Source organism: Pipistrellus kuhlii, unplaced genomic scaffold (assembly GCF_014108245.1).
Source record: "Pipistrellus kuhlii isolate mPipKuh1 unplaced genomic scaffold, mPipKuh1.p scaffold_m20_p_2, whole genome shotgun sequence".
In the NCBI taxonomy this organism is placed as follows: Eukaryota; Metazoa; Chordata; class Mammalia; order Chiroptera; family Vespertilionidae; genus Pipistrellus; species Pipistrellus kuhlii.
Genome location: NW_023425515.1, coordinates 125,200,018 through 125,272,106, shown reverse-complemented (window position 1 = coordinate 125,272,106; position 72,089 = coordinate 125,200,018). Strand labels below are relative to the sequence as shown.

The 72,089-nt window shown below is 38.3% G+C and overlaps 1 long non-coding RNA gene and 1 pseudogene across 1 annotated transcript; both read right to left on the bottom strand.

Moving 5' to 3' along the window:
• Nucleotides 1–10,400: 10,400 nt before the first annotated feature.
• LOC118723059 lies at nt 10,401–14,711 on the bottom strand (annotated as a pseudogene).
• A 5,470-nt stretch (nt 14,712–20,181) lies between these two features.
• Nucleotides 20,182–49,168, bottom strand: LOC123652687. The gene is made up of 3 exons (XR_006742147.1): nt 49,040–49,168; nt 28,472–28,588; nt 20,182–20,600 (listed from the first exon to the last, which is right to left on the bottom strand). It is a non-coding gene; the product is annotated as an uncharacterized LOC123652687 (long non-coding RNA).
• Nucleotides 49,169–72,089: the final 22,921 nt, after the last annotated feature.

The window sequence follows — 72,089 nt, the reverse complement described above, 5'->3', positions numbered from 1 at the left end:
AATTTAAACCTTTTTTGGAAAGGTTTTCAAATACACCAGAGGACAAACCAATTTTATATTTCTAAAAATGATGATAACTTTAAAAGATTTTCTTTAAGTGAAAAAACAACACTCTAAGCTTACTATCTTATTGTAAGTACTGTCATTTCATTAAATACAGTTTCCCCAAAGCTATCTATACACCAGGATTCAGAAATAAACCTTATTTGGATAAGTTTCTAATAAAGGACTTGACCTACATATATTAAAAAAAAAAAAAAAAAAAAAAAGCTAGGCAATATCCTCAAAGGGGCTAAACATGTTTCAAATTTTCAACCTGGAGATCTACATGGATTAAGAGAGACACAAATGTTTCCTAAATACTTTATATCACACAGCTAAGTAGAGAGGATTCTAAATATCTAATCTTTAAACTTCTTTAAAAATAAATTTGCATAGTACTATGGAAATTCCATACTCTAATTTTGGAAATAATCCTGGTCACTACTCACATGTTTGCAATCACCCTTTCGAACAAGATTCCAAAGATGCAGCTTCTGGGGTTGCTGCGGTCCAACATGCTATTGGTAATATTGCATGCATGGAGCTCTGGTTAGACTGTGCTGATACAGATTCAAACATTCCTCTGGTGAGCCTGTGTTAATGAAAACTCTCCTTTGGACCACTGTGGCAGAAACCTTGTGGCAGAGCCAGAAAGCAGCCTCATGCATATCTGCAACTGTACATTTTTCAGGCATTACATTAGGTTTTCTTATACAGTCCCCTATTAAAATGGTTTAAATTCCAACCAAGCCTTGGGAAACAGAGCACATACTATCTCAAGCCTTTCCACAGCATCTGGCAATGAGACCGGAGTGGTCAAATGAAAAAATCAAAAGTAGTTCCAACTCATGCTGGAGAGGCAAATTAAGCCTTACCATGGGATCAAGGGGCAAAGCCTTTTGTTATCATCGATTGTGAAATTCCTTATGACAATTTTGATTTTACAAAATTAGGTTTTGGCCGTAGCCCGCAGGTAATTCTCTATTGCATTCTGGATTAATTCAGCTTTATGGCTAATTCCTGTCAAAATGACAAAGGACGATTGATTTCTTTTGGTGAGGTATCCTTATCAATAGCAATGTCGAGGGACTGATTGATAGGGTGTTAGAGGAAAGGACCATTAATTGATTTGTGATAAATAAAGCAAAATCTCTGCTTATGACCAGCAATTGAAAAAGGCAGCTCTTTTTTCATTGGTAAATGTTTTTCATCTAAAATGTATAAAGCAGTCCAATTCAACAATCACTCAACTTATTAATATAACAGCTTTATTAAAGCGATTCCCACTGACATGGCCCAAGTTAAAGGCCACTCAGCTCAGTCATCATAATATTAAATAAGAAAAATCTTAAAAGTCTCATGGAAAATGTCACTCAAAGTTACACTGTGGTGTAATGGAAAAACCTGCAACTCTGGAACCAGATGATTCAAATTCCAGTTTGGCACTTATTAAGCATTTTCCTAAAATTGTCTAAGTCTCAGTTTTCTCATTTCCAAAATTGGTAAACGCCTACTTTGCAGAGTAATTGTACTGAATGAGGTAATAAATGTAAAATGTCTAATACATAGCATAGAATATAATAGTTGCTCAATAGCCAGTTTTATTAGTATTATTGCTTTGAATAAAAGCATAAGAGCAAATGATTTTATTCTTTGTCCATGTCCATATAAAACTAACAGGGCAAAGTAAAAAATTCATGTAATGGGCTTCTATTATGCTCTTCTTTACTTGAAATACAATAAATAAAAAACCAGCATTTTTTTAGCAATAAAATTATATTATTAGAATATTCTTAATAATATGTATATTGGCTTTTTGTGTTGTTGATTTTACTTTCATAAGGGAACTATAAGCAGCACTGGATTTTTAAATGCATTTATAATATTTAGGCATATGTTTATAAGGTCTTCCAATTACACGGATTTTAATTATTCTTAGCAATAGTAAGCACAACTCACAGCTGCTTGGGATCTACCACCACCCTCAGCAAAGATGAGATAAGCCAATGTGACTGGACCTGGACTCAAACAAAAAGTTGATTGCTCTTGAATTTCCCTCTTGTAAATACTGAAGGAGAAAGAGAATTCATGCCAGCAAACTGGAGATGAGGAAAAGGAAAAGAAAGAAAAACACAAAGAGAGAATGTCAATACTACACACCACCAGTGCTTTTAGTGCTGATCCTGGAAAACACTCTTGGCAAACTGTTCAAAGAATGGTTGTAAAAACCCAGGAAAGAAAGCGACAATCCTGGCCCACAGTGTGGGTTTAACAGAGAAAAGACAAACCTCATTTCTTTCTCTGACAAGGCTAGTAGGTTAGAAGATCATTGATATTAGCTGGACAAAATATACTTGAACTTGAGTAAGAAATCTAACAAAGGTTCTCATGCCAATGCAAAAAAATGTAAAAATGTGGGGTGAATTCTAGGGCACTTAGTCACATAAATATTTGAACTCATGGGCATCAACATCCAATAATTGCCATTCTGTGGAAGTTCCTTAGAGATATTTTGTGTTTGGTCCTGTTGCTTCACCATATTTTAACCAATGACTCTGAAGCCTATGGAATAATATTTATCATATTTTAAGATTGCATTGTTTTTTTATCCCAGCACCCATAGGCGCTATTACTCTTACCTTCATAACTATTCAATGAAGGAGTTTAAAGATTTTATTTTCCATTTCACAAATGTGAAAACTGATATTGTAGTTAGTTTACTCATTTCAAATAACAGAGCTAGAAAGTAGTAGAGCTGGGATATAGCCTCAAGTTTTTTGACTTCACATTTTGACCAAAGCCTGGGACAAGAAACAACTACAGATGCTGGATCCAAACAGACCTTGACAAACAGAAGTGAGGGGAAATATTTGAGAAATATCATGAATAGAGTCCCAGATGAGTACCATTTTGTCATATAGGTATTCTGAAATATTCAACACAGTGAGATTTGTGAAATGGTAAATTTGCTAATCCAAGTTCCATTTTATATCTGCAAAAGGAATTATAGTTACCCCTTCACTCCGCTGGTCAAAATTCACCTGGGCAACAGCACTCTACATTTTGGGTAAATTACAAGAGAAACAGAAGATAACTAGAAAGCACTTACCGCAATGATGAAGGAAAAAGAAATCATATCATATTAAGAATACTAGAAGAAATGATAGGTGTTAAATTACAGAAAAGGCAACAAGGCCAAGGAAAGAAAAGAAACCAATAGCTATCTTTAAATATATGTCACATGTTAGACTACGTATGTCATGAGAGGGGAGAAATAGACCAATAATTTATTATACTTTGTTAAGGAAGTGACATAAATCACTGTGGGTAATTTGTGAAGGAATTTATTAAATAAATTAATTCTTATACCAATTGTAGGAGTTGTGTCTGTTGTTTGGTCAGAAATTGCTATAGTTCAAGTAGGTGGGCCATTGAGAAGAGGTGCTGGATATAAAGTGGAGATTAAAAAGGAAAACATGTCTCTAGCCAACTACATCATGGAAAAGGTACCTTTCCTACAAATCTGCACACTTTGTCCAGGACCTGGAGAAGCCAACAGAGAAGTACAGGAGATGGAGGAGGGGAGAGCTAAGTGCGGCCCCACACCTGCCCTGGGCCCAGAGATAAATGATAATGCATGTGAGCTGCAAAGAGCCTGGCTCCCTACACTGATCTTCAGGGCTTGAAAACCGGCTGGCACTTCTCTTCTGTATCCAACACCTTACACACATTTCTCTTGTACCCAAAATTAACCAAGGACTACACGAGGGAATTTTGTGAGAAAGGGATTCTGCAAATTATAGTTTTAGTTTAACTAAATGGGTACAGTACAAAGTGGCCATAAATGGAAACTTGACAGATTTCTGACCAATATAAGCATGTGAGGTATCCAAAGACTAAATGGACTTAGGAAAGTAGTAGAATCTCTGTCATTAATTATACTCAAATAGGATGACCTTTGGAAGAGATGTTATCAGTATAAAAAGTGATTCACCTATCAGATGTGATAGAAGATACTTTTCCACCTGGCAGGGGTAGATGGAACCATTATCCTTGTACAAGCCATATGATGTTTAAATGAACTATATGCTCATGGTTTGGACATGCAGCCATTATATAAGAAAACAAATCACAGAACTTGAAATCCAGAATTATAAGATTTAGAGTGCATCAGTAGTGTTTTATAAAATTCAAAAATATTCACAGCAGACATAAAGAAAGATAATTTCTTTTTCAATTTAATGTTATGTAGTTCAGATTCCCCAACTACATGGGTATCACCTGTGAAATGTATGTTGTTGCTTAGGTTATAATATGAAAAACTTAATAACATCTCTGATACAAAAAGGTACAAATGGTGGCATCTTCCCATGCTTTCAACTCATTGGGGCTGAGGCTAAAGGCTGCTTCTTCCTCTTTTACTTTCTCCAAAGAAACTCTAACAGAAAACATCTTTTCTTTCTCCTACCAGTACCCCCTGAACTAGACATAAGAGTACAACAACAGGAGGAATAATCATGGAGGCAGCTTGCACCTAGAACTTGTATATCGTACCAAGGGGCCTGCCCTTAGTTCTCACCCTGATCAAATGTCAATCAAGCCTGGACTTCCAAGATCCAAAGCAGGAGGCAACAGATCCAAGTCAACCAAATGGAGCGTTATGGCAGCCTACAAAAGCAACAACAACAAAAAACATGAAATATTCTCCAAATCACGAAGGAAAAATCCATATTTGAGCATATGTTCAATTGCCTAAGCCAATAATTTTTAAACTTGAGAAGCTGTACATGCCCTTTGGCACCTAAATATCATATTCTTGGATCAACTTTTTAAACAGTTTCCCTTTATCCAACCAGTTCACAACTACTGAAGTTTTTGCCCCACAATATCTTAACTTCAGAACTTTTACAAGCCATTTTACATGTTAGATGCCGTCTTACTTTTTCATTTTAAAATGTAACTCCTTCTTCTATTTCTTACCCTTCCCAGTATGTTTCTTTGTCCCAGCTTCCTTTGGTCAACAAACAAAGGCAAAATTCACTAGGTTAATACATATAGTGGGGAGGACAAGAATCTAACTTAAATCAATTCTACGAAAATCGAGTTTGTGGTATTTTTCCACAAAATGTGGTCTAACAGCTTACACTGAAGCACTTCAAATACCTCCTGCTGGTGTCATTGTACCAGCTAATGCCATATGCATAGAAGTCACCAGCCAATGCATTCAATGCTAGCTAGAATCTGCACATTAATGAAATTCCCTACTAATGCTACAAACATGCCCACAGCTTTATTTCTTTTAACATGATATAAATGCATTTCAGGCTCTGAGTGTATGACCTGTGCTGATTTTTTTTTTTTTTTTTTTTTTTTTTTTTTTGATGGCTGAGTTATGCCCACCACGACAACATAACATCCAGGCAGCAACCCCAAGGGCAATGTGAGGAGGATTTTCTGATTATGTCATCAAACAGGAAACCTCATAGAGACTCTGGGATTAATGTATTTTCCACTGGAGCTGAAAGCAGGCAGGATGTAGTCATTGGAAGGGAGAGAGGGAGAGGAAAATGTTGGTAGGGGCAGAGGTAGTGTCTTTAATATGACATTCAAAGAAATCACTCGTATTTATTTACATCTTTAAGCCTTCAAGCAAATAACAATTTTAAAACTTCAGTAAAATGTGGTAATAAGCGAATTATATAAGCACTGGATATGAATGCACCCCACAAAGAGTTTCTCTAAACCATGGCACCATTCTTGCTCCAGATGGCATGGAAAATAATTCATAAATGACAAAAGTTCAATGGGTGGACGGCAGCTGTTCGGTCCCAGCTCTTTGGCCACCCACTTCAGTAGAACTGAAAGCTTTCAATCAACTCTTTTCTCTCAAAGGGGCTTCAAACAGCATCAGAACATGTGTACAATGTGTCCTCAGAAAGTAGTTGGCCAAATATGGAAGATTATAAAATCAAGTTAAGTAGAAATGAAAAATACAAATACATACTGTTTTCTCCAAAATCCATAATACCAAGCAGGGACTACTTACAAAGGATTTTGAGTTTTGCATGATTTCCTTTTTTTATCCCCCTTTCAGATGTATTCACAACTTCCTCTCATGCTGAATGAGAAGCATCTAGAATTTTGACAGTATTATTTTAATAATAAATAGTCAATATTGTACATTGCCTCTCTCCCTTCATTTACTTCTAAACTCCTTACAGTAAAAAAGCATTCCTTTAACATGGGCCAACTACTAGTTTGAAATCTGGTGTCACTGATTTTATATTCTGGTCTGAGCCTTCAGCTGAGGTAAATACATTAGGACCACCATACAGAAAAATAAACATTTTCCATCTTTTTATTCCATAAAAATTGCTCAGTTGCCATTCAAGTATTATTTATTTATTTGTTTGTTTATTTGTTTATTTCATTTCAGAGAGTAAAGGAGATGGAGAGAGATAGAAAAATCAATGATTAGAGAGAATCATCAATCTGTTGTCTCCTACACACCCTCTACTAGGCATCAAGGCATGCGCCCTGACCCGGAATGGAATTGTGACCTCCTGGTTCATAGGTCAATGATTAACCACTGAGCATACCAGCCAGGCCAAGTCTAAGTAAATCATACACACACACACACACACACACACACACACACACACTCACATGCCCATGCACAAAGGTGAATAGAAATAATTATATTAGCTAAATTATTTGAGTTAATTAAAACCAAACCAGATTATAAAACAAATACAACCTAAACAATTTGCCACTTTTGAAAGAAACAATTTCAAGCATGGCACGCATGAGAGCTGAGGTTATGATTTAAGCAGAGAAAATGTTTAGGATCGCCAATATGGTGAAGCCATATGCTGGATCAATTCTTTCGCTCACACTCTTCATTGACTATGAAAGCTTTCTAAGGGTTAACCTGACCAGTTTGAATTGAATAGAATGTGGAAGGATGATAAACAGCTGATACCCTTGTAAGCTGCCAAACACAGTAAGCCAAGATTACATCACTGAAGGCACCAGCACACCCACTCACTCCTGCGTTAAGTCCTCTCCATTACACAGATTTCTGAAAGGAGGCGGGTTGCTAGGGCACTAGAGATGAGTAACATTTCCTTCTCCCTTATACCATGCATGGGACTGGTGGGAGGAAAAAAAGACAGAACAAAATCAGAACAATACCTTAATAAAGCAAAAAGTATCATATTAAGCTAACCTATAGCAGATAATTTTAAGTGAAGATGCTTATGATCACAAAATATTTTAAAGAACAACCAGCACTGAAACAAGTTTTTCTCCAAGTTCATGTTACTTTTCATATAAGCTCTTGGAGGGCTGCTTGTCCAGCCATTTTTTAATATTAGCATTGAGATAATTGGGCAATTTGTCATTATTTTTACACATTATTTTATTTGTTAATCAATAAATGAGAAACAGAAGAATTAGAGAAAATTGGTCAAATATTGTATGCTTGCAGGGAGCAAGATCAAGAGAAGAAGTAAAACCAATAATCTTCTGTATCTTTTTTTAAACTCATGTTTTCTACACTTCCTAGCTGTTACTAGGGATTAAAAATCAGAAATTAGAGTTTTATTCTCAAATAGTAAAGGTATTTGGACACCTACCCAGAGCTGGGCAGTAGATATGAAGATCTGGCAAGTGTTCAAATTATTCTGAAGACACTATAAGGATTAAGTTTCATGCCAAAGAAATTTTATTCACTGTGCAAAATGTCTAGTTAAAAAAATTATTCAAAACTCGGGACTGAATACATTCAATCAAGCTGTCAAAGAACAAAGACCTGTTGTCTCTTTTCTTTGCCTCAAGGAACTTGGACAGACAGCCACCAGACAGTCTGCTGAACTCCATGCGGCCTTCAGGAGTGAATTTCTGCAGGACAATCTCTCGACTACAAAATGAACATAAACAAGTAGTTCAGTAACTTAAGTCTCTCTGTGTTAGGATTTTTACACCAAATTAGTTTGAGTCTGTGGCTGCTCCTTACCAGGTCCACTCACCAAAGATACAATCTATCAAAACCAGAAGCACAATGATTTAATAAAATTATAGTTATTTAGAATACCAATTATGAAACAAGGTGAAATTACAGTGGCCAATGTTATTACATGTACTAAAGCAAACAACATAATACATAGCTGGCTATGTGGAATTAGAAAACTCTCTCAGAGTTTACAAAGCATACTACCCATACCAGAACCTCTACTGGCCTTGAGATCTGGCTACCTTTTATGGCAATAACCTAATTCATGCTGTCTTAACCAAATAAACAGATTAGTAAAAGCAGATCATCACTACCCACTTCAAGACTTACCATTAAGCTACAGTAATCAAAACAGTGTGGTACTGGCAAAAGAAAAGAAAAATTAATGCAACAAAACAGAGAATCCAGAAATAACCCCCCATAAATATAGTTAACTAATCTTTGACAAAGGAGAAAAGGCAACACAATACTAGTAAAACAAAAACAGTCTTTTCAACAAATGGTGCTGGAACAACTGGTCATCCACATTCAAAAAAGAAAAAAAATGTAGACACAGATCGTATACCTTTCAGAAAAATTAACTCAAAATGGATCACAGACCTAAATGTAAAATGCAAAACTATAAGAAGATAGGAGAAAATCTAGGTGACCTTGGGTGTAAGGATAAATATTTAGGCACAACACCAAAGACACAATCCATGAAAGAAATAATTAATAAGCTTGACTTCAACAACATTTGCTCATGAAACACAATGTCAAGAGAATCAGAAGACAAGCCACAGACTGGGAGAAAAAAATTGCAAAAGACATAACCAGTAAGGAATTGTTATCCAAAATTGTTACCCAAATGAATTGTTATACAAAACAAAAAACAAAACGACAAAAACCCACCTCTTAAAACTCAACAATAAGAAAACAAATGATTAAAAAAGTAAGACACCTCACCAAAGAAGATAAACAGATAGTAAATAAGTATATGAAAAGATGCTCCACATATGTCATGAAGGAAATATAAATGAAAGCAATGAATTAACTCTACACATCTATTAAAATGGCCAAAATCCAGAACCACCAATTCCTAACAAGGCTGTGGAGCAACAGAACTTTCAAGCATTGCTAGTAGGAGTGCAAAATGGTCCAGCCACTTTGGAAGATATTTTGGCAGTTTTTTATACACCTAAACTTTCTTTTACTGTACAGAAGTGGTGCTCATTAACATTTACTCAAAGGGGTTTTAAATTTTATGTCCACACAAAAAAACTGCATAGAGATGTTTACAGCAGCTTTACTCAAAATTGTTAAAACCTGGAAGCAATCAAGATGTGCTTCTACAGATGATTGGATCAAAAAATGATGGTACATCTACACAATGGAATACTATGCTGCCATAAAAAAGAAGGAATTCTCATCATTTGCAGCAACCTGGGTAGAACTAGAGAACATCATGCTGAGTGAAATAATCCAGTCAATGAAAGAGAAATACCACATGACCTCACTCATTTATGGATATTAAAGAACAGTATAAACGGATGAACCAAAGGACAGATATAAAGACAGTAAAGCAACAAGCAAACTGTCAAATTACAGCCGGGAGGGTAGGAAGATCTGGGGGAGATAAGAGATCAACCGAAGGACTTGTATACATGCATATAAGTACAACACAAAACTCTGGGGAGGGAGGGTATGTATGGGGGGGGGCAGTGTTAAAATATGTACACAGATAATAATTTAATTTAAAAAAATAAAAGTAAAAAAAAAGAAAGATGTGTTTCTATAGGAAAATGGGTAATGAAATTGTGGTATGTCCAGACAATGGATTACTATTCAGGGCTAGAAAGAAATGAGCTCTGAAGCCATGAAAAGACATGGAGGAAATGCATATTACTAAATGAAATAAGCTCATTTGCAAAGGTTACATACTCTACGATTTCAGCACTACAACATTCTGGAAAAGTTAAGACAAAACTATGGAAATAGTAAAAAGATTTTAGGTTGCCAGTGATTGGCAGGGTGGAGAGGAAGAAAAGGTAAAATGCAGAGGATTTTTAGTGCAGTGAAAATACTCTTTATCCCAAAATGATAGGATATGATCATATCTTTGTCCAAACTCATAAAACATCCAACACTAAGAATTACTAATAATGTAAACTATGGCCTTTGGGTGATAATGATGTGTCCATGTGGGTTCATTGATTGCAACAAAGGTACACTCTTGTGGGTTGTGTTGAGTGTTGAGAATGGGCGAGGCTGTGCATGTGTGGGGCAGAGGGTGCAGAGGAAATCTCCATACCTGCCCAAGTTTCCTTTTTTTGTTTGTTTGGGTATTTTTTGTTTGTTTGTTTGCTTAAGATAGAAAGATTTTATTTATTAATGACTGTAACTGTATTTCTTTAGATACAGGAGTTTTGAACTCAAATACTCAGGAGAAAACAAGTTAAGATTGCATTATCCTGAAACTCATTACCAGTAACATATTGCAAAACAAGAGAGCTTGGAAGGAGTGTGGAAGGCAAGGGCAGTGAGAATGGGAAGATAAAGAAAAGGAATTAAGTTGATCAAATGAATTTCTTTTTCCCTTTTTTTTATTTTTTAATTTAATTCTTGGGAACTATCAAGTCCTTGCAAGCAGAGCTTGTTTCTGCAGATTATTTTCCAAATGTTTACAAAATGGAACCAAAATGGAGAATCCCTTGAAAACCTGAAGAGGAACAACGTTAAAAGCTACAATTACCCTGTAGCAAGGGTTCCAGCCTTCAATTGCCAGCCACTTCCTCTTCCTGTTCCCAAGAGTCAGCGGGATGAAAATGTCTTCCCTGAGATTGTTTTCATTTCTATCATCTCAGCATCTGGGTGTGTGTGGCTCAGCACCTTAAGGAAGCCGGATGTTTTTGCCCATGTATGTGTGTGAATGCAGGCCTTAGGCACTTGCTGTGGTAGTGCAGGTAGGCCCGGAATGTGTGCATCAGTTGATGGTGTTGTCTGGAGCACTGGCATTGGTGTGGCGAGGAAACAGCATGAAGGTGATGTAGCCAATGTTGTCACCCATAGCAACATCGGTGCCTTTCAGTTCCCGAGGCCAAAGAGGACCTGTGGGGCCATATGGCTGGCTCTGTGTCCTTCTTTGAACTCCTGCATGAACACCTTTCCATTGACCACATTGCCGTCATCCTTGAACTCTGTGCTGAAGACCACTGTGACTCTGTCCTTTTTAGACTCCACATACATGGTCTCATCATCCCTATAATGGATAACTGCCCTGTTCTCTCCTTCCTTGGTCTCCTCTTGGAGCTGGAAGTATTTCTCAAAGACAGAAACAAAGCAATTTCATTTCAACATACCAGCCTGATGCACCTGGCATCCTTGCATGCAGGCGGAGTTTCAGGGTCCTGTAACAAAGAGACATTGCATCCTGATTCTAGATTTCCCATACACTCTCTTTAGTAACTCATCAGCACCATGTGCCTGAAGTTCCTTGTACAATTTCAAAGAAATACTGACCACCACTTTTGTCTCCATTAGGTTTGGAAATATGAGAGAGGACCCCATCAAAATCTGCAAATGTTACTTGTACTGCTTCTGGTGTGTTTCCAGAAGCTGCATTCTCGAACTTGAGCATGAGCATCTCCTTGATGAAGCAGTTGCTCACCTCCAGCAGGATCACGTTGGCCCCAGATACCTGAACCTGCTTGCAGAGCCACCTCACCCACAAGCCCTGCTCCTCAGTTTTGCGATGAACCCAACTCTGCTCTAAAAAGTAGTATTGCTTTTAAATTATCATAAACAAATAAAAAGTAATTTTTTAAAAAAACAGTGTAAAGGACCCTAGATCATCACTGGACTTTGGGGATGATAGCAATGCTATGCATCTACACTTTCCAACCTAGTAGTCTCTAGGAATTTCTAGCTATTAAGTATTTGAAATGCAGTTATTTTGACTGAGGAGCTGAATTTTTAATTTTATTTGATGTTATATTTTATGTTAAATTGACACTGCCTCATGTGGATAGTGATTTCCCTAGTGGACAGCACAGCTCTAGAAGGCTCACTCAGTAGAAAACAAGTCATTTTTTGAGTCTTGGTTCGAAATATGTAATAGAAAAATAAATTTGCAACTGCAATTACAATTTAGTTTTAACGGTCCAAATATGTAATGGGCTTTATGAAGCAGCTACTTTAGGAACCAAGGTAAAAATTATAGGGGGCATCAATCTTTAAAAAATAAGTCTTTATTCTAAAATGTTGTGTCTGTAATTTAAAATACTTTAAAATAAAAGAATGATTTTTTTTAAAAAATAAAATACAGTATTTTTTTCATATAATACTAAAATCTTCTAAGAAAAAAAAAAAGACAATAAAATATTGTAAAAATGATTATCAGGTTGCTCCATGATTATTTTAGGAAGAAAAAGTACAATTGAAAAAATATTCATTTCACACTACTGTTATTACTTGCCCCTGATTTTAAGAATAAGATGATAGAAAAGGCCTTTGTCTAGCACTTTGCAATTTGCATTCTTGTGCCTTGATAGACATAACAGTGAGTTGATTTTGTCAGGTGTAAACAGTGTGTTCACACTTCCAAGAGAAGTGTGCCTTCATTATTATTCAACATTTAATTAAGTCATAACACTGGGAGAGATCTGGTAGGGTTTTAGCACATGCAGAGCTTGAACCTATAAACCATACTCCAGCAGATTATCTGGTCTTGATATGAATGAGCCCAGTGGAAACAACTGAGGATCAGTGGTCAAATACAGTTAGACACAAGTGGACAGTGGATCTACCAGTCTTTGTGTAACCACTGGGACGTCACATCTCCTAAATCTTCAGTTTTCTTATCTCAAAATGGTGATAATAATACTGATTTAACACTAAGTCATCCTGGAAGGAAGACTGAGCAGATAGAAAACAAACAACAAATGTCTATCCATTAGTCACATTATAATAATAAGATCATCTTTGACTACTTCAAATTATAAAAGCTGTGGGACCAGCCGGATTACAACCCATTCCTTAGCCATATCTGGATGGGTAGAATCCGATCATCCAGGTTTGGGGGATTTTTAACTTTTTATTATATAGAACACGCATCTTATTCATTTCTTGACAATCAAGACACTGCTATCTTTAACAGAGTGAAGACAGTAACCCCTTCTTTCCAAAGGTCTTTCCAATGTTTACCAACATACTTTCTATTCCCTTAGATGTTGCCAGTCACTAGGTTTTCTTTTGGAGGAGAGATCAGTGAAAGCAGAAGTGAACACGAAGTCATAGACTCTGAAAAATATTAAGCCAAGAGACCTTAGAAACCATCTCATCTCAACCTCTGATTGTGTGTGTGTGTGTGTGTGTGTGTGTGTGTGCGCGTGCGCGCGCGCCTGTGTTTTGAAGTTAGACACTAGGATAGGGGTGTCGAACTCAATCAGAGAAGGGGCCGAAATCTAAAATCCAGCCTAAATCGCGGGCCGAATGGTTTACTGAACAGTCATAAACTGTCATTGTGATGGAAACGCAGCGGAGTGCAGTGATGACAGCGCGGTGCGGGCCACATTGCAAGGCCTGGCGGGACGGATTTGGCCCGCGGGCCTTGTGTTTGACACATGTGCACTAGGAGCATTAAATGCCTGTGCCAAATATCAGAGAAATTATATTCCAATCCTCTTCCTATCCTACAACATTGCCTCAAACTTTGACATCAGTCCTGGCCGGTGTAGCTACATGATTAGAGCCAGCTTGTACACCGAAGTGTGGCAGGTTTGTCTCCCCAGTAAAGGACATATATCTGGAGTTGCAGGTTCATCCCTTATCCCAGGCCAGGGCAAGTACAGGAGGCACCAATGGATGTATCTCTCTCACATCGATGTTCTCTCTCTCTCTCTCTCTCTCTCTCAGAATGAATGGGAAAAATATCTTCTGGTGAGAGTTAATCAGAAAATTTGACAACAATATTTACTTAGCACTTGGAGTTCAATGAATCTGGTGTGCATACGGTGATGATATCAATAATCAAATTATAATAAACTAGAGGACTGGGGCACAGATTCTTGTACCTTGTGGATCCCTCAGCCTGGCCAGCACCCTCTCAAAATCTGGGACCCCTTGGGAATGTCAGACTGCCATTCAGCCTCATCCCCGCAGGCTAGGCCAAGGACCCCCACCAGTATATGAATCCATGTACTAGGCCTCTAATATGCATATAAGATCTTTGGTTAATCTCTTCCTGCCCTCCCCCATCCCAGCTTTCGACACATCAGTATGTTCCATGTTTCCATGCCTGTGTGTTGAGCATCTTCCCCCTGGTGGTCAGTCCATGTCATAGCTACTGGTTGAACAGTTGAACGTATCTGGCGTGGAAGGGCAGGTTCCAGCTGACCAGGGGCTCTGGGCAGCACCTGAGCCCCCAGGCTCCTGTGCACCCTCCTCTGCCTGAGTCACGACACCTAAGTTCCCACACAGAGATGCGATGGCCAGATGCCACAGGCCAGGGCACAGCGTGGGCCTCTGGACACCCAGTGACACCACATGGAAGCCAGGCATGTAGCATGCTCTCTCCCAGCAGGCCTCACAGACTGGCTCCTGTGAGAATCCACAGGGAGTCCAACCAGCCCCTTGAGTCTCATTGGCTTTGGCCCCACTCACCTAGAAGACACTGCATGGACACCTGAGCACAGGGGCCTCCCTGGCATGCAAGCCCTGGCATACTTGAGGAGGGTAGCAGAAGGAGCAAGAGTGAACTTGAAGGACACCCTTCATTTTCACCACACCTCCATCCCAGTCACTCCCGCCCCAGATAGCAGGTGAGAGGTCAGAGTGAGTCACTGACACCCACCATGTTCTGTACTGCCCACTGGTGGTCAGCTAACATCATAGCGAGCAGTTGAACTGGTCTCCCAGTTGAACTCCAGGTCCAACGACCACCCGCACAAATAGATAATTTGCATATTAGGCTTTTATTATACAGGATGATAATGTGTATCCAAAAATTAATACCAACCATTGTCCTTACTAAGGTTACACTTAACCTTTTTAAATATTTATTTATTTATTTATTTATTTATTTAATAGGATGTAAGTGAATGTTCTAGGTCAGTGGTCAGCAAACTCATTAGTCAACAGAGCCAAATATAAATAGTACAATAATTGAAATTTCTTTTGAGAGCCAAATTTTTTAAACTTAAACTTTTTCTAAGGCCACTTATTCAAAATAGACTCACCCAGGTCATGGTATTTTGTGGAAGAGCCACACTCAAGGGGCCAAAGAGCAGCCCACATGTGGCTCACGAGCCATGATTTGACTACTACTGTCCTAGGTCAATCATTTGGATGAAAACATGGGAGAATGTAAAAAGCACACAAAAAAGGAAAAATGATATATCACCTGCTGGATGTTAAAAGACAAAGTCAAAGTCCGAGATTGTATTGCTTCAATTTCCCAACAAATTATTTAGAAACTATACACAGGTGCCTCTGTGCTTATATTCAATATAAACCTAAAACCGTATGGACCTGCTATAGATCTGAGATCCTTCCACTAAGCAAGCTGGTTCTCAAGAAAGTATAGAAGAAAAAAAGTCAAAAACAATTATTATCTTACTTGTAAACATCTCTAGTGAAAAAAGTTTAAGGGAATGTTGAAAGTCAATGGCTAAAATACATTTCAGATATTACAAATGATTTTTTTTTAATATTTTTGCCATTGTTTCTCATAGCCAACTCAATTAAACTGGCTGCCCATTCATCTTCTGATGGGGAAACAAGAATGAAAAATGGTTTTACATAAAAAAGAATCTCGTGTGGCTGTATTAGTCCCACTGACAGGCTTTGAGTTTTTCCCTCTCTTTATTACCCTTTCTCAGTAGTAACACATTCCACAGTATTCAGATCACATTAGAAATCTTATTCTCCTTTTCTGATCTCTATAGCAAAGTTTCAAGTACCTAAAATGTTGGGCCACCATACTGGAGAGTGGTAAAGAGCACAAGCTTTCAAATCAGACAGACCTTTGAAACTAGATACCTCCCCTCCCCCAACTATTAGCTGAATAAATTTGTTTTCCTTTGTAAAATACATGTTTTATGTCACAGAGTAATTAGAAAATTAAGAGAGATGATACATGTAAGCCATATAGCACAATATGTGAGAGTGCCTAGAGAAATGGCAAATATTATGATCATCTTTGCAACAACTGAGAACAGTGGTAATATTGACATGTTTTATAAAGGAAGAAAATCAGATTCCTTTAAAGCCAAAGGGTTTTCAAGCCCAGTGAGATGAGTGGCACTTTGAGAAGCAGGAGCTACCAGCAAATGAAGGGTACAGCAAGAAGAAAGAGAAGTTCAAGGGAAGGGAGGGTGAAGTTTACCTGGAAGAGTTGGAGGTATTTCCTCAAACATCAAGACTTGAATTGTTCCCTGAAATACAGCTCAGTCTTCAAATGCATGAAGGAGTAGGAAGGCCATTCCAAACAGACATAGCTGTGACCAAGCAAAATATTTCAATGCAAACACACCTGCTGGGCCTGGGTAAAACTGGGCAGAGTGATTTGGTTAGGAATCATGATTGGAAATTAGGTGGAGTCCAGGTTGGGAAAGTCAGACTGAGAAGTTCACGTTCATCCTATAGTAAATGGGAAAGCACTGAACTTTTCTCAGCAGCAGAGAAATATATCCAGAGTGGCAGACTAGAAAAGTTCAGAGGCAGGGAAATGTGAACTTAGGGCTGGGAGAAGAGGTCATGGAGACGAGGAGACCAGTTTCCCCACCCCACCACAGGCTGGGCCAGTGTGCCCTGTCCACACTGGAGTTGAAATGGGACAGCTTCACAGTGTCCAAATCACTTGCTTACTATTTGTCCACAGAACGAAGACAATGACAGACTGATGGTGCAGGCCTTTCTTGGGTTACACAGATTGAGAACGAAGCTGGGAAGGAGCATAGGCTAAGAAGAAGCCAAACATTTAGCAAGGTTGAATCTAGAGTCACTAAAAGCTGGGTTAAGTAGCCTGAAGTGGGATTATAAATAAGGATTGAGGTCCTTATAATGGATAAGGCAGGTGCATCCTGGGCAGGGACAAGGGCAAGGAAGAAGGAGATTCAAGGTCAGGAATGGGGCAACCATAAGAAAGTTTGTTTGCTACAACAAAGGGAAAAAGTTAATTTTATGAGGTTACTCAGGTTTTTCTTTACACCACTAGCCCTAGGGTGATTGTTCTAAGTATAAAACACAAAGCCCCATCAAGGCAGACAAAAAAAACAAACAAACACACACAAAAAAAACAACTCATTTGACTAGAAAAGAAATAAATCACTATCGATAGAAACCAAGACAGATGGTAATACAAGATGAGCAACTATGCTTGGCACTTGGCATTTATTATCTCCTAATCTTCAATTCTTCAAGTTGTTACTGTTACTAGAAAATAGATTCATAAAAGTTGTAAAGTAAGCTGTCCAAGGAGAATAAATGGTCACACCTGACGCCAGGGAAGTTTTGAACTGGGAACTTTCAAGGCAGTTTGGTAAGAGCACCATGAGAAAAGCCCAGGCCTGCAGATGTGAGTGGTTAGCCCTGCACTAAGGGAGAGTGGCAGGCATGGAAAAAGACACAAACCTGAGTGACACTACACAGCAGCAGTGATCAGGACTTGGTAGACAGAGACCGGGAAGGGTAAGCTTACCAGACTGGGAGAGTGCTTCTAACACTTCCAGAGAGGACTCCGAAGCCAGCCTGGGTTTTAGCCAAAGACAATGAACTGGGTTTTAGATGTGTTGAGCTGATTGGGGGTGGGGGGGGGGGGGGGGAGAGAGAAGGGAGGTTGGTAGGCAGGGAACAGCTGGGTAAAGAAATCCTGACAGGTGGGTGGGAATAAGAAACCAAAGTCCAGAAGAAAGGCTGAGCCCTAACATGTGGCTTTGGGATCACTGGGCCATATGGCAATTCAGCAGCATTTCTACGGTTTCTTATGTGAAAGAACTCTGTCTATATTGGCTACAAGAGCAGACTGATGTCTTGCCAACCTTCAGTAAACATGCAAGAATTCTCTCTGCCACCACCCCTGTGACTAGCCCCAGAAAACACACACACACACACACACACACACACACTTTAGGGTTCTCAGTCAATGACCCTTCTACACAAACTCAAAGCAAATGGCATGTTATTTAGTTTCAAATGTGCCAAGTTAAAATGCTATGAAAGCATGTGGGCTTTGACTTTTTAATGTTATTCAATCGATGTCATTAAAACAGAGGATTTAGTCTTGTCATTATTCCCTTGTAATAATGCCTTCTGTCTGTCTGAAAAATTGAAGAGCACTCGTTTATGTCGCCTAACCAACTTATTTGGGGGAATGTTAGATGGGTTAAAGACAGCAAAACCCAAGTTTCAACGTGCACGTGGGGAGAAGAAGAAAGTCCATGTCAAGTGTGAATAATGTCCTGCCACTCAGCCTGAGCCCTGCCTCCACTGACTGTGCAGTCTGGCTGATGCAGTAGTGAAGACAGATCCTTTCTCTCCTTCTCTGGCATGCCAGCCATGCTTAACACCCTAACACTTCATTAACATGCTAATGTGTGACGATTATTTTGTGCAAGTACCATTGTAGATGATTTTGAAAGGCTCTATCAACCACAGCTACAATGCAGGGACCTAAGTGCTAACTCACCATGATTAATAAGAAAACAATATACTGCTCAAAGGCTTTTTTTGTTTTGTTTTGTGTTTTATCTGTCATATGGTTTTTGCAGGTCAACTATTCTTTCTCTGAGCATCAGTGAGAAAAGAAGCTGATTTCTCTGGATACATAAGCCAACTGTAACATTAATTCTACCAGGGGGAATAATACACTAAATGTCAAGATGTCAAAGATAAATGGCTATTATGGCATGGATTGTTGGCAAAAGTAATGAACTAGGAATTGGAAACCTGATTTCAATTTAAGGTTCTCTCAATGTCTCTCCCTCTGTAACCCTGAGTGAGTCATTTTCTCATTGGGGACTATTTTCTTATTTATAGTATGTTGGGTAACTAAAATTTCTTAAAATTTCTTCTTACACAACTACCCATGATCAAAGGATATTATTATTATAACAAATTGCTAACCTTCTAACTTCTATAACCATTTTAGAATAATTTTCTAGGTTATTTGTATTATTAATCTTCATCTTCTATTGACTCCAAGTGTTAGCAAGAATACCTATATCTCTAAGGAGAATAATTCAAACTGTAAGAAGGTTCATAAAAGATGATAGAATAACTGGAGAGACAGTGAAAGCTCCCGCATGGAACAACTTACTAAAAAATATGTTAGTTTTTCTGTTTTAACTTATAAATTTAATATAATCCATGTTAAAATTTCAGTTGAATTTTGAGGAACTCAATAAATTTTTCAAAACTCATGTGTAAAGAAAAAAGTTCACATATACTTTTGGAAATAAAAACCAATAAGGACTTACTTTGTTTAGATATTGATATATACAACCAAGCTTTATTAACAAAATAGCATGAACTATGGCTAAAAAATGAAGAAACCAATGGAGCACAAGTGTGGTACCAAGTTGTTGAGGAAACAGAATACCATATGGAAACACAGAACTGGGCTGCTATCTACCACCATATATACATATGGGCTCTAGGTGGATTAAAGACCTAAATAAGAAAGATGTTAATATAATAGATAATCAAAAGTAAATTTTGTAACAGAGGGACAGAAACAAATTTATTTTACAAAGCTCTCAGAGTAAAATATTGATAAATTGAATTACATAAAAATTAAGATTTCTGTTCACATACACACACAAAAAAAAAACCATAATGGACAAAGTTAATAAAAATAAAAATAAAAGTGACAGACTAAGAGAATTCTTGTCTAAAACCAGCTGGCAACTATCTAGAATATTCAAAGAACTTCTGTAAACCAATAAAAATAAGTAAATACACTTCCAATGGACAAATATGCAATGAATTTGAAGGGGAATTTACAGAAGAAAAAAAATACAAAAGACAGCAAGCATATAAAAAGCTGACCAGATTTATCAGTAGTCAGATAAAAGTAAAATAAAACTAAAATATATATATATATATATATATATATATATATATATATATATATATAATTTTATACCCATTAGACAGGAATGAGAAAAATTAGAAAACTTAATGCCAAATATTAGCAAGATGTTGTATAGAAACACTCATACTACTGGGGGGAGAGGGTGTGACTAGGTGAATCCTTCTAGCGGTAATCTGGGAGGACTTCTGAAATCAAACTGTTTATGGTATCTGAGCTGTATGCACATGCTGTACGGCCCAGCAACTCTGTTGGTCTAGACTAGAGCCTAAATAAATGTCCTTCAGCATTTTCCAAAATGGGGCATGTCTAGGTTGTTCATAGCAGCCTTGCTTGTGCTGAGACAATGTGGAAGTCCTTCCATAGCAGAGAACATAAGTAAATTATGTTCTAGGCACACTGTAACAGACCATGAGCAGCTGGATGCAATGGAGTAGATGTATATATAGCAATATTCATAGGCCTCAAAATATAATCCTGGGTAGAGAAAATAAAAACAAAAGAGAGATATAATACACATAAGTTAAAATGCGGGCACAATAAATCCAAAATATGAAACCGTAGATTTTATAAGAACATATTCACTAACAAGTGCATATACTCTGAAAATTAGGTTCCCGAGTGACCAGCACTGTGGGTAAAAGGGAGGGTCAGAAGCCAACAAGCACACACAAACACAAGCAGGGCCCTATGAAAATTCATATTTCTGTTATCTTCCATTTATGTAACATCAAACAGAAGTTTTACAAAACAATACATTCTTACTTCATACAATGCACTGTTTACATTTTCTATTTCCTTTTTTAAAAAATGTTGGTCTCTATTTATAAAGGTGATTGTATAACCTATCAATGGGTTACGACTTTCCATTTTAAATCACTGATCGAGGCAATAATAAGGGCATTATAGTGAGTTCCTGGGATAATAATAGTGCCACACACTCATTAAAAATTCAAGCACATGAAGGAGAACTGAGAAAAAGACCCTCTGTGCTGCCTTCACCAAGAAACACATCCACAGGGGATTCCCACCAGTCGGAGGCTGTTCTTCCTCATGTGATTCCACCCTAAGTGGCACTTCCGGAGAGTGAACTTTTCACCCCTATGTCAGCCCTGGCTTGTCAGACTAAGGCCAAAACTGAAGCAGGAAACGATATGCCACTTGCTAAGGCACAAAGGGGTATTTTAAAACTTAAAGGAACTTTTTTAAACATTCCTGAAACACATTTGAATAAGATGTAGATATAAGGAAATATGGGCTCTCTCTTGAAAAGGGAAAACTGGAAAATATAAAAAGGGTAGTTCTAAGAAACAAAATAATAAAACAAAAAAATGTGGAAATAGGGTAGATTACACAGACTTCAAGAGAGCAGTAAACTTTGTTAGAGTAGAAGGGGAAGCTACAGAAGAGATAAGAAAGCCCAAGGGCTCCTCTCAATCTGCAGCTCAGTAAATACAAATTGAAGAAAACAAAAATTCCTATTCCAAATCAACTGAAAACTGTCTTTTTAGGACAGCTGTAGGCCCTCCTTATACCAAAAGATCTTACCAGAAAACACATTTATTGGGCCAATATAGAAAGTAGTCATTTTAAAGTATTTAAATGAAATTAGGCACTAGTGAGCTAATTGAAGAGAAAAGGCACAATAAAGAGCATGGCACTGAATTTTGTGCCTTTACAGCTATGCCCAAGCAGAGCAATAAAAATGCGTGGATAGGGTTAGAGACAGCACACCATCCCCTCTCTCTGCAGACACCAAGGCAGCAGCATCTAAAGCCCCATCACACCACTGGGAGCAATGTTCCTTGGAGGGCAACTTTTGTGAAGGGCTAACCAGGAGCCAGGTGTATGAGCTTGTGTTTGAAGTGAGCCTCTCTACCTAGTAGTTATAATCAACTATTTGTAAAACAGAATTAAGTTAGGTGCTATTCAAAATTAAAAAAAAAAAATTCTAAACATTGCTAGGTTACATGGAATCCATACAACCAAAGGATTCTGGAGGAGAAATATAATTAGTATAATGAAAGGAATGACTGCCGGACTATGTATGAGGTAGATAAAGGTAGAGAGAGAGATGAGCTGGCTGTACAGGGGGGCGGGGCAGAAAGCCAATACTCTACACAGCAGGTACATTAAAAAGAGATGAGCACAGAGGAACTATGAAGTTGTTCTAGTATATTACCAGTTACTGGTCCTTGCACTCACGGGTATTCAGAAACTGCAAAAGTACACATATCACGTTAAAGAGAACGACCAGCTACTTTCAATTTTGATGAAAACATGGCAGAAGAACAATAAGAGTGAAAACTAGCATTTCTTGAAAAGGTTCTTTAGCTCACACAACTGCCAGTTCTTACAACAACTCTGCGAGGTAAATGATATCCCCTTTCACCGATGAAGAAACAGACTGTCCTAGATGCTGACAGAAGTCCTCAGGGATACACAGGAATAAGCATGTGGCAGAGCCAGGATTTCACCCAAGACGTTTTTACTTCAAAATGTCTTTACACTGAGTGTGATGATGCCGCAGATCAATTAAGTGAGAACTGAAGAATGTCTTCTATTTAAAAAGAGTAGAAAGGGTTAAGTTCTGGAAATTGCCTAGTTTTTATTATTTTACTATGGTTATTCAAGATACCATCATAGGAGAAGCTAGGGGAAGGCTACATGAGAACTCTACTCACTTTTGCACTTTCTGGTGACCTAAACTTACCTGTAAGTAAATTTTTAAAAAATAAGAATAATTAACTTTTTGGAAGTTTATCTCACTCCTTTTCCTTTGGAGATGAATGTATGATATATTAGAGATATGTCTTAGACATAACTATATATCTTTGATGTATTCCAAATATAAATATCTATTTGAGGTACGTATATATTTCTTCTGAAAATATATTGATACTAGAGGCCCAGGGCATGAAACCCCTGCACTCAGGGAGGGGGTGGTCCCTCAGCCCAACCTGTGCCCTCTCACAGTCTGGGAGCTCCCCAGGGAAGTCCGCCTGCCTGTTTGCTGCTCCTTAGCACGGATGTGGAGGCAGGAAAGGCTCCCGCCACTGCCACTGCACTCACCAGAGGTGAGCCTGGCCTCTGGCTAAGCAGCGCACCCCCTGAGAAAGCACTGACCACAAGGGGGCAGCTCCTATATTGAGCATCTGCCCCCTAGTGGTCAGTACACATCATAGTGACCAGTTGTTCCATGTTTGGTCAATTTGCATATTAGCCTTTTATTATATAGAATACTCATAATTATGTATTTTTAAAGCTTAATTCTCAGTTGTTTTCAGTGACTTAAATAGCACAAGAGATAAAATAATGGCTGCCTCTACTCTCATTCAACTTTAATAAACTTTCACTAAATACATATTCCTACATGGTACTGGATTATTTTGCCTATACAAGTTTATCTCCTCCAACACTCAAAGTTTTTCATTGTCTACCATGTTTACATATGGCAACTAGGAAAACAGAGCTACCATTATATGTAAGTTGAACATTATAAGAATAAAATGTCTATCCAAAAACCGTTTGGCTCAGTGGATAGAGTGTCCGCCTGCAGACGGAAAGGTCCCAAGTTCAATTCCGGTCAAGGGCATGTACCTTAGTTGCAGGTACATCCCCAATGGGGGGTGTGCAAGAGGCAGCTGATCGATGATTCTCTCTCATCGATGTTTCTAACGCTCTATCCCTCTCTCTTCCTCTCTGTAAAGAATCAATACAATATATTTAACAAAAAAAAGAATAAAATATCTAGCTGATATGAAAAAGATTGTTTGATAAGAATACTTACTTTTTTTCTAAGAATGACTGAGCCACTTTTCCCCCAATATATGATTTTGAAACAGTTACTATTTGGAGTGACTTCTATTGTGTCATTAAATTCATGTACTATCCCAACACTATTAAATAAAAATTAATATGTCCATTTCACATATAAGGAAAGCTAGAGAGATTAATTCGCATAAGTCACACAACTATCTATCTATATATAAAAGCCTAATGTGCAAATTGTCCCCTCGGGAGTTTGACCAACTAGGAATTCCATCACTTCTTATGATGTGTGCTGACTACCAGGTGGCAATGTGGACTGAAGGAAGGCTCTGGCAGGCATCTGGCAGCCAGGGAAGGGAGGCCCCAGCTGGCAGCCAGCAGCCACTAGGAACCCTCCCCGTGCAAGAATTTCATGCACTGGGACTCTAGTTCAGTGATAAAGTGTGGATTCAAATTCAGATCTACATGACACTAAAAATACTATTCCTTTCACTATCTTTGCCCCTCCACACTTTCATTTCTATAATTAAAATGCATCCACTGTATTATTGACCATTCACCCCTTAATAACAAAATATACAGTCTAAGTATATTTAGACATCTAAAAAAAAAAAAAAGCCTCAATCTTCATTCCTGGCTCCTATTTGAAGTTAAAGTTTATTACTGAAGCTGAAAAGAAGTCTTTTAAGTATGAAAGAAATGCAAGTGATATTCCAAGTTACAATATGTGTGTGCTCAAGTGGGAAATATGAGAAGAGCATCTGCCAAATTCATTTTGGCCTCATTTGATACTATCTCACTGATCTGGGGCCAGCTTACATTTGTTGCTCCCTCTCTCTTTCCCTCCTCCATTTCCTCTTCATTCCAGAAGCATACAAAAACCGTAGTAAAGAAGCTGGATAACCTCTCCAATAATACACTGAAAACACTATCAAATAAAGGAATGGCTATCTAGTCCAAGGATAACCTCATTTCAACTAAGAATAACCTAAAACACTAAAATAAAAAGAATCTTTATGGGATCATAAATAACAACTGGAGATAAAATTACTTAAAATAATAATTTTAAAGAAATAGATTTTTGGAGACAAATTCTCAAAAGAACTAATTCAGTTTGTACTTATGCACAGGGCTTTATAATTTAGTATGAGTCAAACTTCAAATTGTACTTTTTAATTCAAACTTTTTAAAAAGTCTTTAATTAAGTTAATTCTACTTCCAGCTTTTAACCCCAGCACTGATCCCTATCTGCTCAACCCTGACGCTAATGAATCTCAGATTTCTGATACTTGTAACTAAACAGCATCAAAATTGAGCATTAGTTTTGAAGGTCTACAAATTTCATGATAGTCTCCTGCACATCTACTTAAATTTACAATTGTTTTAGTCTAGAATATGTAAGTGGTAGTATTTTCTTTAAAGGACAATCAGTTCTCAACCAGTTAGGCTTTTCAAAATGGTTATTTTACTCCAAGATATACACCCAAGAGAATGGAAAACATACATCCACAGTAATTTTCAAAGTGGTATTATTCAACATAGCCAAAAAGTAGAAACAATCATTAATTGATGAATGTCCATCAACTGATGAATGAATAAACAAAATGTGCTACATTGTAAAATGGAGTATTAGCCGGGACCGGTTTGGCTCAGTGGATAGAGCGTCGGTCTGTGGACTGAAAGGTCCCAGGTTCAATTCCGGTCAAGGGCATGTATCGGGTCTAGTAATAATTAATGTCGTTTTTAAACATTCGTTTAAAATCTTGCTTGGCGTTGACTTGTATTGACATAACCTTCAAACACGTGGTATCTACAGAACGTGTGAAGTGCAATTAACAAGTTTTGCTTGAAAAAGTTTGTGTTTGGTTTGGGTTTTGTTGCAAAACTAGGGCTAAGAAGATGGCGGATGAAGAGCATATTCGGCACTGCATGCTTTACGAGTTCCAATTAGGAAGAAAAGCAAGTGAGGCTGCAAAAAACATCTGTAGTGCTCTTGGTCAAGATGCAGTTAGCGCCAGAAAATGCCAGCGTTGGTTTGAGAAATTTCGCGAGGGAAATTTTTCGTTAGATGACAAGAGTGGTCGAGGCCATGTGTCCAATTTTGATCAAGAAGCTCTTCAAGCTCTTTTGGTGCAAAATCCTCAAATTACCCAACAAGAGCTTGCGACAACTTTGAATTGTTCACAAAAAACAATTTCCAATCAATTGCGTGCACTTGGCAAAGTCCAAAAGTTTGGAAAATGGGTTCCTCATGAGTTGACCGACAACAACTGTAATCAAAGAGTCACAATTTGCAGTTCGCTCCTCTCTCGTCAAAACCGTTTGCCGTTTTTAGAGCAAATTGTTACCGGAGATGAAGAATGGGTGCTGTATGTTAATGTGAAAAGGCGGCCTCAATGGTTGGACAAAAATGAGGCTCCGCAGCCCACGCCAAAACCTGACTTGCATGCGAAAAAAGTGATGTTGTGTGTTTGGTGGAATTTTAAAGGAATCCTTCATTATGAACTTTTACCATCTAACCAAACCATTACAAGTGCAGTGTATAGTGCCCAATTGGAAAGGTTAGCCCAAGCTTTAAGAGAAAAAGAACCCGAGCTGATTAATCGGAAGGGCGTAATTCTTCACCCTGATAACGCACGACCGCATACTACAAGAATCACTGCTGAAAAACTGCGCCAGTTGGAATGGGAAGTTCTCCCTCAACCTGCATATTCTCCTGATATTGCCCCTTCTGATTACCATTTGTTTCGTTCTTTGCAAAACTTTCTTCTTGGAAAAAAATTTAATAATGAAGAATGCCTCAAAAATGCATTGACCAAATTTTTTGCATCAAAATCACAAGAATTTTACAACAGAGGGATTAAAATGCTTCCTGAGCGTTGGGCACAAGTAATAGAAAACAACGGCAACTATATTGTTGATTAAATTTTGTTGTATTGTTTAAATAAATTCTATTTTAAAAAGTATTAGAAAACGACATTAATTATTACTAGACCTAATACCTTGGTTGCGGGCACATCCTCAGTAGGAGGTGTGCAAGAGGCAGCTGATCAATGATTCTCTCTCATTGATGTTTCTAACTCTCTATCCCTCTCTCTTCCTCTCTGTAAAAAATCAATAAAATATATTTTTAAAAATAATAAAAAAAATAATAAAATAATTTAAAAAATATATTTTTTAAAAAATAAATAAAATGGAGTATTATTCAGTCATAAAAAAGGAAGAAGCATTGATACATACTAAAAGAATAGAAGAACATGGATGAATCTTAAAAACATTATATTAACTAAAAGAAGCCAGAAACAAAAATCCACAAATTATATTATTCCATTTATATAAAACTAGAGGCCCAATGCATAAATTCATGCAAGAGGCTCGGCCCTCACAGCCCTAGCTTTGTCCAGAAGGTCATCTAGAAGGTCATCTGGAAGGTCGTTTGTCTGTACAGTCTAATTAGCATATCATGCTTTTATTATTGTAGATGTCCAGAAAAGGCAAATTTGTAGAGACAGAAAGTAGATAAGTGATTTTCAGAGGCTGAGGAAAAAAGGGGAATGGAGAGTGACTATAAATGGGTAAGGTAATGGTGAAAATATTTTGTGATGATGAAAATATTCTGGAATTACAGCATGGTTATAGTACCTGTGGACAAAAGCCAATTAATTCTGTGACTATACTATTACTGAATTGTCACTTTAAAATGGAGAACTGTGAGACATATGCATTATATCTCAACTAAAAAGAAGAAATAAGAATGAGCAGATGGAAAGAAATGAAAATGTGGCAAAAATGGTAGGTGATAAAGAAGAAGGGGAAGCTGATGAGGGTTCCAGAGCATGAAAAGCAGGGAACAACGAAGTGGGGCTGAGTGGGTGGCCCACCTTCCACTTCGGGCAAAGGCACAGAGGTGGGCGCTGCCTACTTGGGTGGCTGTAGATTCAGAAGCCAAGCGAGTTGACATCTAACACTTCTCTTCTGTCCATGAGATAAGTAAGCAACAAGTTGGCAGGGCAGGAAGTCTGAGGTGAACAGAGAAGGTTAAGAACAACCTCTATAGAAAGAAGAGAGATATTGAAAGTCCTCCAGATTTGCTTTTTAATAAAGCTTCAATAGTTAAGAGTATAGAGCAATCAACTTAGGCACAAATGAGCAGGGGATCTCAGGAGAGATGTTCTCTGTCAAGCCTCCAGCATCCTTGGACTAGAGTGTGAGAGGCTCTCCTCTCGCTTCCTGCTACTGTGTACAGCCATGGCTGCATCTTCAAGGTTCTCCTAGTCAGCTTATCACTGTGTAAGTCATGCAGTAAGCAGCTTCTTGGTTTAGTATCTGAGGTCTCCTCATATTTACATTATTCCAACAACTAGGTACCGGAGACTTCAAAGATTGATAGGAAGATGACTTGTATGAAATTTTTCATAACCTTAAGGGAAAACAAGGTATTCATGTGTCTTATTTTTTAAATTGGTTTTCATAATTCTCTCAACATTTAAAAAAAACAGAATCTAATTTGATATGCTTTAGATCAAAACATATTAATAGTTATTTTCTATGCTTTGAAATGAATTAAATTAACTTACCTTCATTGGTAATGCTGATGTCAAGTCAAACGCTGAACATTTTGTCATAAATTTCCAAATCAAGATCTAGATCTCCATGGAATATAAACATGGAATAATGCCACCAGATGCTAGTACCTGTGGACAAAAGCCAATGATTTATTAGAGCATTATGGGAAGCGGGGGAAAGTGTTGTATAGCTACTGCCCAGTCTTCAAAAAGTACTAATGTGTTTAATTTCTACATATTTGACAAATATATACTAATTATGTTAACATTTTTTGAAAGCTTCCTATGTAGTAGGTACTTTTGCACATGTAAACTCATTTGCTTCTTCTTCCAACACTATGAAAAAAATATAGCAGCTCATACATATCAGAGCCAGGATTTGAACCTGGGGATTCTGGTTGTAGGTCCTGAGTTCTTAATCACTACATGTACTGCCTTGACATGCATCCAGGTACAATACTCCAAAGACTCTTAAAGCCTAGAAGGTATGAGGAATTCTAGTTGATTTACTCTCCTGTGGTTACTTGTCTTTCTCAAAATATACAAGTGTGATCCAAAATTTTAAATATTACAAGTCAAGATGAGTTATAAAGAGGCTGAGTTAAGGGGAGGAAAAGTGGGTTTAAATTTTAAGCAGAACTGCAACTAATGGGCTATGTGTTGGGCCTGATTTACTCAACTAGTTGATCACTAATGTGTGTATAGCTCTAAAATTCCCTGGCAATGAGAAAAATGCATATATTCTGTGAAGCTCTCACTTCTTCCACTGCAGCATGTTTTCATCTATCTGATCAGGCATTTATTACCCATTCCTGTAGGCTCTGCTCAGGGTCTCTCTCCTCTTACTCTGCCAATTGGTCTCTTCTTTCATTGTATACTTTGCTAATGCTGGTCTATCCTGGATAATTTGGCACTTAATAGGTTACTAGACCATTTTTTTTGTTTATTTTTAATTTTTATTGTTGTCATTTTTCAAACTTTTTTAGAAAAGAAGCAGAGCACAAATAAATAAAACTGCATAATACTTAATTCTCTTAAGCATTATGTATGATATGTCATGAACTTGACTAGAAACCTTTTGGGGACAGGGAGTCCTTAAGAGCCTGGGGCAGGTGGCAGGATGCAGAGGACATTATGGACAATACTGCCTAGCAGTGCAGTCCCCTCCATTCGGGGATATTCTGTGTGAGCTGGCTCCATTCGGTGAATAAATTTACTTACATTTGCAAATATGTAGACATGTTGAGATTCAATACGTGAACCTGAAATAAGACCTGCAGTCATTATATCTCCTAGGTATTTCTGCCAAAGAAAATATTTTTTATCTTGATTCTCTGATTTTCCAACCTTGTTTTCTTTGTGTTTTTCTTTGATCCTGTTATTATTTCCACTTCGCTTTCTAAACATTTAAAATGTGTTGCCTCCCCCTTGTAAAACAGTAAAGAAATCCTAAGGGCCGGGGCTGGCTTTGGGGATCAAAGAAGCATCATAAGGAATCCGTACAAGATGTTAGTATCCACCTATGTGAAGAGGGAACAAATGTTCAACTAACAAATGGCATAACTTTTAACGACCATCTCTAGTCTTTACATAAATTATAGATATTGTGATATAGCAGTAGCAAAAGTAGCACTCAACAATAAACACTTTAGCCGAAACCGGTTTGGCTCAATGGATAGAGCATCGGCTTGGGGACTGAAAGGTCCCGGGTTCAATTCTGGTCAAGGGCATGTACCTTGGTTGCGGGCATATCCCCAGTAGGGGGTGTGCAAGAGGCAGCTGATCGATGACTCTCTCTCATCGATGTTTCTAACTCTCTATCTCTCTCCCTTCCTCTCTGTACAAAATCAATAAAATATATTAAAAAAAACAAAAACAATAAACACTTTAATAGCATTTACTCTGCACCAAATATCCATTAAACACTTTACTGGTAATAGTAACATGGTCCTTACAATAACTCCATGACATAGGCCCTATTTTACTAACAAGATAAGAACCAGAAAGGTTAGTTCACTTGCTCAATGTCACACAGTTAGTAACTGGCAGAGGTAGGATTTGACCTCAAGTAGTCTGAGTCCAGAATACCCACTCATAATTTCTTTAATATAAAATGCCTCACCATCATTATGACTTTGTGTCGACTCTAAGACATTCTAATGTTCTGATTTTGAGTGCATTTGTATAGTTATACAAATTATACTACACACCCAGAAAAGCCCTTATTTCATGGCATTATATTTTCTATACAACAATTTCACAAAAATCCAGAACTATTAAGTTTGATTGAATGGATAAACTCCATAGGGTTCTTATGCAAATAAAATAAAAAATAAAATGCATTTCAGAAACTATTTCTTTTAACTTGTAGCCTAGGGTAAAAAAACTAAAAGGTAGGCATTCTTGTACTAATATTTAACTTTTTATTTCAAAAGAATTTCAAACTTGCAGGAAAGTTGTAGGAATTGCTCAAAAAAATGTCCATGTTCTCTTCACCCACACATTCCATTCCAGCTGAGCCCACCACTTAGTAATGGTCATTCCAGCCAAACATCTGGCCCAGGGTCACACTTTGTACTTCGTCGTCCCCTCTCTTCAGTCTCATTGTATCTGGAGCATGACCAGCTCTTCCTTCACTTCCCTGCGCTTACACTATTGAAGGCTGCTAGTTAACTATTTCGCAGAATGCCCCTCACTGGTACTGGCCAGGTTTTCTCATGAGAAAATTCAAGAGTTACATTTTTGTGAACTAATGCTGTGTGCTTCTAATTACATCCCATCAAGTGACACATGATGTCAGCTTGTCACGTCACTGGTGACAGTAACTTTAATCACTTGACTAAGGTCGAATCTTCCAAGTTTCTCCAGTAGCGTTACTGTATTGCCCTAGATAATAAGGGTTGGTGGACAGATACTTTGTGGTTATACAAATATTCTGATCCTCACCCAACTTTCACTGACTACGTTTAGTATCCACTGACATTTCTTACCTGAATTATAATGACAATTGCCAAATTATCTTTCTAATCTCCAAATTCTTTCCATTTATCAGACAGCATCCTATTTTAAGGAAAAAACTTTCTCTCCCCCCCCCCTCCACTTATTCATGCATTTATTTGTATCAGTATGGCCCCCGTGGATGCCTGGTTTATTTAGTGGATAGACTATAATATCACTATTGTTTTGATGTTTAGATACTCCCAGGCTTGCCTAGTGGGAATTCCTTCAAGCTGGCTGCTGTGTTTTTTTTGTTTGTTTGTTTGTTTTGGGGTTTGTTTTTTTTTTGGCATCTTCCCATCATTCTTTGAAAGCATCTATATTTTTTTGCACAAGATTTCCAAAACTCATTTTGTACCTTCTCTCTCCCAGCCCTAGAACCAGAAAATTTTTCAAAGATCTATGGTTCCTTTTAGCAAAGACTGGTATTTAGAGACTAAGATCTGGACCACAAATGTGCTTATATTCACTGGGATGTCACCACATCCTGGCCCTTTCAGTGAGCAGAGTTAGGAAATATGTTTCATTTGTGTGTGTGTGTGTGTGTATAGATGTACGTACATATTCACATATACACATATACTATCACATTTCTGTTTGTTTCTATGTTGAAATTTCTATTTATATTATTTTTCCATATTGAAATTCTTGAGTTCAGACCAATATCTCAAATCCCAGTTCATGGCACAAGGCTCACTCTAGCTTTCTCCCTTTTTTTATATGTAACTTTCTTCGCTGACAGCATGAGTCTGGCTCCCATTACCTTCAATATATTTGCTCATTGGCCTCACTGGGATTTCTTATTCAGATCTTCCTAATGGCTTCTAACTAAATTATTTAAAAAGAAAGAACAAAATTAAGAAAGCAAGCAAGAAATTAATAAAGCAAGAAAGCAATGGCTTGCAATACTAAATTTTTTAGATTTAATTATCTGATATAAACATAACCTAGGCCCTAAGACTAAATATATCAAGTTCCCTTGTCACAGAGGAAAGTTTATAGCTGTTTTCCAATAGCTTCTCACCTGTCTCTCATTGCTGGTAAAATTTACATATTGATCCTATATTTATAACAAGAATTGACATCTGTAAATGTTATGTTATTAATAAAAATGTCAAGAACTAGGTGTCACTATTTCAAAAGAGATAACTGAAATTCTAACATATCCTTGCTGAGCATCCCATCCTATATAATAATAGGATAATATGCAAATTGGCCTCTCGACCAGGAGTTCATCTGGGAGTTTGACCAGGAGTTCAACCAGGGCGCAGGCCTGGCCGGCCAACTGCCAGTGGCCCCTCCCCCTGGCCAGACCTGCCCCCGACTGGCCCCCCCACCTTAATCGGGGTGGGCCAGCCAGACCCCACCCATGCACAAATTCATGCACCTAGCCTCTAGTCTCCATATAGTTAAGATGAGGAAAAGTGGGCCCCCAAAGGTCACAGGCCTTACTCAAGGTCATGGAGCTAATTAGCTGCAACTCCCAATCCCGTTTTAGGTTCCTAACTTTGCAAATCAATATGTCATGCTATGTTTGAAGCATCCTCCAAATAACTAACATCTATTTTAAGATCTGTCCACTGAGAAACATATGGTACTGGGAGCCCTCATGAGAAAAAATATATAGCTGTGAATGTAGCAAGCCTACTTTAAAAAATTGGAAGAGAACAATCTCTTCCATGGGAACATCAACAAAACACTCAAATGCTGAACTAAAAACAGAGTTCACATAACCAGGCACTGTTCTTTACATTAATATTCCAAGATTCCTCCAAGACTCAGGGGTGGGGAACATCCAGCCTGCGGGCCATATAAGGCCCACAAAATCATTCGGTTAATTAAATGTTTGACCAAATATAGCAGGTTCATTCTTAAACTGGTAGTTTTGTATGGCTCGAGAATGATGCTATCCAAAAGGCCCTCGGTTCCCATCCCTGCTCCAAGTCGTCATAACCAGCATCAATCACCACAGTGCCACACGGATGAAGACATGCAAAATAGGGATAATAAGGCCATCTACCTCATCAGCATACTGGAAAGATTAAGACCATGCTTATAAAAATATTATGTAAATGGGGCGGCTGAACTAGACTGTTCTAAGTGGCTCTTTTTTCCCTTGATGTAAATAGCTTCTGTCAAAAAGCTGATTAAACCAACTTCGTGCAGCAAGGTATCGGCTCTGGCACCAAGCGTGCATGAGGCACAGCGCTAAGCAGGTCATTTCAACTTCTGGTGGCCTAGTTTCCTGCTCTTCCTCTGTAAAATGGAGGTGACAGCGCAGAGTTCTCAGAGCTGGTATGCAAATTCAGAGAGAGTCAAGTATTTAAAGTGCTTAGCATGAAGCCCGGCTCAGGTGCTCCGTGAATAGAGGGCAACTCCCCTCCGGCCTCAGCGTGCTCTCCCTTACCCTCCTCATCACTCCTGGGCCCTCGCACCGCTGGCAGGGCACACTACTGGTGGGAATTGAAAGCTGTTTGAAATTTGCTACGGTTATAAATAAAACAGAGCCCGTTTTATATTTGTAAGAGGACATTTAGGCAACTCCTAAATCACTGTTTTTCTGAATTTGGCTTCATACAATCCTTAAGGATGGATTCCAGTTCCTAGCTACCCCCCCTCCCCCTCCCCCAGGGTACTGGACATGGTCAGTCTACCCAAATAGCTTGGTTCTGAAGATGTCATTTATCTTCTGTGATGTATGGTCACTTCACCACACATGGCCAATGAAGGATGAAATTTCAGACGAGGATTTTAAAAAATTAAAGAAATGAGATGATTTTATGGAAAGGCGGCAAAAACGATAAAACCCTTAAAAGATTTAAAGGGGATCAGGGGCAGAAACAGTCTTCAGGCAGCCAAACACCGGTGGCTCTCTCTCCTCAGTACGTGACTGCTGGCTAACTAAGCTGGTTTATTACTTAAAGCTTAGTTTTTTAAAACTGTTTTTTTTTTTCCTCCTCCAGAAAAAAAAAAAAAATGTCTAGTGTTCAATGAAATACCAGGTGCACTGTGGCTTTCCCTCTTGTTTAAAAGAAAAGAAGAAAAAGGGGGGAGAAAAAACCACCCATTGTCGCTCATAGGCTTCAGCCTAGCCTGTCAAGCAGGAATTAAAATCTCTTTAAAAACAAGCTTTGCCTGGTCATGTGTCAGGCCCACATAAGCTGGATCAGCTTACAGCAGGGGCCTGAGGAAAGGCAGCCCCAAAAAAAACGTTAGAAGGAAGCAGCCCCCAGAAAAATGTGCGATTTCTTCACTCATCTCCCACACCTCCATTCCCTCCTGCCTCTCCCCTTTGTAAGAACTGGTGCCATGCGCAACACAGATGAAAGAGTAATTTCTCTCCCTTTATTAATGACAGCTCTAGATTCCGAAATTAGCCCATCAGGGACTAATGTCTCCCTCCCATTTCTAAAGATCTATTTTTCTTTTAAAATCATGAAACGAAAAACATCACTGTAAAACCCACTATCGGGCCTTTGATTTCATTAGGTCCAAAGGTACAAAGCCTGCAGAGCGAGGAAGTTGGGTTTATTTTTAAAGAACACATCAAATATTAGCTGAAAATTGGTTGTAAATGGGGCCACTTAAGCCTCCATGGAAAGGAATTGCAGAGGCTTGGGATTAAAATTGCAGGAAGCCAAAAAGAAAATTGAGGACAAGGAAATGATGACTGATGGGCTTGGTGCTATTATCTCTGAGAATACTAAGGACACTGAAGCTTGGGGGAAAATTACATAGGTGACCTTGAGAACGAGTCCAGACTGAGAAGGCAGCTGGGTGTAGCTTCCTGCGGGGATGGAAGTGGTGCGGGCAGAATTCCTCATTTCTAAATGGATGATGAAGATGTTTCAGATAAGCAGTTTTGATTTCCTTTTAGCATGCAGAGCTGCAAGCTTCATCTCCAAGAATAAATGCCATGTCCGCCTTGTAAAAGGCTCTGTCTTCAGTATTTGTAGCTTGAAACTCTTAAATGGACCTAGAGCATTTCATGACTTTGAGACTTAGGAGATTGGGGATTAAAAATGGACTCTATTGAATAAATTACTGTACCGTGTTTTTTCTTCCTCCTCTGCCATTGCATACAGAAAGGGAAGCCCTAAGCCATTAAGGAGACTCAATCTAAACTTCCTGCAGCAGCTTCACAATGAGAACTCAGATCCCAGGCAATGTAACTGCTGCAGGTTCTTAATTCTACTTAACTTTCTGAAGGTGCATTTGCTAGTGCATTCCTTTAGATCAGAGGCTCTTAAAATGGTTAGTATCAAGACCTCTTTAGTAATCCTAACAATTGCTGTGGATTCCAAAGAGCTTTTTCTTTTTTCTATATAGGTCACATCTGAAATATCTACCATGTTATAACTTACAACTAATAACTATTTAATATTTATTCATTTATTAAAATATATTCTAAAAACCCATTAGTACTAGTAAATGAAATTATTAGCAATGCTCAGATTTCCCCAAACTTGTAGTGAGGTCATGGCACTGTTTTACATTGTTGCAAATGTTTTTTTCATGCCTGGCTTAATAGAAGACAGCTGCAGTCTCCTATCTGCTACATTCAATCTGTTGTGATGTTTTGGTTAAAGTACATAAAGAAAACTATGCTAAGTGAAATAAGCCAGCCAGAGAAAGATAAGTATTACATGATCTCTCTCATATGTGGAATCTACTAAACAAAATAAACTGGTGAACAAAATAGATCCAAACACATAGAGGCATGGAACAAACTATGGAATCTCAGAAGGAAGTCGGAGGTGGGTGGGTAGGTGGGAAGAGATCAACCAAAGCACTTGTATGTATATATATGTAACCCATAGATGTAGACAGTAGGATGGTGAAAGCCTGGGATGGGCTAGAAGGACTCAATGGGGGAGGGGGAGAGGATATGTAATACTTTCAACAATAAGGATTTAATAAAAATTTTTAAAAAGAAACTCAATTGTTACACAGATATAAGGTTTAAAAAAAAACACAGAGAAATAACATGATAGCCTTTTCAGATAATTTTTTATAGTTTTTCCTTGACACTACACTAAAATGCAACAACCATAGTTTTTATAGTACTCTAAACACACATCAGTGAACTTTTCCTACGCTGATATATTAAAATCCATTGACCTATTTAGCACTTGATCTTTACCCATGTGCAATTTTGTAACAGCAATCATTGGCCATTTAGAAAATAATGATTCCCTGAGTCATGCCGAGGTTCCAAATGTACAATGGAAAACTTCACGGTACACAAGTGAGAGAAGTAAGATGAAAAAAAGCAATATCTTAGTGTTATTATAAGTTATTACAAATAGTGTTATTATATTTGACCTTGTAGATCCACTAAAAAGGTCACAGGGACCTCAGTGGCCTAAGAACCAAACTTTGAGAATTGCTGCTTTAGGCAATCAAGGCACCAGAAACCAGTGGCTTGAATTCAGGGATTTTGGGAGCAGTTTGCCAGGTAACTGAAGGATTCTTTCAGGGCCAGTTAACATTTAAAAAAAAAAAAAAAAAAAAAAAAAAAAAAAAAAAAGGTGTCTCCAAGTTGACTTTTCACCTGGAATTGGTCACAAAGGTCTAAATATAAGAGTTATATATGGTTTCTAAGCTGTCTGCAAAAAGTGGAAAAGACACAACCCAATGGCCTTGACATTGCACTCCACTACAAAAGTACCTGAGTTTAAGTATTAACAACGTCTCAAGTTGAAATCCAGATATGAAAAAAATGTTTTATGATGAATAAGCCAGAATCATTTGCTATTGATTTTTTTCCCTTTGTGAAATTTGGAGGTGTAGTGATTCCTTCAAAATCCTTATTTGTTAGTGGCCCAACTGCTTATATAAAGAAAATTTTAGCCGAAGCTGGTTTGGCTCAGCGGTAGAGCATCGGTCTGCGGACTGAAAGGTCCCAGGTTCAATTCTGGTCAAGGGCATGTATATTGGTTGCGGGCACATCCCCAGTAGGGGGTGTGCAAGAGGCAGCTGGTCGATGTTTCTCTCTCATCGATGTTTCTAGCTCTCTATCTCTCTCCCTTCCTCTCTGTAAAAAAATCAATAAAATATATTTTTAAAAAAATTTTAGTCTTGAAGTCATTAGACTCTGATAACCTACATTCACAATCGTCAGCCTGCTCCTAGGACAGGGACCTTCACTGTCCTGTCAATACTGTAGCCCCAGTTCCACCACCAAAAACCAGTGCCTGTCACTACTCAAAGCTCAATAAATATTTGTGAAATAAATGAATGACTTCACTTGTATTTGAATACCATCCAATATTTTAATGGCAAATATGACACTATGTATATCATACCGAAGAAATGAATAAGAAACACAGGTTCACTAATTCTACAGTATAATGGCATTTTAATAGATGAGAAAAAATAGATGAACTTTTTATCTGTAAGTATAGTCTGTTGTAATTAAAAAAAAAACTTTAATTCACATGCATATTTTTAGTGAACACCTAATGAAATTCAGATTTCAAATTCAAACTTGAACAATTTTTGATTGAATGAAATGCAAAAAGTAGCTAAAGAAAAATTAAGTCCTAAGTTTCAAAGCAATCTGATTCTTCTTTTATTTTTAATATTAAAAATCTTTATATTGATTTATTTTATTTATTTTTTATCATTTATTTTATTTCTCTCTTTAAAAAATACACAGTAATGTTTAAATGAATAATTTTTCAATATTATTCTTTTTTTGTGTACCAGCCAGCATGTTCTTTTTGAATACCTACCATTTGCAAGGCTCTGAGTCAGATACAATGACAACTATGGAGCTAACTAAACACAGTCTATTGTAGGGACAAGACAGAATCCCAGACACCACATAGGAGAACAAATAAGCAGATAAATAACAACAGACTCCAAGGAGGCAGGAGAGGTTGGAAACAGAGATGGATCTTAATGAAGAGATATTTGTTTGCTAGGCAGCTATAATAAAGTACCCACAACAAAACTTCTGGAGACTAGAAGTCCAAGATCAAGTTGTTTGCAGATTTGGTTTCTTCCAAGACCTCTCCCCTTGCCTTGCAATAGTGGCGTTCTTGTTGTGTCTTTATGGTCATCCCTTGGTCTGCATTATAATTTTTTCTTTTAAAAAAAATTTATCTTTATTGTTCAATTATTTATTGATTTGAGAAGGGTGGGCAAGGGAGAGAGAGAGAGAGACATCGTTTCGCTGTTCCATTTATTTATGCATTCACTGGTTGATTTTTATATGTTTCCTGACTAGAGATCGAACCCACAACTTTGGCTTATCAAGTCAACACTCTAACCAACTGAGCTACCCAGCCAGGGCCAATCTGATACTTCTTTTAAGGGGAAAAATTAACTTTTCTTTTAATCCTTTAAAGACCAAAACTCTGGGCAAAAGCTGGGCATACCTGGCCAGTGTGGCTCAGTTTGTTAAACCATCACCACATACATTGAAAGGTTTTCGGGTTTTATTCCAGGTCAGGGCACATACCTAAGCTTCAGGTTCGATCCCAGTCAGGGTGAGTGCAGGAGGCAACCTATCCATGTTTCTCACATTGATGTTTTGCCCTCTTCTTCTCCCTTTCCATCCTCCTCCCTCTGCCCCCTCTCTCTAAAAACCAATAAAAACATATTGATGGGTAAGGATTTAAGAAGAAGAAGAAGAAAAAAAAAAAAGCTGGACACAAAATAATACCAGAACTAAAATATTCATGTGTGAGTATTTGCATATATACAGATGAACATGTCATTGAAGTTCTCACTGATCTATATTATAGCTGCATAAATGGTTCTACTGTTCTTTAACTCATAATGGAAGAGAGAGCCAAAGCATAGAGAGGAGGTGCAGATAGGCAGAGGCACAGTGCCCAATATTTCAGAAGTTTTTATAATTTGGATTATGTAGGTTATTTTTTTACAGCCCCGCTTGGGGAGAGAAAGTGGGCCTCCCTGGCAAACAGAAGTGACTGTTTGTGCAATAGAATTGATTATCTGTTCAAGATGGCTTATGCTTCAGGACCATAAAAAATTGCAGGTGGCTTTGGGTACAAGAGGAGCTATCAGTCATCCTGAACTATTGACACGTTTTTATGTACTGTAGACTCAAATCACTCACTGAGGTTACCTATTCATCCATAAAATCTAAAATTTGGAGTCCTACCTGGGGGAAAAGAAGAGATTTAAACAGAAAAGTCTACTCTCCCTAGTCTCCGAGCAGCATCACATTTTAAAACTCGATGGAAGGGCAAGGCTGAGTTCCCCTAAGCTCATCACCCTAGGGTAGCACCGGTGTCCAGCTGCCACCTTTGGTCAAATAATAACAGAAAGCCATGAATCCCATGGACCGGAAGAGCTACTTAAACTCTTTTCACGGCTTTGATTTACGATTGGGCGTGATCCAATAAAAATTATAGTCAATATTTATTTTTCTTCAACGGTGTGCTTGTCACTGGACAAATTGCAGATAAAATCAATTCCAGCCTAGTCCCAAGAGCTTAAAAATTATTAAGCACTTGCTAACCTCCCTGCATTATTAGAGATAGGCAAATAACTGAACAGAGCTGAAAGAGACTCTCCAAGAAACGATAAAAATGCTGCAGTTATGGCTGTGTACGTTCCCTACCACAGGCAAGCCTACCAGGAAGGCCTGACTGCCGGTTTATGACCACAGGGCCACAATTTTAAGCACATAATGCTGGATTTGAGATGAGGTGGCGAGAGGTTTTTACTGGCTTTTCTTTCCAAATATAAAACTTCTCCAGCTAGACCTAAATGAATGAATTCTGTTACACCTTCATTCCACAGCTCTACTCTTACATTCCAAGCTCTGCGCAATCCCGTTTTTGTCTATTTCCCAAAACTGGCAGTCATTTCTGGGGACTCTATTATATTCAACTCCAGAGAGCAAATGAATCATTCGGTCAAGTGTTTCCTTTCTTTCTCTCCCTTCTACTGTCCAGAATCTCTGGGCATTTTATAGTTCATCAGAACCTTTCATAAGCAGAACTTTATCAAGAAAATACTTGGACGAAGGAAAGGAAGTTAAATAACACAGAGAATAGAAACCCATAGATACTAGTATGATATAGTCTGTTTTGCTAATTTTCTCTTCATTATTTTTGTCACAAAATATAGTTTGTGAAGTTGATTATTATTCTACGGAGCAGTGGCAGATGAAGTACACTGAAACCCGCATGGGCTTTTGTTTGTAAAAAGACAAAAAGGAGGCTAACCACTTGACAATGCCATCATTTACAGTTGACTCCTATTCTGTGTTGCTGTGAACTTTGTTCATTTACACGTATTTCTACAACGAGCACCACAATTTCCCATTTGTTTATTCAGGATTCAGTATGTAATACATATCCGACATATGGTAGGTAATAGCAATAAAACCTTAAATAAATCAATGCCCTTGCACCCAAAAAGCTCAATGTAGTGCTCAATGAATACAGGGGTGGGCAAAAGTAGGTTCATAGTTGTGAGTATGCAAAAGTTTTTTCTTGTATTATTGTTTATTAAATATTGTATTACTTATTGTTATTATTAATCTACTTTTTCTCACTACTACATACTTAAAAAAATAAAAAAGTTGCTCTGGGAAGGGTTGTTTGTTTGCTTTACAGAACATAAAAGGGAGGAAGAAGGGAAGAAATAGAGACCTCATTACTGTATTGCAAGTACAGCTTTCAAGGAAAGCTGCAGAAGAGAAGAGCTACATCCCAGTGTGGAAGGAGGAGTGAGAGTGGGCAGGAAAGACTTGGCTGAGAGTGGGCATTTGAATGGAGTCTTAAAGGACAGGATGCATTCGCTGAGGAGTTAGGAGAGTAGGGAAGCAAAAGGACATCAACAGGAAAAGAGCAGTAAGCAGGAGCTTCTGTCCCCAGGCTTGAAACCTTCTTTCCACATTCTTCTCCTTCACCTTTCACAGCTTCACAGTCACCGAGGCCTGACCTTTCTAGCTTTGAAATCTCAGAGCAACCCCATCCTCTCTTACTGCTGGTTCCATTCAGTAGAGGACTTTATTACAGGACATGCTACTGAAGCAGCCCGGACTGTTCCCCCTGCTCCACCCTCTCCACCTCCCATCCAGCTCTCACTCACCCTTGATTGCCTATACAGGCTTCCAAAAAATACACTTTGTGCTCAGGTTGAAATGCTAAAGCACTCACTCGGCTCAGTTCTAGGCACCAATCTCATAACCTCATGCTTCACCATTTGGCTTCATGTAAAGCATTGGGTCAATACCTGGCATATGGATGAGGCTATAAAATGGAATCACAATGTAACTACCTTATAGGGTTAAAGATTCAATGAGAATGTATGTACAAACAAAGCTGCACAGTGCCTGGCACTTTGTAAGCCCTCAATAAATAAGACTTGTGGGGATGGGCAGAAGGAGAGGACCTAGGAATAAAAGAGAGCTCCTTAAGGCTCTCCACCAGCACTGCCCTGCCTCCTCTTCTTTTCCTTTCCTCATCCCTAACATGCCAGACAGCAATTTCACTCAGCCATAGTAACCCCTCCCTCCCTTCTGGGAGCACCATTCAATACTAATTTTCTTTTTTCATTATTGACCCTGCCAAACCTTAATTCTCCTCTTAATATAGTCGTTTTCTTTAAAGAAGAACCACCTTCTCAGTCTATCCAAGAAAAATGATCACTCCCTTCTCATTCCACAATCGGTTGGTCACCGAGTCCTATACATTTCTAACTTTAAATTCCTCTCACATACTCCCTTCTCTCTATCCCCATTTTCCGGAATATTCATTTCACTAACTAGAGGTAAATTAATATCGACTCAACTTTATGTCTGACACCATGTAGCTGTTGTAAAGATCAACTGAGATAATACAAGCAAAATTTATAAATGCGATCTTTAAATGCAAGCATTGTGATATTTTTATGACCACAGAAAAAATGTCCAATAATTTGATCAAAAACTTCTGATAGATAAGGGCAGCCAGGTTAATGGCAAGCCAGCATTTGAAATTATTGGAACAAATTGTTGAAGGCAGGAGAGGACTAAGAAGGTACGGAGACGTGACTGTGGAGAGAAGGGGGCTTGGCATTGGCTTCCTCTTTAACCCACTTGTGGATTCCACTGCAAAGACTCAAAAGACTAAGAAGTTGCACGGTCTCACAGAGCAGGGTGGGCAAAAATGGAAGGTCGTGGCCTGCTAAGGAAAAGAGCTCCTGAAAACAACCCAGACCTTCTGTTGAAATCCCAAAGGTCTGAACCAAAGGAGCAAGCATAGTAAACCAGACATGGAGCCATTTTAGGAAGATCATGGACCACCTTTGGAAGAGTCAGGTCCCTGCCTGTAGGAGGGATGCTGCATCAAAGATCACTGGATGTGCCCAGATCTAAGCATGGAGAGAAAAAAGGAAAAGCGACTTAGGAAACCCAGGTTACTATACCTGGAATTAGAATCCCAGAAGTGAGGAGAGAGTGGAGCAAAAGCAATATCTGAAGAGATAATGGCTGAGAACTTTCCAAAACTGATAAAAGAAATCTAGCCACAGATTCAAGATGTGCTGCACACCTTGAATTAGGTAAATCTGAGGAAACTCACACCTAGACCATGAGAATAAAACTGCTGAAAATCAAAGACAAAAATGACACCTTCCAACTGCTGGAACACAAAGACAAAGTGAACACTACTAAAGCTGCAGGGAGGAGGAGGGGGTTAAAAGCGGAGGGGAAGGGAAGGGAGACAGGGTATTTGAAAATGACAAAAATAAGACCAACAGACTCCCAATACAATCATGGTAAACCAGAAGACATGGTATCAGAAATGATATCATTAATGCACTGAAAGAAAAATAACTGCCAAGAATTCTGTAGCCAGTGAAAATACCCTTTGGAAATAGAGTCCTATAAATAAAACCTGACCGATCTTATCACCAGAACACCTGAACTAATGAAACTCTAAAGGGAGCTCTTAGGCAGAAGGAAAATAATCTCAGATGAAAGCTTGCTGCGCAATGCTTCCCAGCAAGCATCTAAGCACGTCTGGAAATATCAGATTGAAGATCTGAAGATGGAAGAATATCTTTAGTCTCTGCTTGATCTTTCCTGCTCAATATTTACCCCCATAACTTGAATGGCATTAAAAGTAAATAAATGCAGAAAATGTGAAATTGCAAATATTAGTCACGATTCAAAAGCATGCCCCCAAAGACCACAAACACTAAGCAATTCATTTTTACTGAAGTGCTCTGTGATTTGGTGTTCTGTATTCACCTGTACTAGGCCTTAGAATAGCTTACTTTCCCATCCCATCATTTCTAAAACAACAAAACCTCTGACTTCCCTCAAGACCTATTTTTAAAGTCCCCCTAACACAATTGATCATTTATGATGTGCCTATTTTTTTCTATATTTTATTGATTTTTTACAGAGAGGAAGAGAGAGAGAGAGAGAGAGAGAGAGAGAGAGAGAGAGAGAGAGAGAGAGAGAGAGAATCATCAATCAGCTGCCTCTTGCACACCCCCTACTGGGGATGTGCCCACAACTAAGGTACATGCCCTTCACCTGAATGGAACCTGGGACCTTTCAGTCCGCTGGACTACGGTCTATCCACTGAGCCAAACCGGTTTCGGCTGATGTGTCTATTTTGTATAAGGCACTGAAAGACAGAGTGTTTCCACTGTTAAGTGTAGAGGTCATCTGGCTATTGTTCCTCACTGCGCACTGAGTATATTCTATCCCTCTCCTAACACACAGAACACCGTGATCACCCATGATGGCCATTTGGTTTTTGTTGTGTGTTTTTATAACTGGATCACAGTCTCCCTGAGACTCCCACTCTAGGAACCGCTCTACATCTCTGAGCACAGTGATCTGCACACCAGAGCCTTCACATACACAGCCACTGAATCAGATCTTGAGATGAGAGAGCAGTGGTGCTAACTTGCATAATGGAGTTTAGTAAAAACAAACAGAAAATCCTTCGTTTATGATTTTAAAAATAAACTGCAGCAGCATTGGGTGGGGAAAAGCCTGACATGATATGAACAAAGTACCTCAACATACTAGCTAATAAAAAACTGTTTAATCTAGTTCATATGTCTTCTTTAGGTTGAATCTTGCTCTTAAAGGCTAGGTCAGACTTGGCACATATGAAGCCATCTTCCTTGTCCAAACACACACAGAAACTGACTTTTCAAACTTATGGTCTTAAAAGACTTCACAGCAAAACACTACAAGGAACAGCTACACACAATGAGAACTGGCATTCAACCAAAAGTTTCTTAGCCATTTGGTGTCTGAGGTAGAGCTGTAACTGTGCCTAACTCTTTTCTCCCGTGTTCTGGGCTTTGAAATAATGTAACTTTCCCCCGGGTTTCTGCCATCCCAAAACCATTTTGAAGTTTCTATATTTGTTAAATTAAACTTTGCACTTGAGAGTCTTGGTTATTTACTTAACATTCAAGGGATAATAACTGTTCAAAAGTCTAGATTTTACCATCTGCTGTTCTAGCAAAAATGAGATTCACTGCAAAGGTCTGGACATATTAAGTCTCACCTCCCTCATGTCATCTTACTATGTTAATTTTGTAACTCAAGCTTTAAAAACCATCATATAAACACTCCTCCATGTGACCTGGCACTCTTTGGTGTATGACCACAATATTATCATTTATTTCTCATGCCTTTTTATTCTTCCCCAAATGCTACTTTCACTGTTTCTATCTATAAATATAAAATTTGTTTTTAAGTACAGGTGAATATCTCCTTAATAAATAAAAGAGAGTCAATATAATAGAATAGAAGGAATCTTGGGCTGAAATTTGACCTTAGGTCTAATCCCTGGTTAGTATTTAATGTATTGCCCAAAGTAGTTAACTTTCTCAGCCTCAGTTTTAATATCTGCAAAATGGGACTAATGATACTGAGTTGCCATAACTGTTAATAGAACAAAATAATAAGCAGAAATCTCAAACACAGTACCTGACATGGAAGAAAGATGTTTGCTCACACATACGTATGTGTGTGTGTGTGTGTGTGTGTGTGTGTGTATTCTTCCTTTTTATCTCCTCTCTTTCTACTATGGTATCCAAGAACAAGTACTTCTTTACTTCAGCGCCACCTAGACTTTATCTATCTAGGTTAATTTCCAATTATCTTATTCTTTAAGCCATAATCTGCATGCAGTTTAGATATCTGAGTCATAAATACTCATCTCCTTTCCCTAACATTTCTTTGAGGAATTGAGATTGTTCTTCCTAGGTCATCCTTTATTACTTTCCCCATTCTTACAGTCTCCTTATGGCATCTCTTTCCCCAACTGCCAACACAAATGTTAGCTTATGACCTTGAAGATCAAATTGATATTCCCTCTCAACATGCATTCTTCCTATTTCATCCTGAAACGCATTCCACCCATATCCATGACTCCACCATTTATGTATATAAAGTCCTAGTCTAGAAAACCAGGCCCTGTTTTTAGTACTATTTACAAAGCCCATTGTTCCTTTCATGCATCCTTTTACTCTATTGTGTCTCCTTTGATCTTATCTCTCAAAAGTCCTCACATTACTTTGGTGTCCCATCAGGGATATCTCCATCACTGAAAGACAAAAGCAAGAAGGCTCTTTTAACTGGAGTCTCTTTCTTTTTATTGAGTGCTTACTATATGCTGGCTTGTGTTGTAAGCACTTTACATGTATGAATAGAATGCTTCAATCTCACAATAACTCTACTATTGGTCAATTGCATTATTATCTCCACCAAAAAAATAAGGAAAGTGAAATCCAAAAATTAGCTAAAAATTACTAGAGAACACTCAGTTAGTGAGTGACAGACCAAGTACTCAGACCCTGGTATTCCAGCTCTCCTGTGTCACAAGGGACTCCAAAGTCACCTGTGTGCTGGGAGCTCTAAGTCAACACTGTTCCCTGCAGAATGCTGGGGTAACAAGATCTAAGCTCCGCTCTTAGGCTCCACACCGAAGAAAGTGCTAAGAAAACAGTGCTCCTTGTGAGGAGGCAGAAGGATGACAGTGACTCTTTGGGGGAAGACGGGGGAACCCTCATGTCCCTCCGCATCTCAGCTCAACCTTGGCCCTGAGCTCTCCAGTCCTGTTTGGGATGCATGGGGAAACGATGCGGTTTGCATCGCTCTCACACCACTTCCTCAAGTTCACGAGTGAGCTGGAAGAGAATCCCCCTCCTCGCTTCTCCAGAAAGCTTGCCCTTTTAGAGTCTGACAGGGACTCTTCCACCTTATCCTTCCTCTCCTGGCTCAGCACACACACTGATGTTTACAATTCAGGCTCCAGGAAGCCCACTTATTCCTGACTTGTGTGGGAGTTATACATACGTTCACTTTGTCATAATTCATCTAGCTGTGCCACTATGCATTGTGTATGTTTCTATCTGAATGTTACACCTTAATCACAATTTTTAAGAAGTATATTTGAGCCCTCAAAACCACATGCAAACAACCACCTTTATATTTTTAATACTTCATCTTCAACTTAACCCATCCGATACTGATAATGGAATAATTAAGAGACAGATCTTTAAAAAATTGTTTATGCTAAAAAACATTAAATGAGCTAGCATACAGATAAACAAGTTAGATCTTCCAAGTCCCTTAAATGACTTAATCCTCTGCCTCTCACAATTCACATACCCCAAGATCCAGAATTCCTAGCTACTTGCTGCTGTCTGAGGGCATGTTTGTTTTTTTCACAGCTGCATCTTCATCTAATTCATTCAACAAGTATGTCTTTAAGTCAAGAAACAAAATGAACCAAAAGCCCCAATCTCTGCCTAGTGGGAAAACCAGATATTCAAATAATCATGCAAATAATGTAAAAGTGCAGCTGTGATAACTGCTCAGAAGGAGAGGTGCGCGATGAGCGAGCACTCATAAGAGAGAGAGACTTTGACTTAGAGTAGGGGTGTCGAACTCAATCAGAGAAGGGGCCAAAATCTAAAATCCAGCCTAAATCGCGGGCCGAATGGTTTACTGAACAGTCATAAACTGTCATTGTAATGGAAATGCAGCGGAGTGCAGTGATGACAGCGCGGTGCGGGCCACATTGCAAGGCCTGGCGGGACGGATTTGGCCCGCGGGCCTTGTGTTTGACACATGTGACTTAGAGAGTCAAGCTTGCCAAGGAGGTGACATGGAAACTGGGATCTAAAGGATTGAACAGAGGAAGGGCAGTGGGAACAGCTTTCCAGACAGAGGGGAGTGACTGTGCAAAGGCCGTAAGGTAAGAGGAGGCTGGTGAAGAAGAGGAGCTGAAAGAAGGTCTCATCCTCCTCCGCTTTCAAAGTTACCCCTCTTCCATCCAATACTGCTCAAATGTCACTTCCTGTGAGTAGCTGTTCCCTGCTTTCCATTTGCACTGTAAATGGATATACCCCTCATACCATCATAGCATTCCTTTTATCCTTCTGTTAGCACTTAGTTCACTGAATTGCAATTATCTGTTTATACATCTGTCTCCCTCACTAGGCTGAGAAGTCATGGAGGACGGGAGCAGTGAAGTATTAGCTTTGTGTCTCTCTGCATACATGTGTAAGCATATTTTAGATGCTCACTAAGTGTTTTAAGAGTGAAATAGGACAACTTAACCATGCCACGCACACGTAGACATAAACATTTTAACTTGAAACTGTATTACCTACTTGGTGAGCTGTCTCAATTTTTTTTTTTTTTTTTTTTTTTTTTTGCAAAGACTCAGCTGGAAAGCAGCAATTTTTTAAAAAGCCTCTTTGCCCCCAACCTTAATGAATCATAAGGTGTTATTTACTTCGGCATCAGAAACAGCTGTCCTGACTTTGTTAACACAACGTAATTCATTTTATAAATATCACACAATTATCTAATTTCTAAGTCTCTGCATGCTTTGAAAGGTGTTATTTTGGAAACAAGTCCTGGCCCATCCTAGGGAAATTCCCAAACCAGCATTGTCATGGCTAAGTATATCTACAGAAGCACTGCAAGGCGGAGAGGAGGCATAAATCCCCTGCTGTGGACATTCCGAGTGCTGACAGCCAGGCGGGGGAGGGGTCTCCACGCCCCCAGGCCTGGCTGCAGTGGCCTGGCCTGCTTGCACTCACAGGTAATAATTTCAGAGCCCAGCAAAGCTGACACTCAGCTTCCCGTCCCCAGAGCCGCACAGCGCCTCCATGCAGCTGCCTGCCTGCCTGCCTTTGTAGGACTCGCCAGCAGAAGCGGGAAGGATTAGAAAACAGAGGCTGGCTTGTTTGCTGGCCCTTTTGCTGAGCCCTCCAAATGAGAGTAGCAGCCTTGGAGGTTTTCCTTACATGGTGTCAGCAACTCCACTGCCCACTCTCCAGCCACCTCCAAACCCAATCCCACCCTTTCAGGCGGGGGGGAAAACAATGAAATCAAGATTAGGGTATTCCTGTTGCAACCCAATCCTCAGGCTCTCTGGCCATTCGATATGGGGTTGTCAGAAAGGCTCTCCCGGGCCTGTCCCCTACCCGAGGTCTATCTGGGCCTGACATCTCTTCAGGATTAAGGGGGTGGCAGGGGTGGGAGTGGTAATTTAAAACCGCGCTTCCCGCAGCCGTGTGTATGAATACAAGGAGATGTGTGCTGGCCATTCCCATGCTCACGGGCACACTCCTGGAGCTGAAACCAGGTCCCTGAGAACTGGCCTCGCTCAGACCCAGGCCGCTGCACACCACTTCCTCCCGTGTCCGCGCTGAAGGGCAGGATGTGGGCCTCCTGGGAAAAGATCCCTTCGCCAGCTGGTCACGCGGCTGCCCTTTGATCTCTTCCCACCAGACTAGGTTTGCCTCTGGGTTGGGTTTTTTCTTTCTTTTTTTTTTTCCTTTTGGCATGCATTTTTTTTTTTAAACCTGGCATACATGGAAGTTAGTACTTATTACAGATTTCCTGCCTTTATCTCATTTAATTATAAAATCTCCTGGGAAGAAGGAAGAGAGTCTATGAAGTGCCAGGGCAAGGAGCAGAATCCACCCAGGAAAGCGGGGCGGGGGGGGGGGGGGGTGTCTGAGGAGGGGATGTGGGGTTGGGGGAATACTGTAATAGCTGGGTTTCGCCCCCTGCAGCTCTGATGGTGCTATGTGCATCTGGGTGTGCTTCACAGTGTATCCCTCCCCGAGCTTCATTCTTAGGATGGAAGCTGTCTGGCTTACACAACCTGTCCTTGCACATGTCTCTACCTCAGGCAAGGCCAGGCAGAGGGGAAAACTGTGCAGTTAGACTGTGGTGGGTGGGGGATGCCCCAAGATCCTTCTCTGAGCTTCTGCCCCCTCGCCTGTCCTAGAAGCCTGTATGCATGCTGTATACATGTACCAGTTCCTGCTTATCTGCAGGAGGCCTGTGCCAAGATGGCCAGTGCATGCCTGAATCTAAGGATGGGGCAGAACCCTATGTATGCTATGTTTTTTGGCTACACCTATAAGCCTACAATAAGTTTAATTTACAAATTAGGTGCAGAAAGAGGCTACTAATGATGAAGTAGAACAATTATAACTGATAAATATGCTGTAATAAAGGCTAGGTGATGTGGTTTCTCACAGTGTTTTATTGCACTGTGCTCACTTTTTCACTTAAAGGAAGTGCCTTATGGCTTCTCTATGGCATATCCGAATTGCCAGCATCACTGCCCTTGCGCTTTGGGGCAATATTAAGTAAAATAAGGATTAAGTAAATATTATTATGTAAAAAATATTGAGTAAAATAAAGATTACTGGGACACAGCACTTCCGCACAGAGACAGTCCATCCAATAACCAAGACAGCTCCTAACTAACAGACTGGGAGCGTATTCAGTGTGGAGGCCCCAGACAAAGGGGTGAGTCACATCTCAGGCAGGATGGAGCAGGATGCGGGAAACTTCACCCCACTCCGGGATGCGGGAAACTTCACCCCACTCCTCAGAACAGTGTGCAATACAAACCTGCAATACAAATTTTCCATTTAATGTTTTCAGAAGGCAGTTGAGGGAGGGAAACTGAAACCATGGAAAGCAAAACCATGGATGAGGGGGGACCACTGTATGTATTCCCTTCTAAAGAAAAGAACATATTTCCCTAGAGATGAGTCAGAATCAATCCTCCTCCTCTGGGAACCCTCTCAGAACGGCCCCTGTCTCCACCCCCTTCCTCACCACATTCTTAGGGTCCAGGTGCATGCCTTATTTGGGCATTTCTTACTTTTTAGGAGAGTATTTTACCTATCAGTCACTCCCAGTAGAATGTAAGCCCCAAGAGGTCAAGAAGCGTTTAGTGTATAGAGGCATTCACTAAATGTTGATGAAGTAAACGAAGAATTTTCGGTAATATGGTTGTAAACATGACGTCTCCAAACAAATGTTACATTGGTTCACTTCAAATACCAGAAAGGCTGTACTTTAAATAAACCAACAGTTATTCAGAAAGTACCTATGTGCTAGGCCTAGGCATAGGCAAATTTGAACCCATAACAGCAGCACTGCTAGATTCTAAAACTTCTTTATTTTCCCCTTTTTGGGATGTATTCTGTTGTGACAGACATGTGAATCATCTCAAAATGAAGCTGACGTGTCTACACAACCTGCTCCTGAGCCCCTGAGAAAATGCTGGGGAGCAACTCCAGGTTCCTCCTCTGACTGTGTTCAGCAGTCCTGGTTGTATAACATTGGGTTTACACTCAGACCTGGGGCCTCGCCCAGTGGATGGATGGTCCGGATTGAGACTGAGGCTAACTTTCTCTAATATTGACTTCAGCACTCCTGTGGGCCAGACCCACCAGCCCTAAAGCCCTGTAAACTACACAGGAAAACTGTAGGAGCGATTATAACCATGTCTCTGAGTGCTTATGTACTACTGAAACTGTCTAATCTCTCCTCACAGCTGAAATGTGAAGAAAGGATCTCAGGCGCCATAAGACCAACTTTTTAACAATAAAAATGCTTTAGCAATAACTTATGTTTCCCAGCTTTTAAAGTAAACAAGGCCACTGTGGATCCAACCCTTGGAAACTAACAGTCCCCCCAAAAGATTAAAATTGTGGGGTATATAGTTATCAAATTCTGCTATCTCAAAAACGTTAAAAATTAACAAGGCTCATTTCTCACAAGCATACTGAAAAGAAAAAAAGGCATATAAACTACATTTCCTGAAAGAAAGAAAAAAAATACATTATGGTCCCACATAACTTTAGGAGCTTGAGATTTTATATTCTATAATCCAGGCATAAGCAAACTTTCTATTAAAAATGCCCTGGCCTGGTAGCTCAGGTGGTTAGAGTGTTTTCCTGATTGGTCAAGGTAGTAGGTTAGATCCCCAGGATAGGGCACATACAAGAATCCAGCAATTAAAACATAAAATAAGTGGAATAGCAATTTGATGTCTCTCTCTCTCTCTCTCTCTCTCTCTCTCTCTCTCTCTTTCTCTCTCTCTCATTCTCTCTCATTGATTAAAAATTTTGTTTGAACACTAGAAATTTTGGTTTTATGAGCCACACAGACTTTGTCCCACCTTCACAGTTGTGCCTGTAATAGCCATAGATAATATGTAAAGGAGTGTCCCAATAAACTTTATTTACAAAATTAGGTCATATAATCAATGGTCGATTCATCAGCATTACCAATAATATTAAATTATAGACAACAACAAACTTCAACAACCCTAACCCAAGCATAGTTTTGTTAGCACTGAATTTCAACTAAACACAACTCAACTGCCCTGGGCTAGTGTCTCAGCAGAATATTAACATGACAATGATCCTTTTTGTTGAAGATCACCCTTCAGAACTGTTGAAATGTTCCTAGCAAAAATGGGAATCTATGCTTTCTCTTTAAAATAATGGTGAGTTTTCAGAAACTGCACTCATATGTTGACAGTTAAACAGCTGGCATACACAAAATCGGGATATGCTCAGAAAACGTATATTTTCACATGGAAATCCAATCCATGATTTGGTTTTGAATATACCCATCTAGTCAGAACCACCATATTCAGTCACTTGCTAGAACATCAAACTAAGTACGCCATGGGGATAAAAGTACCTATGTCATACTTTCAACAATGAAAAGAAAATTGGAGAAAAAAAAAAAAAAAAGCATGTATCTGGAATATATTAGCTCTGAACAGGATCTTATAGGTCAACTGGGGGGGGAGGGGGGAGAAATAACATTTAATTTATACAAAGAAACTGAGATAGAGAGAACTTGTCACTTGCCCAAGATCACAAAGCTTGATTGTAGAGGAGATATGACTACAGGACAGTCAACTATGTGGTCTAAGAAGGAACAGTGTCAGCTATGGCTCAACATTGTATTCCCAGACTTGAGAACAGATCCTGACACACAGGAGGCAATTAAGAAATACTTGTTGAATAAACAACTACAGAATTAATGAATAAAGGACAAATGAGCCTGGCCAAAATACTTTCCCATCAAAAGTTGTATGGACTTATAAACACCTGAATCAAAAAGAGCGTTCAATGTGTAACTTTCCTCCCAATGTCGAATTGTGCATTTAGTCCTTCAGACACCACCATAAACTGCGGAACTAATGCGAGCAGCCTCAAGGAGTAGAAGCACCTCTCAAGGCAGCTGATTCCATCCTAAGGAATGATTTATGCATGATGAGAATCTGTCTGGGACATCAATGATGTCTTTATCTTCAACTACTACTCACAGAGGACTCAGCCTAAGTGTACTCATACTGTTTGTCCGGGGTTTCCCAGGACTTGTAAAATGCAAGCCTGATTGCTTGGAGGGGTTATGGCTTATTTCACATTATCTACACCCACTCATCCATCACCGTGGGATTCTGTGGCATACAAAGCAAGCTCTTCAAAGCAGGGGTTAGGAGGCGCTCTCTAACTATTCCTGACTGTTGCCATATTTCCCCTTCCTGACAACAGACAGGACAGGTGCTGCCCCCGGAGACCTTGCTGTATAGAGTGGCACTCCTACTCGACCACCATCAGATCTAAAGCACCTCGCCCAGCTCCATACTTGAAGGTCAAGTGGAAACAACCTGCATTCCTTCCACAGGTGTTGGCCTTTTAAAAGGAATGCAGACTTTGAGCTCCATTTATGTTTTCAAAATATTGCTTTTTCTTTGAACTTGGAATGTGTAACTTTATCCACAGACTGTGCAATTTTGCATTCACCCAGACACTGTTTCTACGACATGACTCTTCAATAGCTCAACTATTTTTTTTTTAAATCCTTAGAAAAATCCCACCATAGAGAGCTAGGAAATACACTTTCTTCTACATGTCCTTAGGAAAGCCATCTATAAATGTAAATGAATAAATGCACACATGTGTGTATATGTGTTTTAAGGGGGGAAGGGGGGATGGCAGCCTTAAATAAAAGATCCAGAAATTCAACAGCCACTTGGCCTTCCTTTCTAAGCCTTTAACAAAGACTACTCAGCAGTAGCCCATTAGCAAACCAGAAGTAATTAAGGGAGAAAAAGTCCTGCTCCTTAACCACTTAAGTCTTTTCAAGAAAAACACTACCAAATATATGTGGCTAATTAAAAAAAAAAAAATTCTGCAAACTTTCCCAACCTTGGCAAACTAACAACAGATAATATTATATAAATTACAAAATAATTAAAACATTCAAAATATATGAGCTCTGTAAATAAGCTTTTTTGACAAGACTTTTTCAATTCTTTGTGCTTTACTGACACAATGCTCTTCTGGAAATACTATTAATAATGAACTTTAAAAAAATGTAACACTGAAAGCAGCATACATATAGGTACTTTCATTTCATTTCACACACGCATAATTTTCCAGGGTGACACACATACACAGAGAGACACACCTTTATAGAACTGAAATGCCAGATTCAAAATAAATTCATAACATTTACGGCATAAATTCAGACATCTGAGGGGGGTTTCCCACAATTAAATTCAATGTGCTATCAACAAAATCGGTTTATTTTAAGATTGCCTGTCCAATATATAAATTTCCCTTTGTGTTTGAAATACTTTTATCAGATAAGATAGCTTTTGTTTGAACTACTATTTTGAGAATTTGCTTTGGGGTTTTGAATACACACAGTGAAGTAACTTGAGATTTCCTACCCTGCTTTAAAATGTGTTTCTTCTGTCTGTTTGTATTTAGTAATTTCCTGTCAAATAACCTCACATAATTAACTTTCCTTGCTCCAACCTACTTTCCTCCCCCCCCCTATTCCTACTTCCTGAGAACGGTAATAAAATGCTGATTACACTTTGCTGTTATCTGCCTTCTCCTCCTCCATCCCCCTCCTTCACTCCCTTTGTCAGAGCCCACTCTCAGGTTTCAGCACTTGGTGGACTCAGGGAGACCTGGAACAGAAAGGAAGCAAATCCCACCACAGGAGTTCCTGTTCATCAGCATTTATGGGGGAGCTCCATTGTGAGCTGGGCCACTCAAGTAGTGGGGGGTATGCCCTATTCTTTTCCCCAAATTCAGTGAAATCCATGGACCAAATTCCCCCTCAGCTACTCCTGATGTGTATGCAAATGCCTCAGTCCCCATCCGTACTGATTAAGGGTTGAGATGACTGGAAAGCTCTGTGGTCCTAAGAGCTTCAGGACAGGAAAAATACCCACCAAGGCTTACAAAATTTTATTTACAGATATTAACAGAAATTAACCTGGCTTTTTTCATACAACTGAGTGGATCAGCCCATGTTACTTCTAGATAATTAATCTTTCATTTCACACTAATTGAACACTTCATTGAAATTATACAACTCATTCATTAACTTTATTATGCAGTTATTCCAAAGGCATACTTCCTAAGATGCTGCAAGAGGAAAAAAAAAAAAAGCAAAAAATGTTGACTGCATGAAATATTAGTGTTGATTCTTGCAGGACACAATGATGGATCACCATTATGTCCAGCAGGGTTTCTTACCTTTACCCTATTGATACATCTGACCAATTATTTGTTTGCTGTGGGGGGGCTGAGCTGCTCATTGTCCTGCATGATCTTTAGCAGCACCCAGGACCTCCAGATACTAGATGCAAGTATTGTATTTTCGACTGTTATGTGACCATCAGAAATATCTCCAGACATTGGCAAATATCCTGGAAGCAAAATCATCCTTGGCTGAACAACAATGATACATACTTAACTCAGAATAGTAAAGCTGCTTCTCTTTATTCCTTACAGACAAAAGCACCATTTGTGAAAACTCCAGCTACTTCACCATATGAAGGACACAACCTTGTAATTCCAAAAAATGTCTCCACACTGACCACTTAACATGTAAGAAAAAAATGATCCTGACTTCAAATCATGATGGCGCCTTAAGTTCACAAGTGACACATCTCATTGTTCCAAACCCATAGCAGAGAATTAAAAAACTTAAGTACCCAAGGACAAAAATCACAAACATTTTCATGGACCAGAAATGCCCACTAGCAAGAAGGGCTAAGCCACAGGATGCTGGAATCCGAGCTCCCTAAGCCAGTGGTGTTCATGAGCCATGCCTGATGGCAGAGTCCACACCTAGCAGTTCCGCTCCAGGTGTATGCCCTCAAGAATGTGTGCATCAGTTGACATGTACAAGAGTGTCCATAACTGCACCACTACTAAAGGCAAACAATAAACCAGTCCACTAGTTGGAGAATGGATAAATATACTGTCTTGTATGCCAATGATGTATTATTATGCACAGCTACAACAGAAAAATAGTTTCTTCTGACATCACTAATGGATCTTAGAAACAAGATTTTGAATAAAGAGCAAGTCACAAAAAGACTACCTATAATGTGACATTTTTATATAATTCAAATACAAACAAAATTAATATATTAAACTTATTTTTTAAAAGCCAGGGTGTGTTCTTTTAAAAGCAAAAGAATGAGAAATACTAAATTCAGATTAGTGGTTTCCTCAGGTAAAGTGAAGTGCATTGGAAATGCCTGTGGTGAATTAATTGGCATTCATTTACTATAGGCAAGTCTTAACATACAACTTACCTGTCCAGTATGTGTGCATGTGTATGTATTAATTGTATGTATCAAATATTATATACCTATTTTTTTAAGTTCTATTCAGGAAAAGGGAAAAAAGACCTAGAAAAATAATGGCAAACAAAAAGCAAAATACTAAAAGATGTATTCAGTAGCATAAAAAGTAAAAGAGATAAATTTGTTAAATGCATGTGAATATAAGAAACAACGAAATTGATAAAGTATCAGTAAGTGTGGTTAATCTACTGAAAAAGTAATAAAATTTTTTATGTTAAAAGAGGTAAAGTTAAAACTTTAGGCCACAAAACCAAGATGGGTACTAAGGCATGCTACAATCCTTTTCATCATTAGGAGGATAGTAAACATACTGAATAATTATATATTTTATTAGAACTATTTATGCTTCCATAAAACATTGGATCTTGAACACTTAAGAGCAATCACTGAAAAACATTAGAAATTTATTTGTGCCTTCCAATCCAGCAAGTGTGGGTGGGGAGGGATATTAGATGAAGGTTTATGGAACCATTATCAGGAAATGAGAAATAAAGAAACTAGGAGACAAAAAGGTAAATAGGACTCACTTAATAAGTTGTAACAAGGTGGAAATAAATCAAAATACACAGGTAATCACAATAAGGTTAAATTCATAAAATGCACCTACTAAAAGAAAATCTCGGGGAGACTTTGTAGCCCTTGATAGTGTGGCTCAGCTGGTTGGAGAACCGTCCCACACACCGAAAGGCCTTGGGTTCAATTCCTGATCAGGGCACATACCCAGGCTGCAGGTTTGATCCCCAGTCCTGGAGCATACAGGAGGCAACTGATGGATGTCTTTCTCTCTCTCTCTCTCTCTCTCTCTCTCTCTCTCTCTCTCTCTCTCTCTCTCTCTCTATATATATATCAATGGGGAAAATATCCTTGAAATTAACAACAACAAGAACAACAAAAAATCAATGAACATGTCCCCAGGTAAGGATTAAAAGAGAGATAGAGAGGATATATATCTCCTCTCTCTCTCTCTTTTAAGAGAGAGAGAGAGAGAGAGAGAGAGAGAGAGATCTAAAATACTTCAAGAAAAACTAAATATAAAGGATTAAAAAAGATATGAGGCAAATAATAACTGAAAGTAAGGCTGTTATAATATAAACATCAGAAAAAGTAGAATTTAAGGCAAAAACACCTAAAGGTTAAAGAACAGCTTGCCATAATAATAAAAACAAAAAATTCATGAATATGTAACCATCTACTGCTTGTGTGTTTTAAATAATAAAGCCTAAAAAGTGAAAAACAAAACTAATGGAATTATGAGATTTTGTCAATCCAAAATTCTAATGAGATGTACACACACCTATGTTGACCACTGTAAATCAAGAAGTAAAATATTAGTAATGATGTTGAGAATTGAACAAAATTAACTATTCAATTAATACATTTAGAAACCTGCAGTCAGCAAGTAGCATATATCTGTGATTTTCTAATACACATAAAACAATTATTAAAATTGACTCTGTACTGTCATAAATGATGTCTTAATAAAAACTCAGAGTCCATTTCATGTAGAACTTGTTCTCAAAATTTATTATTAAAAAAGGAAATAAAAATTATTTATATGGGAAGAGAAGAATCCAACATAATGAGCTAATTATCTAACTTAAGATAAAAAATAAAATACTATTCACAAAGTAGAAGGAAGTAAATGATAAAGAAAAAAATGTGAGTAACAAACCATATTTGATGACTAATTAAGCCAATGTTATTTTTAAATATTAAGATATATAACCCTGAGAAGGTAATAAAAAAAAAAAGGAAAGGAACAACAATATCAGAAATGATAAAAGACACAGCTGAGATTACAAGCAAGAGAGTACGTAAACCATTTGTGCCAATAAAATTTAAACTTACATAATTTCTCTTTATTAAAGTATCACACCGAATAATTGAGGAATTAGTCCATCACCAGTTTGAAAACTTCAATGAAATAATGTATCTGGTTAATGATCATCAGAGCTGCTACAATTATAAAAAGAAAGATAATTGGAAATCATGGATGAACAAAATTTCACAGATAAATAATTCTCACTTCAGGGGAAAAAAATGAGCCCAAATCCAAGCAAACCTCTAGACTACAGCTGCCCAACAGAACTTTCTGGAACAGTGATTTTTAACTGATGTGCCACAAGAATTTTTAAAATAGTGTATTAACTTTGTATGGTGACAAATGGTAACTAGACATTGTGGTGATCATTTCACAAGAAACTTAAATGTTGAACCCCTATGCTGTACACCTGCAACTAATACTATTGTAAGTCAATTATTCTTCAATTTTAAAAAATGCACGGTTAGAAAAGTGATATAGTCCAGGTTGAGTTTCACCCGCCTCTGCAGTTCCCCAGGACCTTGGACTCTGCTACTTACCGTCATGCCTCCGCATCCCCTTGGGTAAAACAGGCATGATAATAATAGTACCTCCCTAATAGAACTAATGTGAAGATTTAAAAATTTAATATGTGTAAAGCACTTAGGAAGGTTCTTAGAAAACAGAAAGCACTCAATAAACCTTCGTTGTTGTTATTAGGAGTTTTTCAGTTGATGCCTCTGGGCCCGAGTTCTTGAAATCCCTAAGCTTCTGCTTCCTTCTTTTTAAAAACATAATATCCCTGTCCTCCAAGCACTGCTATGCAGTTGGAGGAGCAAATAAAAGGAAAAGCAGTGACATGAATTGCCAGGGTTATATCAATAGTAGTTGCAGAACTAAGTTCCTCTTCATTTCAAAGAATCAAGAGCTCTTTTTTTTTTTCATGTAAAGACTAATATTTGTTAACTACCTGGGTTAACAAGAATTTCATAGAATAATTTTGTTTCATAAAATTAGCCACTCTCTGTGCATAATACACAATTAAAGGAATTTTCTTCCAGAAACTTAGCATATTAATCAGCTGGCTACATACCAGCATATGGATGTCCCACCATTAAAGATGTCTAAACAATTTAGTTAACCTTTAGCAAAAATATGTGTGCACAGCACAGTGGCCGAATAGTTCAGAGTAAAAGATGTTAATGGTTCTTTTTAAAGCACTACGTACAATATTTATCCCTGCTTCTATTTAATATTCCACATTACTTTTTAAAAATATATATATTTTATTGATTTTTTACAGAGAGGAAGAGAGAGGGTTAGAGAGCTAGAAATGTCGATGAGAGAGAAACATCGACCAGTTGCCTCTTGCACACCCGCTACCGGGGATGTGCCCGCAACCAATGTACATGCCCTTGACCGGAATCGAACCTGGGACCTTTCAGTCCGCAGACCGACGCTCTACTGCTGAGCCAAACCAGTTTCGGCTCCACATTACTTTTTAAATGTAGCAAATTCAGAACAATGTTTTGTTGTTGAAGCTTTGTTTTCAGGATATGAGAAGAAATGAAACATTAATGCTGGCTTGTGAGAGAGGCTACCTGAAGATTTCCAAAAGCAAAATGAAGAAATACAAATATAGCCATAAAATTGATTGATTTTAAGGTCAGTTTCATAAAACAAACCCTCCTTAGCATTCCTAACCCATTCTTAAAGCTAACCAGAGCATGCCTTAGCTGGTTTGGCTCAGTGAATAGAGTGTTGGCCTGCCGGGTTCGATTCTGGTCAAGGGCACATGCCCGGTGTTGCAGGCTTAATCTTTAGTAGGGGGCCTGCAAGAGGCAGCCAATCAGTGATTCTCTCTCATCATTGATGTTTCTATACCTCTCTCTCTCTCTCTCTTTCTTCTCTGAAATCAATAAAAATATATTTTAAAATAAAAACCAAAAAACTGGCCAGACAATATTTAAGGATAGGTTAATTACTTTGTGGGTTAGTCAAATCCTCTACTCCTTTTCCTCATCAGCTGTTCACTGCTGATAATTTTACTGATTGCCTTTAATAAACAAACCATGAAAAGAGGTAATGGGAGACACAATCATACTAAATTAGCCCATCTTTCTTCTTTGAGACAGTTCTGATGAAAAGTAGGCAGGAGGTAGGACAGAAGTAACTAATAGCTAAAAATTATGACTTGAAATTTTGAGTCCCTCCATGTATAATGAATAATAAGAAATAATTTCAAGAATCACTGCACACAGGTTACAGAACTGTTCAAGAAGCCTACTGTGGTCACCAATTTTAGGTAATACAGTGACATAACCTGAATGCAAGCAAAATTCAAAAGGAACCAGGCAGAAGTGGTAACACTACATATTTTTGGTCTGAGAGGTATGTATTGATATTCCAACTAAACTCCTGCAGTAACACATTGCACAGATAACCAATGTATGGAGCCCAGCCGGAGGGCAGGAGAGCAGTGGAGATAACCAAGCTTTGGAGAAGTGAGTCATAAATAGCGTTTCATGTGCTACCCTGAGATGAGAAGGAGCCCACAAATATGGGAGGCTGATTTATGATGAAGGTAGCCCTGCAGGGCATTTGGGGAAGAATGGTATTTTCAACAAGCGTCTGGTTCGATTTTTATACCCATCTGGGGACAGTCCTTTATTTCCCAGCATACATAAAAGTCAATTCTGAGTGGATTGTACATCTACATGTGAAAAATAAAACAATAAAGTCTCCAGAAAACGTAAGAGAATAGCTCTAGGATTTGGGAGTAGAAAAAAAAAATTGCTTAAACAGCACACGAATGGCATTAATCACAAAGCAAAGGACTGATGAATTTGAGGACATTAATATTAATATCTCCCGTTCATCAAAAAGCACCATTATGAGAGCAAAAAGGCAAACTGGGGTGGGCATAGATATTTGTAAAACACATAGCTATCAAAGGGCTCACTTTCAAAGTAGACAAAGAACACTTACAAGTCAAAAAAATAAAATTAAATTCAATAAAAAAAATGGGCAAGAAATTTGAATACGTTCTTTAGAGAAAGGATAATGAAATGTCTACTAAGCATAAGAAAAGGCTGTCAACTTCATTAGCTATTAGAGGGAAATGTAAATTAAATCAATGATGAGATATTACTACACACCCACCAGAATGACTAAGATGAACAAGTCTGATAATGCCAAATGCTTACGAGGATGTAGAGCAATAGGAAACGTCAAGCATTTTTAGTGCTAATAAAAAGGCACAATTAGCTTCCAACTCTGTTTGGTAATGCCTATAAAAACTGAATAGATGAAAACGTCATAACCCAGCAATTTCACTCATAGGGCATGTATGTTTGTGTGAATGTGTGCATATCAAACCACACTGTACATGCATATGTAACAAAAGATTTGTGTAAAAATATTCACAGCATCATTATCATAATACCAAAAGCTAGAAACCACCTATGCCCATTAACAATAGAGAGGATAGTCCATATTCACATCATAAAACTTTACATAGTGACTAAAATAAATGTGATCCCACATCTTTAGACCTCTCAAACATAGTATTGAGAGTGTGGTGGGAGACAAGTCCAAAAAAATACAATGATATTCTATTTATTACACTTCAACAGCTGGCAAAACTAGCTTTAGGGAAGGCACGAGGGTGGTTTCCAACATCCTGGCAATGACTCAGGTGCTGCCTCTGAGAGAATTATAATACTCATTTAACTGCACACTTGCTTCCTTTACTTGCCCTCAGTAGCTCTGCTTCTAGAACTTTGTCTTAAGGAAATAATGACCAACATGAAAATTTTTAGGCACAATATGTCATATAGTATTATTTATAATAGCAAAAATGAACTGATCACAAAAAGGGAATGTAAATCATGGTATATCTAATTAGTAAAATATTACACAGCAATAAAAAGTTTCATGAAGATTCACTAATCTATGCAAACAAACCATAACAGAAGAAAACTAAAAACAGGCCACCTGTAATATGCAAAATCTCTACAGTATTTAAGTTGTCAGGTTTTATGTGACTTCTTTTGGTTTACATTTTTAAAAACTGTTTTTATACTTAGAAATAAGAGAGATTTTTTTGTTTTGTTTCGTTTTTTAACCGCAGATTTTTTTTTTTTTTTTTTACTACTTCTGGGAGGGTCAGAAATTTCCCCTCTAACTAAATAGGAAATGCACAAAACAGACCCCTAAACAGATGTGAAGTCATTTGGGTAACTACTAATTGACCTACCTGTACATACTTTTGCCTCCAAAATCTTCATCTTGTAAGAAAGATAATTTTGTTCTTTAAAAAGTAGATAAATGTAATTTATACTGAATACTTATCCCAGGACTCCATGGAACATAATCTTAAATGTCTCTGGCTTTTGCACCAGGGATTAAAGAGGGTGCCCACATTCTTTAGTTGATGGCTCTGGAACCAACCAGAGGTAAATAACATCACTCTTTCATTTGAAGGTGAATAGAACACTAAGCAAGCACAGGTCCTGTGCTATGCTTTGTGGAGTTGTAAAGAATATGAACCCAATTCCTACCCTCAAGCAGCATAAAATCTTGTTTACCAGACAACAGGTTATCCAAAAAAGAGAAACTTTAAAATGCAAATCAAGCCGAAACCAGTTTGGCTCAATGGATAGAGCGTCAGCCTGCAGAGTGAAAGGTCCCAGGTTCGATTCCGGTCAAGGGCATGTATCTTGGTTGCAGGCACAACCCCAGTAGGGGGTGTGCAAGAGGCAGCTGATCGATGTTTCTAACTCTATCCCTCTCTTTTCCTCTCTGTGAGAAATCAACTAAATATATTTTAAAAATAAAAAAATAAAAATAATAAAATGCAAATCAACTAAATATTTATATTCATTAGTACCATCCCTATTTTTCTAAAGCTCTAACCCTATCATAGGGGCTTGAAGCCTGGGAACAACATTTCTCAGACTCCTTTGCCAGCAAGATTTTAGGTTTAGATTCTTTTAACGAGGAACACTTAGCTAAAATTGGATGGTAGAATCCATTTGCCTTTGGCCGCAATAACAGCAGCGGATTCCTGTAGAGTGCTGGAACACGGGCCCCTGCAGTGACAGCAGCAGCCAGCCAGCTGCCCTGTGGGGCTGAATGGACAGCACTGGGGCAGAGGAGCACACACTCCGGCTGTGGCCATCTTATTTCCTGGAGTCCCTGATCTGGATTTGCTCTTCCAGGCCTTTTACCAATTGTAACCCAGTTCCCGGCATGAAATCCTTCTCTGCTTGAAATATATAAGTTCCATTTCCTTGATTGACCCATGACTGAGTTTCAAAGCAGCAGAATCTCCTCTTCTGACCACTTCCGGAAATAGGCTGCAGTTTATTATTCACAACATAGCTTTCTACCTCTACCACTAACTCCTCTTCGCTAGTCTTTTTACCATTATTATGGTTTTCCTCTTTGCTAACTGTCAAGAAGATGGAATATGGTGAAGTGGAAAAATTAAAGTTTTTGTCTCAAACATTTGACAGAGATTCATTTTTGGATTACTGATGTTTAATCCTTTAGAATAGAATGACATATTAAGTACATCATGCCGCTCCTTGAGTTGAACACAATTAAATAATAACTGATGGATTAGCCTGATTTTAAATTAAGCTCATCAAAATTATCATTATGTGTGTAGATGTGAGTGTATGTCTTTATACACTCGTATATGTCATATTCCTTTAAAGTTTTATGCGCTTTTCTAGATAATCATATTCCTATAAATACATAAAAAACCTAACTATAGTTCATGATCATTCAGATTACAAAGCCATATAAGAGTAATCAACGGTACAGAAATGCATGCAGTCCTCACAATTTACATAGATGATTGCTTTATTACTTTAGTATGGGAGGAAATAGATGCCATCCCCTATCTTTTTCAAAAGTCATTATGGGTTTGAGGTGAAACTTCTGGTTCTGGGTAAGATACAGCAACCATCAAGCCTGTTTCACCCACCTCTTCCACTGAGTAAAACTATAAGACTTAGACACAAATGACAGAAAGCAGACAGTTGAAAACTGCAAAGTAAAGAGCAGCAGGCAAATCACAGGAGGCCACTGGAATCTGAAGTGGCAGTGGGTTTACACCATTTAGTTTCCAGAAGTTTCCTCTAGCCTGAACTTAATATGGTTGAAAACTTAGAAATGAGCACTGAAATGGAGGAGAAATCTCTGGAAGCCTTCTATTCCTGGCTTATGGAACAAAAGCTAGTAGTACTTCTAACATTCCTGAGAAAGTGGAAGTCCCAAATTTGTTTTTTCTTTCTTCCCTCTTCTGCCATTTTTCTCATGCCCTCACCCCCATGCAATTCCATGGCAGAAATGGCAGGGACCCTAAGGGAGGTCAGCAAGAGGGAACACTCTGAGGGAGGGAACTCTTTCTGCCCGTTTGGTGGGAGTGCGACTACAAGAGGCAGAGGCCAATCCCTGTGGCTTCTTTCACTGTCCCTGTCCTCCAGCAGCTTGGACCCAGAGAAGTGCACAGCAGAGCCTGAAGAACTGACAAGATGAACCCCAAGGATCTGAAATGTGCCAGGGAGAGAGCAAGAGGGAGATGGTCAGGAAAGTGACTCTGTAACATTGTATATGAATTCCAAGGATCCGCACCAAGCTAACAATGTGTGGGTCAGATGGTAACAAGCATACCAAAGAGGTAGAGAACAGCACTGGCAGATGGGTCACTGGACAAACCAGGGACTGACCACTGTGTGTGATGCACACCCAACACCGAACCAGAATGCCACATGACTGAAAAGCAGATTGATGTTGAAACAATTGATACTGAAGGGAGGCTGGAACTTGCAGCCTTAACCTAACCAGTTCAATTGCCAAATTAAAAAAAAAAAAAATCTTTTCATAGGATGTAAACACAACCTAAGTATCCTAATGTAATCCTCAAAATATCCAGAGTAGATTCCAAAATTACTCAACATACCAAGAACCATGAGAAATTTAATTCACACATGAAAAGATAGTCAACAGACACCAATGCTGACATAATACAGCTGTTGAAATTATGTGACAAAAATTTTAAGGCAGTTAGTATATAAATGTTGAAATGGCCAATCATGAACATTATTGAAACAAATGTTAAAATAAAAGTCCCAGTAAAGAAATACCAAAAGTAGAAACAAGTAAAAATACTAGAACTGGAAATAACAATAATCAAAATTAAAAGTTCACTGGATACACTCAAGAGCAACTTGGAGATGGCAGATAAAAGTATCAGTGGACTTGCAGATAAACCAAAAGAAATGATCTAATCTGGACAAAACAGAAAGAAAAAAAAACAGTTTGACAAACAAATGAAGAATCAGATACATGTGATTCAACAACAGAAGGTCAAATATTCATGTCATCGAAGTCCTTGAAGAATATAGGAGGTTAAAAAAAATGTGTGCTGCAAATATATCTGAAGAAATAAAAATGAAAAATGTTCCAACTCTTGGGAAAACAATAAACCTACAGATTCAAGAATTAAGCAAACTTTAAACAAAGTAAATCCCAAAACTTCATGCTAAGACAAACTGTAAATGATTAGAGATTCCATTTGGGATGCGGAAAAAGCTGTGGAATAAGAGAGTAGTGACAAATGTGCAACTTTGTAACTGTAACCAATGCCTCTGAACTGTACACTTTAAAATGGTTAAAATGGTAAATCTATGTTATGTCTATTTTATCACTATTTAAAAAAAAAACACAAAAAAATAACCTTTAAATTTGCCACAATAAAATGATGTTATATATAGGAAAACAATGACTAGAATAACTGCAGATATCTCATACAACTCATTAATGGAAAAAAGAAGAAAGTAGCACAGAAGTTTTTAAGTAAATAACTGTAAAGTCAGATTTTATATCTAGTAAAAACATCTATAAGTAATAAAACTGAAATCAAGATATTCTCACATGAAGGGAAACTTTAAAACTCCAAAGCAATACTAAAGAAAGAAAAGACAATAGAGGAACATGATTAATAAGAACAAAGGGCCCTGGCTGGTTTGGTTCAGTGGTTAGAATGTTAGCTGTGGTCTATGGCCATACCACCCTGAACGTGCCCGATCTCCTCTGATCTCAGAAGCTAAGCAGGGTGGGGCCAGGTTAATACTTGGATGGGAGAACGTCAGCTGTGGACAAAGGGTCATGGGTTCAGTTCACAGCCAAGGGCACATACCTGGCTTATAGGTTCATCCCCAGTCCCTGCTGGGACATGTGCGAAAGGCAACCAATCAATGTGTTTCTCTTGCATCAATGCTTCTCTCTCTTTCTCTCTCTCTCTCTCTCTCTCTCTCTCTCTCTCTCTCTCTCTCTCTCTCTCATTTTCTCCCTACCCTCTCTTCCAATCTCCTAAAAAATCAGTGGAAAAATATCCTCAGAAGATTAAAATAAAAAAAGAACAAACAAAAAAAAACCAAACACACATACATTGTAAATATTTGGATAAATATAATGGATCATTCCCCTCTTGAGCAATTTGGTTGAGAGCAAAATGTCCCTGATGGGATTTCAATGCATGTAGACCTCACACATAAGACAACAATGGCATCAAGGAAGAAATAGAAAGGGACCTATAGGATAAGGGTTCTACATTGCAAATGAAGTGATAAGAGAAGTATATGTTAAAAAGTTAAATATGTATTTTTGTAATCCATAGAGCAACCACCAAAAAAGCTGCATGAAAAAATTACAATTAATGAACATGGAATACTAAAAATGTTCAAATAATCCAAAATATAACAGGAAAAGTAAAAATAAATAAAATAAGAAAAGAAACCAAAAAAAAAAAAAAAAAAAAGAGAGAGAGAGAGAAAACAAAAAAGAAATAATGGAACCATGGCCAGTGGGGTTAGAGCATCAGACTGCACACCAAAGGGTCACAGTTTGATTCTCAGTCAAGGGCATGTACCTGGGGTTGTAGTGTTGCTCCCCACACCTGGTCAGTTGGGATGAGTGTGAGATGTGTCTCTCACATCACTGTTTCTCCTCCCTCTCTCCTCCTCCCTCCCACCTTTCCACTGTCTCTGAAAAGCAATGTAAAAAATATCCTCAGGTGAGGATTAATAAACAACAACAAAAAATGAAAGAATGGAAGTGTAAGCATAAATGTAAATACAACAATAATTACATTAAATGTACAGGGTCTAAACACAGCAATTAAAAGTCAGAGATTGTCTGATTAGATATTTAAAATGGCTCAACAATATGCAACATATGAGAGGTTAACTTCCACTATATTTATATAAGTAAAAGGCTGAAAAAAACATAATACAAACAAAAAAGAAAACTGGAAAAGCAAACAAAACCAATCATAAAATGGGCAAAATACATGAAGACGCATTTCACTAAAGAGGAAATGCAGACAGCAAATAAGTACATGCAAAGATCTTCACTGTCGTTAGCCATTAGGAAAATCCAAACTAAAACCACAATGAGATAGCACAACACACTTATCACAATGGTTAAAGTAAAACATAGTGACAACATCAAATTCTGGAAAAAATGTTGAGACACTGGGTCATAAACACTAAACAATGTTTAGTTTCTTATAAAATTATACTGGAATACTACTCCGCAATAAAACTGAACAAACTGCTGATAAAAACAAGCTGAACGAATCTCCAGGGAATTATGCAGAATGGGTGGGGGAGGGGGAAGTGCTAATTCCCAAAAGTTATATGCTCTATGATGCAATTTATGTAACATTTTTGAAGTGAGGATTTTAGAAATGGGAAAACAGAGTAGTGGTTCCTAGGGTTCAGGACTTGGAGGAAGGGACGAAGTGTGGTTATAAAAGGCCAAACGAGGGATACTTTGTGATCATGGAATTGCTCTGTATCTTAACTGTGGTGGTAAATAAACAAACTTATGTCATACAACCACATTTAACTAAATATACATACAAGTAACACATAAAACTTAAGAAATCTGAGTAAAATCAGTGATTTGTATCAATGTCAATTTTCTGGTTGTGTTATAGTGTGTAAAAGGTTACCATCAAGAGAAATTAGGTAAAGAGTTTATTCCTACAACTTCATGTGAATCTACAAGTTCCTCAAAATAAAAATTAAAGAAAAAAGAAAAAAAGAAAAATGGAGTGAATGACTACATTACTATCAGGCAAAGTAGACTTCAGAACAAAGAAAATTACCAGAAATAAAAATTAAATACCGTATAATAATAAAATAATTCATCAAGAAGACATAAAAACCATCCATGTATATGCACCTAACAACAGAATTTAAAACACACAAAGCAAAGAAGACAAATGTAAAGGCAGTAGATAACTTGGTAATTATAGTTGGAGACACCAATACTTTCCCCTCTCAGTAGCAGGTCAAGCTGGTAGACAGAAAATCAATAAGGATAGCAAATTACTGAATAACATGTCAGGCGACTGGATCTAGCTGACATATAGAGAACACTCTGTCCAACACCAGCAAAACACACATTCTTTGGGAGTAAATTAAATATTCAACAAGAGAGATCATACCTTAGGCCATAAAAAATACAACTGATTCCCCCATTACCCCCCAATAAGACACATATGTAATACCTTAATCAATAAAGAAATTAAAAAAAAATACAACTCAATTTTAAAAGATTGCAATCATACTATGTATATTCTCATATTATAATGCAACAAAACTAAAAAATCAATAACAGGGATTATCTTCAAACATTTGGAAAGTAAAATTAAATATATATACTCTTAAACTAGATCATCTTATATAATAAAAGCCTAATATGCAAATCAACTGAACGGCAGGAAGGATTGGTCATTATGACTTGCACTGACCACCAGGGTGCAGATGCTCAACGCCAGAGCTACCCCCAGCTCTCAGGCCCCAGGCCAGCCAAGGTGTGTGCTAGCAGCCTCCCCTCCCCACTACAGATTGGGCCTGATCACCAACCAGGCCTAGGGAACCTACCCATGCATAAATTTCATGCATCGGCCCTCTAGTGTATATATATTTTATAATATCTTAAAAATTTAAAATAATCTATAATAAAGTATCTTGTACATTAAAATCAGGAGAGAGTTAAGTTTCTAGAATTACTAAGTTATTAGGAATCACAAGTTATGCCCACTGCATTATTCCCAGTACTGGTATGGAGCATTAAGAAACCACTTGGGCCATATTCTGAAACTATAAGCCCATTCCAAAGAAATGACTATTCCTTAATTAGTTGCTAAGTCACTAAAAAGGTATTAATATTGTCAATAAGATTCCTTTCATCCCAGCTATCCCTTTATCATCTTGTAATTTGTTATTTAACAGCAATACTCACTTAAAGAGTCCTTGCTAAAAAACATAATTAAATCAATGTTGTAATCCTATATGTCTTGTTCTGATCCAGGTTGTCCAAGGTCCTCCTACCCTCAAATAAGTTCAGACATTCTATGATTGAAAGGATGGCAGTTCCTGAAATGTGAATGACTTTTACACACTTGAGACATTTAGAAGAATTTCAATCCTTGAGGAAATAAAGTTTGACACAATAAGAACAGTGGGTAGGGCTGGCATATTCTGTCAAATGAAGGAGGAGTTGAGTATGGCACATTTAAAGTGTTTTATGTCACTGTTGGTGAATTTTCTAATTCCAAATCATGCTCTCATCTCCAATAACATATTAATTTAGTTATTTTAAAGAAAAATACTCCAGTAAGTAAATAGTATATTAGTAATACACACAACATATGCATTTTCACAATGATCCCACATGAAAAGAAATAAAAGTTTAACACCCATAGCCTTGTCCTCAGTTTACATTCATTCAATAAATACTTCAATATCTATTGAGTGCCAAACATTACATAGTCATTGTTCTTGAGCAATACCTAGTTCAGTGGAAAGAAAGACATATAAACAATTACAATTTAAGATGACATCTGCTATAATAAAGAGGCCAAAGACAAAGGGATATGGACAGAAGCTTCACAGAGAAGACAGTTGGGCTACCTTTTTCTGTAAGTAGGACAGTTTCCAGGAGGAAGTGAGAAGCAGAGGAACCAATAAAAGGATGGTGGGTCCATGCACAGACAGAATATGAAGGAACATTATTTTCTAATAATACTACAATATAGGGCACTTGAAACATAGGACGAGGAAGGGAAAGGTGGGAGATGGACTTAGGCCAATTTGGGAAGGATCTTGTACACCGTGGAGGAGTTGAGGCAGGAAACAGAAGGAATTGCAAGTTTCCTTATAAAAGTTTAATGCTGGAGACAGGTAGCATTCATTGCCATTATCTAGCAAGAAAGGATGAGAATGAAGGAGCACGTTAGCCATGGAAATTGAGAGGGGAGGAGAGAGTACTGGGGTATTTAGCAGATAAGACCAAAAAGACACAGTGACCCAATTTACTGTGAAGAAAAAGTCAGGATAAATCTCAGCATCCAATCTGGACATATTCTAAAGACAGAAAATACAAGAGGAAGCATTGGGAAAAGGAGATAACGGATTCGTTTTGAACATGTTCGTGTTTAATGTGATGTACCTCCGGGACAGCTAGATGGAGACGTGAAGCAGTGCTGTGAACACAGGAGTGACCCTTTTAGAAGAGTCCGGAGGTTGGAGGCAAAGGGTTAGAAGTCGGTGATTTATAGGATCTGTTGAAGCCCCTGGGGGTAGATGCAATGAAACATGGAGAGTTTATTCCTATCATCGTTATCATATTATGTAAATGCTTCCTTGGCAAAGGAGCACTGATTGAAAACTGATTTTAAAGTTTTACCGTACACAAAATTTCCTCTGTTTAAAAAAGTTTGCAAACCACTGTTTCAAAATGACCATCATGAAAGTCAATAATTATGCAGTGTTCCTCCATCAGCAATAAACTCCACTTCTGAAAGGGGAATTAGAAACAGGCCTGCCTCCTGCCCACTCCAGCCTGGATAGGATGCCAACAGCTGATGAACTAGAAGTCAAAGACACTCTTCTACCAAAGTTTTAATCAAAACCCCAAAACCTGACTCCTACTGAGCATTCCTCTCCTCTATCCCCAACTCCCCCCCCCCCCCCCCGCCAAAAAAAAGCCTTTTTTTTCTCCCCTCTCTTTTTTGTGTGACTACATCTGTATGCCACAAATAGGCTATTAACTCTTCTTGGAGAAGGTGGTGTAAGGATAAAATATAGTCTATTACTTAAATAAATATGGTAACAAAAAATCATTTTGCTTTCAATATCTGTGAGGAAACAGCTGAAGAGTCAGAACTAGAAAAGGGGCATGAATTTCAAAATCCAAGCAAAATGAAGGTTTCGTTGCTTGTGATTATTTTGGGGCATTTAAGCCCAACTGTTTTACCTCTAAGTGGACAAAACTCCTGGCAGGAGTGGAGAAGGAGCGTGTGGGAAGACTGGCAAATTTTAGCAGCTCGTGAGTCAATTCAAGGTATGAGAGGCACCTGGCCAACATTCTATAAAAGTACTCAATCCCACTGCCAGACTCCAGGAAAAAAAAAAAATGTTACTAAAGCATCGGAAATGCCAATTATTAATCGTCTTTTTAGCAGAAACCTTTGATGGCAAAATATTGAAAAAGATTCTGAGGGGCCAGGAAATGGCAAAAAAACAGAGCGTCTGGGAGTCCCAAATTCCCAGGCTGACCTGAGCTTTGCTACTTCATGTATCATTAAGCAAAAGGATCCCGCACCATGCCGCTGTCCTCCTAAGACAGATGTGCACAGAGGGGGAAAACAATAAATACCTGGAGGATTTCGCTCACTTCTAACATACAGGCTAATGCTTTAATATTCTGTGAGATCTCTCATTATCACTAGAGAAATCTCTAAAACTACAGAAACACGAACCGCTGGTAT